The following is a 72,089-nucleotide window of genomic DNA, read 5'->3' as shown; positions in this document are numbered from 1 at the left end:
CTCGCTCTGTTTCCGAGTGGAATAGGAAAGGAAATCACTACTAATAGTACGGGATGTCCTCCACCACACACTGTACAATAGCTTGCAAAATATTTATAGGCACGCAAATCTCATGGAAGAATATCTCTTACTTATGAAGAAAACTAAAGATGGAACGTCCATTTGCTAATTGTTTCTCATTAAAAATCTCTGTATTAGCCCCTAATTTTGTCACTGCTGCCACTTCACGAGACATATGTGAGAGGTTGTAACGTTTTTGCACACAACACTTAGAAGAGGCGATATACATCTTACCTCTCATCTACACTTTCATCAGAATACCGCTTATCTACCTTGTTCCCATGAATCTTACAGTCTTCGATACATAGAATTTGAATCCATATCACTTCCACTGGTAAAAAATGTCCCCAGCGTCACAGACCCCTGCTAACTCTCTTGATATACCATCACATTTCAGCAGCACTGTTCCATTAGTTAGAAGTCTGTCTAGTTCTCCTACCATTACTGGTTAGGCAGAGAACTGTCACAACGAGAAAAATAGGACACTAACATTTAGAAGGAAATTCACAATTATGCAGAATATAAGTGAACTGCACACTGAAATTGAGACACATAGCACCTACAATTTATCAATATCGACTGATGGTCTATAAATATCATTCTCTACATGTGCTGATATGCTTTATCGTATTTCTATTATCACTATGTTAGAAATGCTGCGGAGTAATGTAGTGTCAGAGACATTGTTGACAGCACAGTCTCTCTCTCTGTCTCTCTACCTCCGCCTTCTCTCTCTCCTCATTATTTTTTTAAATGTCCAATGGAGTAAAACTATGAACTATAAAAATTTTGCTAACGTCACCTGGTAGAGCAGTTCATAAGATATTACTGTGTCCCTCTCTTCTGACATATCAGAAACAAACACTATCTGTGTGGCGACATGGATCCTGATCCTATTAAATATACATGTATTGGTCCATTGGAGCAGGTGGCCAGTGATTGAAGTCGCTTGCACAGACTGTGTAAAGTATTGCCGCTCAGTGTAGGAGGAGAATACCTTAAAAACTGTCAATCACAAGAAAGTTTTCCTTTGTTGTTCCTTAATAAGCAGTCTGATACATTGCTTTTCTGCTGTAATACAGCCAAACAGTATATGACTACAGCTTTGTACATCGCCATACATTTCGTTTTTCCACCATGACTTTGAGGTCTCTGCCAAGCGTTAAACCGACATTAACGCGTTTCGGTCCATTGGCTCTCACAGAAAGTTGCATTTTCCATCAATTTATGCTCATTCCGGTAGCTAAATATCGAAGTATATTGATTACATGGAACTCTGCTCATCCTGTTCTTTAACAAGACATCGAATGTAGTGGGAATAGTGTTCTCCTACTTCTGGTCAGTTCCAAATTAATTCAGAGACAATGTTGCAAGGAGGGTTGGTTAAAGACAGAGTAACAGTTAAAAGATGCATTGAGAGACCATTTAGACTTTTGCTCAGGATCCACGAATGGGAGAATACTTTGTGACCCCCATCCACATAGGGAAAGTCATAAATCTTACCGAATTTATAAAGTGTTTCGGCTAAGGAACGCACTTTTTGCAGTTCCTCTCTGCTGGTGGTTATTTCCTACACTAAGAAACAATATTTGTGTTATGTAGTGTAGTCAATGTAGCTGAGTTCAAGATATTCCACATATGTATAGTTCTCGCGAAGTAATGGTGGGGTGGTTGAGCAATGATAGAGAAATTGAGAATCATGCTGCAATTTCGTTGTCTGATAGCATCAAGAGAGCAATACAATGAGACATTTCGTTCACTTGACATGTAATCAAGAGTTGTGGTTTGGAATGCGAGTATTTGGGTAAAACGCATTTAAATTATGGGAAACCTAGTAAAACTACAAAAACTGATGGAAAACACGTAAAACTTAGGTAAAAACGACAAAAATGTGGATGGATGAGGATACTTACATGCTAGCCAGGTGTATGATAATCATTCCATTCCTCCAGCTGTGCAATTGACAACTGATAGTTCATACTATCTGTGCTCTATGGGTTTAAGCGCCGGCTGGGGTGGCCGAGCGGTTCTAGGAGCTACCGTCTGGAACCGCGCGACCGCTACGGTCGCAGTTTCGAATCCTGCCTCGGGCATGGATGTATGTGATGTCCTTAGGTTAGCTAGGTTTAAGTACCGGGTGATCAAAAAGGCAGTATAAATTTGAAAACTGAATAAATCACGGAATAATGTAGATAGAAAGGTACAAATTGACACACATGCTTGGAATGACATGGGGTTTCATTAGAACCAAAAAATACAAACGTTCAAAAAATGTCCGACAGATGGCGCTTCATCTGTTCAAAATAGCAATAATTAGCATAACAAAGTAAGAGAAAGCAAAGATGATGTTCTTTACAGGAAATGCTCAATATGTCTACCATCATTCCTCTACAATAGCTGTAGTCGAGGAATAATGTTGTGAACAGCACTGTAAAGCATGTCCGTAGTTATGGTGAGGCATTGGTGTCGGATGTTGTCTTCCAGCATCCCTAGAGATGTCGGTCGATCACGATACACTTGCGACTTCAGGTAACCCCAAAGCCAATAATCGCACGGACTGAGGTCTGGGGACCTGGGAGACCAAGCAAGACGAAAGTGGCGGCTGAGCACACGATCATCACCAAACGTCGCGCGCAAGAGATCTTTCACGCGTCTAGCAATATGGGGTGTACTTTTTGGTTCTAATAAAACCCCGTGTCATTCCAAGCATGTGTGTCAATTTTTACCTCTCTATCTACATTATTCCGTGGTTTATTAAGTTTTCAAATTTATACTGACTTTTTGATCACCCGGTAGTTCTAAGTTCTAGGGGACTGATGACCTCAGATGTTAAGTCTCATAGTGCTCAGAGCTATTTGAACCATTTTTTGGGTTTAAGCCCTGCAGAATAACTTCTTGGTCTGCGTGTTGTTATGCATTGTAAGCCATAAAAATGAAAGACACAGCATCCAAAGATTTGGTGATCTTGATGACCATCACCTAGGACACTGAAAAAGTGATCATATACCTGTGTGCGATATGCCCGGCAAATATTGGTGATCAGTGCTCTTGGTCATGAAAAACGGGACACCGAGACATCTGCTACCCAGTCACTGTGGAAAATGAGTTTAAGTGTAAAGGTCATCACTTTCAGAGAGTTGTTTGGAATCGCTCCACAGCGCTGCAAACTCTTACAGCTTCGATACGTTGCGACATCTTCCACATGTTTGTCAGTAAGATCGATGCCTCTGCCTTCCATTTCAACCATCCAATGTGTTGTGGGAGCAGATTAATTTACACCATGCGATGTCCAGCTTTCGTAAGAGCCAATGGATTGAAAAGTGTTAATGTCGATTTAGTACTTGACAAAGACCTCAAACTCATGGTGGAAAAACAAAATGTATGGTGGTTTACAAAGCTGTAGTCACACACTGCTTAGATGTGTTATAGCAGAAAAATAATGTATCAGACTGCTTGTGAAAGAACAACACAGAAAAGCTCTCTTGCGACTGATAGTCTACAATATGGGCGACTTCGATCACTGGCCACTTACTCCAGTGGACCAAAATGTGTATTGGGAGAGAGAAAGAGAGAGAGAGAGAGACTGTGCTATCAGCGGAGTCTTCAGCACCATTACAATGTCACATTTACAGGAATGCAGTAAAGGAGATCAAGACATGTACAGTGTGATATTTATACACCGTCATTCGATATAGATGAATTGTACATGTTATACTTCCGAATTTCTGTGTGCAGTCTGTATATACTTTGCATGGTTGTGAATTTCCGCCTGTACATTAGTGTGCTATTTTCCTCATTGTGATAGCTCTCTACCTAGTCAATGAGGGTTGGAAGACTAGAATCCTTAGAACTAATAGAACAGTGCTGTTGGAACGTAAGGGGATTTTGAGAGAATTAGCCAGGGTTTGTGACTTTCCGGGGGACATATATTACTCTTGGAAATGATGTGCATCCAAATGCTATATGTCGAAGACTGAAAGATTCGTGAGAATACGGAAGGTAAGTGATACTCTGACAAAAGGGGCTTGAGAGATGGGGTCTATACCGCTTCTTCTAGGTGTTGTGGGCAAACATATAACAACCTCTCACATATATCTCGCGAAGTGACTACAGTGACAAAACAATCAGTAGCAGTTGTTCAGTCTTTTGTTTTCTTGATAAATAAGAGATAACCTCCTTTCGTGAGTTTCGTGTGCCTATAAATAGATAGATTGGCATCTGATAGACGAAATTTACATTTACATTTAGATGCTTACGCCGCAATCAGTCGTACGGTGTGTGGCAGAGGATACTCTGCACTACTACTAGTCATTCCCCTTGGAAACAGAACGAGGGAAAAAGACTGCCTGTATCCTTCCATGTGAGCGCTAATTTCTGGCATCTTAACTTCGTGGTCCTTATGCAAGACGTATGTTGGTGGTGGTAGAATCCTTTGGTCAGCTTCAAATGTCAATTCTCAATAGCATTCATTGAATAGCACATAGTCCAGAGATTTCCATTTGAGCTACTTGACGAGTGTAATCCGACTGCTGAAAAAATTACTCCCATGCAAAGTGACTCTCAAGATAAATTAAAACAACTAGCTTATCACTTTGCGATCAGTGACGTGTCACTGGGCGGATGGAAGTACCATGGAGATGATTCAGGAGTTGGAGCGCTAATCAGGCGTTTTTTCGCTGTATCTTTTGACGAAATTTCAATCTCTTACCCACACAAGGAGAGATAAGTATCGTAATAAGATCAGCTACATCACTGAACTTATAAAGTGATACGTAGTATAAACATGATATTTACAACTTCTCTGTGCTGTTTCCTTAAGAGAATTCGTACATAACAAGGCATCTGACTACTTTCAGAGAGTTCGAAAGCGAGGAAGCATCCTGTGATATAGGTAGAGCATGCTGTTAGCACTTCGTCAGTAGCCTAAAATGAGTTTAATGTTCTACTCCTCTGATGCATGGCGTAATAGATATTAAGCTGATTAGAACAGATTTTTTTTACCCAATGAGAGAATATGCAGAGGAAATGTAGGCTATGCCATACTGTTACACGATTTTCACAACTAGTAATGATACTTTAGCAATGTGAAAACGCGCATTTTCCCTGTTTGCTTCAATGTTCGAAAATAACTCGTATTAAAGGGAGAAATCTACATTTAGAATGAGAAATTCGATTTGTCAGGTCATCAACATCCCTGTCTCGGGTTGGGTAAACTGGGGAGAGTCTATGTCGAGGTGGAACTGCAATTGTAACTATACATCCAAGACATGCCTGCTTGTCTCGCGGTGCGTCATGGCTAGTGGTGCCAGTGGGCACCAGACTTTGGTCTACCATGAACTGCAAATTAGTTACAAAGAATGATCCGACCTGTCGGCTCTTGACACTGCGGTGGTGGGGACAAGTTCCAGTGACAGCACTCTCTGGATCACTGTCGAGTGAAATAAGTAACCAGTATGCTGGGTGAGCAGCGACAGAAGCAGACGTTTGTGTTGTGTGAAAAGATTCAATATGATGGTTGTTTACGCTGGACGATTATTGCCCCCCATGTAAATTGATCAGTTGACTGCTTGGTGATAGTCTCACTGACCTCTGAGCATTTGGTAGGGCCAGTGTGTGGTTGTCTTGGGATGTGCGTGCAGCTGGTTGTGTGGTCAATGCATACTGGTGGCCAACAGAAATTTCTGAAGTCTCCAATACCTAATCATAGCAACTACTAAGGAACCGATTGTGGTTTAAGTGTACGTGTTTACAAAGTGACCTCTCCATGTGCTGACTGCTGCTGTGTGAGGAGATGAGTGCTCCTCAGTACATCCCAGCAGACAGGTGTAATTGTATTTGTTTAAATAAATGTAGATTTGTTGTTGTTACTATCCTATCAGATGGTAGGCCTTCTCCTCTCGCTCTTCTTCCTGGTGTAGTAGAGAGCAACAAGATGGGAATTCCGTAGTGCTTAAAAAATACACTTAACAAACCCGTAGGTAGCCAGGAAGTATACAACGATGATGGTGTAAAGTCATGCTGAAATTTGAAATGACAACTATAATTTTATACAGCACTGCTTCCAATCACAGTCTCAAATTTCTGATTGATCAATTTATTGTTTACAGTAGAGGTATTGGGAGTACACTGCAGTAAATCCTGCACCTTGTCTCCTGCAAATTGTTTAAGGACATAGCCCAATTGAACTGAAATTTGAAATTCTGATTACCATATCAGGTATCTCCAACATAATGGATTTCCCGCCAAACGACCTATTTATGCCAGTATAAACCAATATGATGAAAGAAAAAGATCTGGAAAGTGGAAGAGTAGGGTTTGGAAATCAGACAGTTGCAGGATCGAATCCTGGAATTTCTCACCAAATTTTCCTATCCACAAATAGGACGCAAGGAGAACTGTTCCAGATAGAGGGTATAGATTTAATTTATAAGTCAATCAATTTGATTGTACGTGGATGTTGCAGGTGCACTATTTCCAAAAGGTCCACAGCGCAGAGTTTTGGGCAGGGCTGGGGATTTACCAACTATCCTGTGTCTTGTTCAGGACAAAAGAGGGATTAGTGTAGTTTCTGGTGGCACACGCTAGACACTCGCTAGGCAGGAAGTAGCCGCTTGGGAGAGAGAGAGAGAGACAGAGTCAGTAGGAGGGAAGGAGAGAGGGAGATAACATGTGTTTCGACAGAACTTTCTCAGGTATCAATATCAAATAGTTGCTGCCCCATGTAGCTTTGCCCGACAGGAAGTAATAGGAGGGGCAAGGGGGAGAAGACATGGGAATTGGAGAGAGGAGGGGTGGGGAGGTTGTTTCTCCCAGCATCCTCTGGTGGTGGTATTGAGAACTAACTTAGTCAGTATCTGCACAGTAGGGCGAGCACATAGAGCAGCTGCCTCTACTGAACTGGTGTGGAAGGTGTGTGTATGGAAGCAAAACAGGGAGGAAGTCTGGTATAAAGAGAGGTCAGCACCTGAGCTTTGTTCAGGGACTACGTAGCAGGTGAATAAGGGCTGCTACAGAAGTGGGCCCCATCACTGCTCGGTGTTCAATGTGCATGTGGTCATGACCCCATCATCACTGATTACTCTGCAGATGGTGTGTGCAACGAAGTAAGTGTGTGCAATTGGAAAGATGTTTTTTCACTTGATATGTTTAGTGCGATCTGTAACAGTGTAATTACACAATAGTGAAGGCAGCAGAGGATCAAGTAGGTAAAAAGATGAGGGCTACTAGAAATCCTTGGGTAAACAACATTACATTAGAACTACGGACAGCCTTGGGAGAGCCACTCCTGACAAAACTCTACCATCTGATGAGCAAGATGTATGAGACAGGCAATATTCCCTCAGACTTCAAGAAGACTATAATAATTCTAATCCCAAAGAAAGCAGGTGTTGACAGATGTGAAAATTACCGATCTATCAGTTTAATAAGTCACAGCTGCAAAATACTAACGCGAATTCTTTACAGACGAATGGAAAAACTGATAGAAGCCGACCTCGGGGAAGATCAGTTTGGATTCCGTAGACATATTGGAACACGTGAGGCAATACTGACCCTGCGACTTCTCATAGAAGAAAGATTAAGGAAAGTCAAACCTAAGTTTCTAGCATTTGTAGACTTAGAGAAAGCTTTTGACAATGTTGACTGGAATACTCTCTTTCATATTCTGAAGGTGCAGGGCTAAAATACAGGGAGCGAAAGGCTATTTACAATTTGTACAGAAACCAGATGACAGTTATAAGAGTCGAGGGACATGAAAGGGTAGCAGTGGTTGGGAAGGGAGTGAGACAGGGTTGTAGCCTCTCCCCGATGCTATTCAATCTGTATATTGAGCAAGCACTAAAGGAAACAATAGTTCAGAGTAGGCATTAAAATCCATGGAGAAGAAATAAAAACTTTGAGGTTCGCCGATGAGATTGTAATTCTGTCAGAGACAGCAAAGGACTTGGAAGAACAGTTGAACAGAATGGACAGTGTCTTGAAAGGAGGGTATAAGATAAACATCAACAAAAGCAAAACGAGGATAATGGAATGTAGTCGAATTAATTCAGATGATGCTGAGGGAATTAGATTAGGAAATGAGACACTTATAGTAGTAAAGGAGGTTTGCTATTTGGGGAGCAAAATAACTGATGATGGTCGAAGTAGAGAGGATATAAAATGTAGACTGGCAATGGCAAGGAAAGCGTTTCTGAAGAAGAGAAAAATGTTAACATCGAGTATTGATTTAAGTGTCAGAAAGTCGTTTCTGAAAGTATTTGTATGGAGTGTAGCCATGTATGGAAGTGAAAAATGGACGATAAATAGTTTATACAAGAAGAGAATAGAAGCTTTCGAAATGTGGTGCTACAGAAGAATGCTGAAGATTAGATAGGTAGATCACATAACTAATGAGGAGGTATTGAACAGAATTGGGGAGAAGAGGAGGTTGTGGCACAACTTGACTAGAAGAAGGGATCGGTTGGTAGGACATGTTCTGAGGCATCAAGGGAACACCAATTTAGTACTGGAGGGCAGCGTGTAGGGTAAAAATCGTAGAGGGAGACCAAGAGATGAATACACTTAGCAGATTCAGAAGGATGTAGGTTGCAGTAGGTACTGGGAGATGAAGAAGCTTGCACAGGATAGAGTAGCATGGAGAGCTGCATCAAACCAGTCTCAGGACTGAAGACAACAACAACAACAACATATGAAGATGGAAATCATACAGAATTTGCTCCTCCATGAGTAACTGCTCCACAAATTAATATGTATGTAATGTGTCATGTGCATAACATTGTAGCTAGTTGTAATATTTACATAACCCAATTTAATGTAAATGTTAGATCTGTTCATCTGTAGTTAGTATTGAGTGTATGGGTGGTGTAGCCCATTACACCAAACTTTTTTTCTTTACATCTTCATTGACCAAATTGTACCATGTCATATGCCAAAGCATACAACACTGTGTGTCTAAGTACCACCATGCAACAACAATGCTCCAATAGTTTTTGAGTACTTGTGCATGGGGGCTTAATTAAAATGCAATAATTTTAGTAGCTGTGTATCCGGTCACGAAGTCTCGTAACCGGTTGGCCCTGAATAGTATTAGTACGCAATCTGACAGCATAAAATAGCAATAAAGAATGAAGCGAAATTTCCGTTAACACAATTGATTAATTAAGTCCCCTGCAACTATAAAAGCTACAAAACAAAAAAGCACAAGTATAACTGTTCTGTGTGTGGTAGTGTGATTCAACGTACATGTATCTGGCACGGTTCTTCCTCAATACGACAAGAAATTTTAAACACCATTCACAGTGAACTAATTGAAAAACCAGAAATACTATAATTGCACATAGAAACCAGAATTACAAGTCTAATACATGAACACGGGCCAGATGCATTGTTGACTGAACCTGTGACCAAGAGGCATTGTCATTAAGGAAATGTGAAATAAATTTTTTTTGTTACCTCCACATATATTGAGGAAAAATACACTGTGATCATATAAACATCTTCCATCTATACATTACACCAACCGAACAGCATCTACTGTCTCGCCCAACAGAACAACAACTGCACACGACATCCTCTAAACTAGTACTGCTCTCGACATCCTCTCAACAAGTACTGCCATTGCAACCTCTGAATTACTGCTGAACCAGTGGAGGCGGCGAAATAATAATCTTTGGCGCCATCTCAGGCGCTGTGACTCAGTGTAGCCACCTTTCACTTGTTGTTCATCATGTTTTGATACCCCTGCTAAAACATATCATTAAAATGAATATCACACTAGACAAAACTGAGTCCACTGTATCAAATGGGGACAGAAAATTTTACATTAAAACATTCTGCTTATAACAGCAAATTAAGTGTATCACATGTAATATGTCACGAAAACCATTATTTTGTTTGTGATGTTTCGATCTGCATATGGAAAAGTGGACTTGCAGATACACATTAAATAAAAATAAGCCTCATTACTCCTAGGAGATACACCTGATATGCAACGAAATGTGTGAATCTCTTGTTCATTTGCCTCTTTCCCACATAATAATTTGTATCATGACTATAATTTACAGAGCATTGAATCTTGTCCTTAACAAGTAAGTGAGGGAAAATTATTACTTCAAAATTAGCTTTGAGTCCGCCACCATGGATGTAATTAACTGATTAGGTTCCAGGAGATAAGTCATTATAATGAGAAAACAAAGTGTAGTGGGTAAATAAATATACATAGTGTGTTGTGGAATGTTGTGCAAGGCTTTCAATCTGACACCTCTTTAGAGAATTATGTGCTGATTTCACTGCTTATTCATTCAAGAAACTTCTCATTTGGTGTCACGAGGCCGAGTGGATCCTGTTTCAGGTGGGCACTTGGTGTCGAACATGAGGTTTTCATGTCAGTCATCAGCAGTGCTAGACCACAGAGGTGGCCTAATAAAATAAAAGCATTTAAATGGTTTCAAATATAATAGAACCAAGAGCCTGTGGCAAATATTAACACTGTATTGAAACATTATCATTGACTATTATCGCTAAATGAGGGAAATGTAAAGATGAACAGCGAGTATGTAAGGTATCCTTTATTTCAAACCATATTTTACTTCCTTATTTTCTAGATTTACATTTTACATCGCATCTGCAGATATCAGTAGCATTCAGTGCGCTCAGGCAATACTACAGAACGCATAGCAGGATGTAAGAATCAGTTCCAATGCTGGATGAAATGGCTTTTGGCCATCTGGCATTGCCAGTAGATGGTGGGGTGAGGTGCCGTGACTGTTAGAAAGAGTTACATTAGTGCACGACACATAAGGAAACCACACACATTCTGGTGTGGAACAAGTGATTTTGTTTAATAAATACTTACTAACAAAAGCCACTTTTGCCAGTACAAGTGGGTGAGTCATAAATGAGGAAAAATATGTCATGCAAATTGTCACACATTGAGTATGTCAGTAAATGATATTGCAATTGAATGGTAAAAATCTGGAAAGATGAACTGGACTTTTGGGTGTTACTGTGCGCTGACATTGGCCAAGGGGACAGATCGGCAACATGGCACAACATGCAAGTGTTGTAGGTAGCCTAGCCGCTCACGAGAAGGCGTGGCATGCGGCGTCAAGCGACTGTCTGCGTGTCACCGCGAGCAATGACAGCGGCCACATCTATCACGTACATGTTACGCTGGCCACTATTATGTATCGTGGCTAGTTGGCATAGGGAAACGAACGTGAGGAGGGGCTGCACTACTGTACATGCATGTTTTATAATTTGGTTTTTGTGTCCCAGACTTAGCTTTTAAGAAACGAGTACATACGTAGATGTAGAATACAAAATACAACTACACATAGGTATGTGGCAGTTAATACAAACGAATACAATACAGCTGTACATATCGAAACTAACATAGAAACACATGACCAGAAGCTTTAGTAGTGGTTTATAAGTACTGTTCGAAATGACGGCCACAATATGTGTGGCAAAGCTGAACTCTTCGCTGGAAGGATTGCTGAACACGATCCAACATGTCTGTATCTCTTTGCGTAATATCACACGCATGTTGTATTCTGCGTTGAAGGGTGTTGACCTCAACAACCTTTTCTTCATAAATCACAGATTTCAGATGTCCCCACAAAAAGAAATCCAATGGATTCAGGTCTGGCGATCTTGCTGGCCACGTTACAGGGCCTCCACGACAGATCCATTTCAAAGGGAAGGCATTGTCCAGGTGGCGTCACACTGTGCCGCTGAAGTGAGCGGGGGCACCCTCATGCATGTACCACAGGTTCATACGAGAGGCCAAACTAACGTCTTCCAACAATTCCGGAAATGTAGCATCCAGGAAACGCAGATACCGCTCTCCTGTAAGCCCTTGTTGTAGCACATGTGGCCCTATGAGATGGTGATCAATAATACCACAACAGATATTGACACCGCATCGTTGTTGATACCCTCGTATCACTGTGCTGTGGGGGTTTTCTTCCGTCCACTCGTACCAATTATGAGAATTCACTATACACTCCTTCGTGAAATATGCTTCGTCGGTGAACAGTATTGTTCGTGAAAAATGCTGGTCGTGGGTCTGACAACGTAGAATAAGGTTGCAGAAGTCCAGCCTCCTCTCGTAGTCTTCCGGCAATAATGCCTGTACCTTCTGCATGCATGGTTTCTATGGAGTACTCGCATAACAGTAGATTGTGACATTCCGACCTCAGTGGCGAAGGACCTGGTGCTCATTGTTCGGTCCTCCGCAACAGTTTGTAACACTTTTTCTTCGTCATCTGCACTGTACGTCGACGATCGGCCACGACCACTAAATCCTCGAGGTGCTACACATGCACCATACTCCCTCAAGCGCCTGTCCACAGAGTAAAACATTTTTGCGGATGGAAGGCGCCGACTAGGAAACCTCTCGTGATACAGTTGCCTTGCAACGTCAGCTCTTCCATCTGCAAGCCCGTAGGTGAGGTGGATGTCGGAGTATTCCTCGTCTGTGAAACTTGCCATGGTACTGTAGTAACACTGTGACGCGGCTGTTAGCAGCTGTCGACACGGCGAATATCGGGCAGAGTCAGCAGCGCAGAGGTGTTGTAAACACGTCATGCACGCCGCGGTTTTACTTCCGCCGTTGACCATTCTTTCCGGTTACAGGACACACATTCCCTTACATGGAACTGTACACTCCGTTACCGCCGGCAACGTGTGATTCACAAGTTCTGATACAATTTCACATACATTACGATGGGATTTGTTCTTTGTCGTATCTTTCAAACGATGGCAGACCACATCAGCTCTTTGATGTGTCATGTGTTGTATCTGTGGGTGAATGGCATGTCGTGATCGTGAGACTCGTCGGTATCTCGTTCAGTTGTTAACAGGTGTCTTTGTTTTACGTGCACAGTACACCGATGAGAACGAAATTAACAACGGTGCGTCACATGTGACGCATAGCAGCGTGAGGTCCTCGACATTTTTTTTTTCATTTATGACTCACCCTGTATATATTCCATACTCACTCAAGATTAGCGTTATGGCATGTGACGCATAGCAGCGTGAGGTCCTCGACATTTTTTTTTCATTTATGACTCACCCTGTATATATTCCATACTCACTCAAGATTATCGTTATGGCATTATACTGCCAAGTTATGGTGCTAGCAGCAGACGGAATTCATGTCAATCATCCGTCACAAACTTAGGGCTCTTGGAGGCACAATGCATGGAATCTCAGCTCCTCTAACACTCTCATCTCTGCACCTACCAGTGTGCTTCTCATCATATTTGAATGTAACAACAATATGATTCATAAACAGGTAACATTTTACAGATGCCTGAAAGGGAGCAAAGTACATCCTTTCATGGAGTCTAACTGGAACTTTTTGGATTGTGTTGCAACCCAGTTCATCCAATCGCCATATGCATGTGTACTGTACTGTGGTAAGCCCTGGCACAATTGTTATCCTTTTCTCCATTTAACAATAGTAAACAACAGTAGTAAAGAAATCTAGACTTAACATCAACAAAATTATCCCACGAAGTGAATGATTCATGCTGATACATTAGAATGCTTAGAAGACTAAGAACTGGTATTGAGTTGTCTCCTTGTGGTGTACTTATACCCCTTATTTGTTTACCTAAAGCAAAAGTAACTTATAGGTACCATGTAAAGATCAGATATTCTATTTTAAATGCATGTTGCACAACTAATGTATACACTCTAGTTATTAGAAAATGTAGACATTCCGGTTGTAAACTAATCTTACCATTTTACGAGTAAGTGCTGCACCGGTTTATACCGTAATATTAACTTTTACTCAGAGTATAAAGTTCGCAAAATATGGTCAATTGTCCTGTCTTATGTTACTCACGAATTACGATAGCAAAGATCTGCTTGTAAGAGATACTGTAAACAAGAAATTGGTCTACTTCCGAAATAGCATTGATATACTGTAAATTTTTATTTTTCTATTTATTTTGATTTTTATTATTTATTATTTATATAATCCTATATGTTTTGTTTCATTAAAATATTTTCTGTCTTTGTAGGGTAATGTTTACTTAGAATATGCCTGTGATAAAACATCTGTAACAAAGGAACCTAATTTTGAGTCTTTCATATCTAAGTAAATGAAATAATTATTTTTCTTTCTCTTTCTTTGATCTCGGTACAATAATAAATTATGTTATTTTACTTTCAAATTAAAGCTTTATCTTTCTTTAAAATACACTCAGCAGGTTTACTAAAGGCTACTGAATAAGTAGGTCAGAACAAAGGCTGTCATATGATACACTACTGCCCATTAAAACTGCTACACCTAGAAGACATGCAGCTGATAAACGGGTATTCATTGGACAAATATATTATACTAGAACTGACATGTGATTACATTTTCACGCAATTTGGGTGCATAGATCCTGAGAAATCAGTACCCAGAACAACCACCTTTGGCCATAATAACGGCCTTGATACGCCTGGGCATTGAGTCAAATGGTTCAAATGGCTCTGAGCACTACGGGACTCAACTGCTGAGGTCATAAGTCCCCTAGAACTTAGAACTACTTAAACCTAACTAACCTAAGGACAACACACACATCCATGCCCGAGGCAGGATTCGAACCTGCGACCGTAGCGGTCGCTCGGTTCCAGACGGCAGTGCCAGAACCGCTCGGCCACCAGCGGACGGCACATTGAGTCAAACAGAGCTTGGATGACGTGTACAGGTACAGCTGCTCGTGCAGCTTCAACACGATACCACAGTTCATCAAGAGTACTGACTGGCGTATTGTGACGAGCCAGTTGCTCGGCCACCATTGACCAGACGTTTTCAATTGGTGAGAGATCTGGAGAATGCGCTGGCCAGGGCAGCAGTCGAACATTTTCTGTGTCCAGAAAGGCCCGTACAGGACCTGCAACATGCGGTCGTGCATTATCCTGCTGAAATGTTGGGTTTCGCAGGGATCGAATAAAGGGTAGAGCCAAGGGTCGTAACACATCTGAAATGTAACGTCCACTGTTCAAAGTGCCGTCAATGTGAACAAGAGGTGACCGAGACATGTGACCAATGGCACCCCATACCATCACGCCGGGTGATACGCCAGTATGGCGATGACGAATACACGCTTCAAATGTGCGTTCACCGCGATGTCGCCAAACACGGATGCGACCATCATGATGCCGTAAACAGAACCTGGATTCATCCGAAAAAATGACGTTTTGCCATTCGTGCACCCAGGTTCGTCGTTGAGTACACCATCGCAGGCGCTCCTGTCTGTGATGCAGTGTCAAGGATAACCACAGCCATGCTCTCCGAGCTGATAGTCCATGCTGCTGCAAACGTAGTCGAACTTTTCGTGCAGATGGTTGTTGTCTTGCAAACGACCCCATCTGTTGACTCAGGGATCGAGACGTGGCTGCACGATCTGCTACAGCCATGCGGATAAGAAGCCTGTAATCTCGACTGATAGTGATACGAGGCCATTGGGATCCAGCACGGCGTTCCGTATTACCCTACTGAACCCACCGATTCCATATTCTGCTAAAAGTCATTGGATCTCTACCAACGCGAGCAGCAGTGTCACGATACGATAAACCGCAATCGCGATAGGCTACAATTCGACCTTTATCAAAGGCGGAAACGTGATAGTACGCATTTCTCCTCCTTACACGAGGCATCACAACAACGTTTCACCAGGCAACGCCGGTCAACTCCTGTTTGTGTATGAGAAATCGGTTGGAAACTTTCCTCATATCAGCACGTTGTAGGTGTCGCCACCGGTGCCAACCTTGTGTGAATGCTCCGAAAAGCTAATCATTTGCATATCACAGCATCTTCTTCCTGCCGGTTAAATTTCGCGTCTGTAGCACGTCATCTTCGTGGTGTAGCAATTTTAATGGCCAGTAGTGTAGTTTGTATCAGGGTGTAGGGGCTAGACCTTGGGGTATGCAGTGTTTTTAATATTTTGGAAGAGGAATGGTGACTTTTAAGTAGTCATACAAGAGTTCCAATTTGACCCTGTTAAAAGCCTGTGACCTTTTAACAATTTTCTTGAAGCAAAAACACCTGACAATGCTATATTTTTTTCCTTTCCCTGAGAGCTAGCTCCCCTGGGTCAGAAGTTTATTCTTTTAAAGCCCTCAGACAAAATTGACTTTATTGTCACTTATGGTCAGTAACATGTGCTGAAATTGAGCTCCAGTGTAATGAGCTCCTAATTTAACCTTGTCTGCAAAAAAAAATGGTAAGTACCAGTACCAACTGATCCATAACAAATTAAAGATCAAGCAAATCTCGTCTACTTCAGGTGTTGGTGGCTAACTAATGATAATTGGCAATATTTGAAACAGAATTTGTTGGATACTTGATTCAGCCAAAGTGCAAGTGACTGCTAACACTGTATGCTGTCTCGTTTACCAGTTCCTTGAAACTTAAAAATGAAAAATCTAATTCGATTTGCTAAACCTTGTCAGGTTAAGGACAAAGTATCTCACTAACAACTCGAATTTCCCGGTTATGTGAACATAGACCCTGCCACATCAACAAAATTTGTTCTCAAGCATATTATATGCACTCACGATAAATCCACAAATCCTTCACACAGCATGAAACTGTAGCCACTCCCCCTGGAAGTAGTTCTGTACACGACACCTACTTTGCACTTGAAACATTCAGAATGTACACCAATCACAATAGTCTACTCTACACTGCGTTTGGATTGTTATCGATAAAGGATCTGTTTGCTGCCTTGAAATTTTACCAACTTAATGTCCTGCATAATACAGTACCGTTAAATTGCCAAGTGACTCGAATTCCTTTCATTTACCTATTGGTAACTCACATGAACTCACTATACGCAGATACTTTTAAATTAACCTGACATCCTTTCAGTAGCAACCCAAAGCCAAGTTCTCAAGCTGACTTGCACAACCTTATACTGACAGCTTAACTATACCAAGATAAATGCTGCAGTCCCATAAGTATGATACTATGGATCAGTAACCATTAAAAATTTGACAAACAATAGTGCTACTAGTAGCCTTACTCAGTGCTTTCATTTTATTCGTTGGCAATCTGAAAAGTGAGCAGCTGTTTACTATGTATTTAGACTATACTCTTTGCTTCAGAGTTTCAGCGTACCTGGCTACTCTAGGCAACCCCAGCTTATAGCCTCGTTCTCCTTCCTTTTATCAACAACAGATTTTCCACAAATTTTTACATCTAGAAAAATAAAAATGCAATCAAAAATCTCATTAATTCATATAAATACTCATTTTCCATTTACCATTCATTAGTAAACTAGTTTGATCAATGGTTTTCTTTCCATGAACATTGCCATCAAATTTAGCCAAGCTACCAAATGCCCAATGAAGACGTTAAAAAAATTCTGTGCAATTTATTGTCTTGTTATCAGACTGAAAAAGCACTAGATTTATGACCATTTGAGTTATCTCTATTGGTCCCATATTAAAAAACGTGACATTAGGATTTTCACTGAAGCATGTGAAAACAGTAACTCAAACCACCAATATAGTCCAAACCATCACATTTCCAATGGGGCTGTGTGGAAACAGGACTTTATAGTGACTGCTTGTAAGATTACCTCACTTAAGTAAACCTCCTGAAATGTATCAGCTTAGCTATTGAGTCCATAGCAGTTGCCTAAAGAGACACACAGTATGACTGGCCATGCCTTTCCACCCAAGATTTACATATATTAAAACAATCTGTCCTTGGGTTATCTTCGTAAATCATCACTTATCATTTTCTCCAACCTGTGTTGCCGCAAAGCTCTCATAGCTGATGTCTCTCATAGAAGCGGTAAGAGCGCCATCATATTCTCTGGAAAGTGGAATTCTATAACCTGTAATCCTAAGTGATGATGCAGGAAGCTACATTACATGAAATACTGTTTATGGATGCCCTTATGATCTTTTATTTACGAAAACACCGTATTCTGATAATAATGAATATATATATATATATATATATATATATATATATATATATATATATATATATATCACAGAAGGATGTATTTTATCTAATGAAAAATATCCAGACACTTCTACATAATGTGGGATGAACCAATATATGTCAAGAGAGGCAGATGCGCCAGTATAAAAGGAGGCAGGGAGTATTTTCTTGTGAACAGACAAGCAAATAGACTAGCGAAAGGGTCGGTAAGGAGAGCTCAGTGACTTCAAACGTCTAGTAATCATTAGATGTTCCCTGAGTAACAAATTCATCTGGGACATTTCAACCCGTCTAAAGCTGCTCAGTTCGACTGTTGATAATGGGACTGTGAAGTGAGAACACGAAAGAACAATCACAGCGAAACCATGAGTATGGAGATATCATGTACATACAGATAGGGATCATCGAGCACTGCGTTAGGTGGTTGTAAGAAATCGTATGAAATTAGCAGAAGGAATCACTCATAAGAGCAACCAGTAGTCCAACTACCACAATGGCTGTACCTTATGAGTGAAATAGAATGTGCTATAATGGTCGAACAGCTCCCCATATGTCACAAATTTCTGTGGTCAGCACTACATGATGCTTGATGTGATGTAAAGATCGACGCCACTGCAGAGTGGATGATTGTATATGATTGACTTGGAGTGATGAATCACGCTATACTCTTTGGTAATCTAATAGAAGGGTTTGAATTTGATGAATACCTGTAGAACGTTTTGCCCATCATACATAGTGCCAACAGTGAAGTACAGAAGAGGTCGTGTTATAGTATGGTGGTGTTTTTCGTGGTTAAGTTGTGGTCCCCCTTATTGAACTTAAGAAAAAGTTAATTGCTGAAGGATGTGAACATATTTCACGGTATTGCATACTGCATGCAATAGAGGAACAGCTCGGAGACGATGATTTTTTGTATCAGCATCACAATGCATCCTGTTATAAAGTAGGGTCTGTGTGCTAATGGATTGTGGACAAGAACATTCCTGAAATGAACTGGTCTGCCCAGAGACCCTACCTGAACCCAATGCAACATCTCTGAGATGAGTTGGAATGTCAACTTCTTTCCAGCATCCGGAGTCACTATCTTTCCTCCACAGACATTCAGACACCTCACTGACAGCGTTCCCAGCAGAGTTCAAGCTGTTATAAATGCAAAGAGTGGACACACTCTATATTAATGTCACTAGTAGGTTTCCAGATAATTTTGATCAGATGACGTACCGCACGCATCTACTCACTCCATAGACTACACCTCGGTCACACATACTTCAAGGAGTGATGGAAGCAACTATGATGGGCCTTCTGACCTTCTGAAAGTTGCTTCCCCACAGTCAGCAGCAACAGATGCTGTTGAAAAAATTTCTGCTGAGAGACACAGCAAATGGTAATGTGGTCTATGTGCAGACGAGGATGTCTAGCACGCACATGTGATGTAAGGTCTCGGCAAACATTGTGCCCTGGCTGTTTCCTGCCAGCCAGCCCCTGCAGCAATGGACATAGCGTCGCGAAAAGACCGACCACAGTCTCACACACTCCTCAGCCTGTCGTTCGGCAGTCGTGCAACTAATTCGCTTTGCTGGCTGTTGCTGGCGACAACTCAGACGTTACCACACCTATTCCTGTGCCAAATACAGCGACAGCAAATCCTGCCACTTTAACACTCGTTGACAGATGCAAACCTGGCCCAAGCTGACGGGGCTCACTCTCGGCAGCTGGCCAGCAGCAGAGACTGTTGAGTGCAACTTAATTCGTGAAAGTCACCAGCTGTTTTGATCGAAGCTTTGAAGGTCTCCAAAAGACCGGAGAACTATACTAGTGCCTCTCCTGGAGTGCACACACGACTTAAGGAGCCTCAGAAGGGCTCCACAGCCCAACCAATCCCTGTGACTGTCCAAGATAATAACTTCGTTAAGCCAAATTGGAAGTATATTGCCAAGACCGTTGCTCCGTCCTCACCCAGTGGTGTGGATATCAGCAACTGTTGCTCCAGCTTTACCGACTTCAGTGAGGAGAACCGACGAGGATGGGAAGGCATCAGGAGAACAAGGAAAAAGGATTACATTTCTTGCACCTCTAGTCAATAGTGAAAAGGTGAATTTCCATCCTTCCAGAATAAGAGCGAAGTGATAGTGTCGTCAAACTTCTCGATAAGCGTGTCTGATCGTGATCAGTATTGCGCAACTGTCCAAATCACTGAAGACTTCTGTAGGGTATTGGACCTCCTCAGTATAGAGCAGATGCATAGCTTCCACCACTCTTCTGAGCCCCTGAAGTCAATACAGGCCGTATTCCGAAAACTGCTTTATACTCGTAACATGAACTTGAATCACCCCAGAGAGGAAATCGAGGATATGGATTCGTCCCGTGGCCGAAATGAGATCCCCAAAAAGTCACCGGTAAACGCCTCTCTGTCTGTCAGAACTTCTCCACAGTGGCGAAACAGGAAGAATTTCCGCATTAGTAGAGTAGCCAATTTATTCTTCGCGGTCGAGAAACTGCGCGCAAAATGCAAGAGACCGTGCAATGTTATTCATGTCAAGGTATCAACAATACAGTGCGATTTTGCACGATGCCAGTCCGCTGTCTCAGATGTATTGAAAAACACCACAGCAAAGATTGACCTAAACCTAAGACCGAAGCGCTAAAATGCTGCGACTGCCGCGAGCATTACATAGATAAACACAGAGACTGCTCTGATTCCAAATCTGCAGCTGCAAAACGGCAAACAAGTGCTGCAACTTCCAAGCTTGAGGCTGGAAAAGTTAACACTAGCGGTGCAAGAGAGATTAACTAAACTAAACTAAAAATAATGTACCAGTGCCGCTCTGCATCCGTGTACAAACATTCATGATGAATATTATCTGATTTCGAAAAACAGCAGCACATCAAGATTATTATCGCAACGGACAGATATTGCAAGAAAATAAAAAAATCTAATTATTGCGAATAGGATGGTAAGAACAGAGCAGACATCGACATAGAATGTGTTTTAGGATTTTGATACATTTTTGAGACTGGAATCTTGCACCATGAGTAGGCCTACTCGTATAAACATAGTTAAAAAAATTATGAATACGTATGTCCAGGAGGGATAAAACTTTTATGTACTTGTTGCTTTGTAAATTTTGCTTTACTGCTATTAATTATGCATGTACATTATAAATTGCATTTATTGATTTTAATCAACAACCTTAAAACATAATTAATGCTAAGTAATGAATAAATAATAGTATAAATCTTGGTGCATCCAATTACTAGTCGAGTTATGGAGCATTATTGGCATCTCTGATATGTTGACATAGTGATCAAATCGATATTCATTATATGTCTGGAATGTTTAGTACTTCTGTCGTAATTTCTTTGGCCTATTCAGTTCAAAATTAAAACAGGGTAAACATAACAGTCTCTGATGTTGTCAGGGCATAACTATTACTCATAGGCAGTTAATAATAGTAATGGAATGTTCTATAAGTTATGTATGGCATTGCAACTATGTCAATGCATAGCTGAGTTGCTACTATCTTGTAACAATTAATAATGGTCTACATGTAACATAGATATACATGATGCATGTACATTAGAATTGTAATCACTTGTTGTTTGGTTCTCTGCTTTTGGTGCAGGAATCCTGAAGATAGTCTGATGATGGACTGAAATCGATTGTCTTCAACAAGAATAGCATTACAGCTGCCTATTTTACAATTCAGTTTTTAACCTCCCTAAAAGTTGTTCATTTCTGCCTACACAGAATATTTCATGTGTATATTTGTTATATGTATCTGTAATATAACTGATAGTGCTGGTAATCATGATAACATTCAACCCATAATAACTAAATGACCAAAACTGAGAGCTAAAATCAGAAAATATAGAATGCTAAGTTCGATTGTGGATTTGTAGAGTCTGTATGTAGTTCTTGTGTTCAGTTCTCTATTTGCAAAGAAAGTTGTCAGTGGATTCATCAAATTATTGTATACTGTTTACTTTCGTTCAACTGTGTTCAATTTGAAGTTAAGCCATTTCTCTAAATGGATACCTAATTTGTTTCCTCATTCCATCAGATGTTTTGACCTAGTATTTGAAGTTGCATCTGCAATGTGAATTTTATCTTTTTGGTAGAAAGCACTACTGCAGTTTTGTTGCTTTGAATAATATCTTCTATTTTTGTGCCCAGTTACTTCTAGTTTCTATGTTGCTTCCTGCTATTAAGAATGGCATATCATCTGTAAAAAAGAGTTGTTGTAATTTGGGTAGTCAGTTACCGACATAATTGTTCCAGGTTACAGACTGCGGAGAGAATGGTGAGGGTCTAAATGGGGTTTGAATTATGAAGCATCAGACTTTAGAATGCGCTGTGTGGCCTAGAAAATAAGGGTTTGGGGAATGCTTTTTTGTCTAAATGTTTGTGTTTAATGTTTCTGTATGCTTTTAATATTTAAAGTGGTGGGTTAGGATACGTTTTGGGCGTTTATGTGAAGGTTTAGGGGGTTAGTCATATAAATTTTGAAAGAGAATGTGGTGCTTTGTTCGTGTTTCTTCACAGAGTTTTATTGATTTTTTTTTTAGATGTTTGGACGAGGGAGTAAATTGGGACGACCTAAAGGAGCTCTAATATGTGTGTTTAGGGTGCACCTGTCAGCAACTGAGATAAATCTAAAAGCTTTCATTTTGAAGGGTTTAGAGGTGTTCGACAGTGGTGTCTGTCACCATAGACCACATTTCCGAGCCATACATAATGACTTAGAATATGGGCTGACGCCAGAGAAGGAGTTTGCATTTCACTGGTAATCCTGCACCCTTCAGGCGAAGGTAAGCTGAAATAAGGGTGTGCAACCTTTGTTTGCACCTTTTGTGACTTGTTTGTTCCAGGTAAGACATCAATAAATTTGAAGGCCTAAATGTATTGCCGAGACAAGCCAAGGAAAATGCCTGCCGCCAATGGAGAGTTGACATTCTGAGAGCTTGATCTTGGTCGTCAAATAGATAGCTACCCATTTTGTAGGGTAAGTTTTCAACTTCCCAGTGTTGCACCATTCTAAAATTTTGTACATTGCTGTAAATTGCGATGTATGGCAATTTAGTTACAACAACTGTTGTATATTGCTGTGTCATGAATGTAGAGAAATATCTCACAGCCAAATTATTTACGTTTGTTATTTGTGTAAATGGTGTTCAGGACAGAGCATAAGACAAAACTGTATGGTACTTCTTCCTCAGTAGGTCATATATGGCTGGACCAATTACCAGTTCTTATGAAAAAACGCCATTTTGCAAGAAAGAAGTCGATAATCCAGATTATGTGCTCTGGGCATCTAATTTGGACAAGTTTGTAAATGAGATGCAGCCAACTGTCGTTTCTTTGTCTGGGAATATTGCTCTTGTAGATTCTCTCTTTGCCCTCGCTAGTCAAATATGTCCTACCAAGGGCAGGAATTGTTGTATAGTGGAATGCCCAGCGCAGAAGCCAAATTGCTCAGGCATAAGGATGTTGTTCTCTGTGAGGAAGTGGTGGAGGAGACTGAGTATTGTTAGTTTGAGGGGTATCAGTTCAAGGATTTTGCTGACACATGTTAGAAGGGAGACAGATCCGTAACTTTCAGGGAGAAGTAGATCCTTGTTGGTTTTTGAAAGGATGATGCAGTTTTTCATGCTGGGGGGGAAACAATTGCTTAAGTTTTAAGCAAGGATTGTAGATGCTTATTAGGTATGTTATAGCAGGAGGGGTTATTTGTTTTAGGAGCAGGTGCACATGTAGTCAGGCCCAAGAGATTTGTAGTTCCCTTGACACTTGATTTGGACACATATTGTTGGCTTGCTAAACATGGAACATACCCAAGTGTCATTAAACGATCTTGATAAGACTTCACAGCTGTGTAGAGAGTACAGCTAATGCAAATGTATTTTTTGTTAGTGCCCAATTTCACTTTTAAGAGGTAAAACACATTCTGAAAGGTAATCTGGTGTATTAAGTTTAGAGGTAATGTCATCAAAAGAGTGATATACATACATATACATATCTATATAACGTTTTTCATATGACAGTTGATAAGCAAGTAATATTTTTGAAAACTGTGTAATCAACTCTTATAATAATTTGAAATTTTGCAAAATTCCCCACCACCACTAGTTAGCTTTCAAAAATGAAAACTTTTGTTATAATATAAATTAAAGAAGCTCTCAAGCCATATGTGCCTGTTTTAATAAAGCTGTTTTCTGGAAAATAAGCTGTATGCATGTGCTGTGAGACTGTTTTCAACATACCTAATTAAAATATCTAGACATTTATTGTTATTCTAAATATTTATTTTATTTAGTTTTGTTTAATATTTCAGATTGTTACTTTATGTTTTAATTTTTTTTATTTTACAGTTAAGTATTTCACATATGTGTATTTTGTTAACTGGAAACAATAAGTAACTCATTATTGTGATACAAAATATTACGATAATGATAATCTGTAGATAAATGCTTAAAACAGGTTTCTTTACATCATGCACACAAAATGAACGAAATTTCTTCGCACAATATACGTGACAGACAACACAATATATAACAAAATCCAGCAGGATTTCAAATTGTCACAGCTTATCTTCTAAATATCCTGATTTGAATCAGGCATACTTAAGTACATTGGTAAGCCTTTCCAAAAAGAATTGATTATGAACCAGTGACTGGAGCTCCATTATATTGTTTCTCTAATGGAGACTGGCATCATAATCATTCAACAGAACTAGATCTGAAAATCTTCAGAAAACGTTCTTCCAGCATCGAAAGCAGTGTACATCCCATGGCTGTAAGTGTGCCATCTAGCCATTAGGGATCACCAGATCATCAAGTTTCCTTTCCTCAGAAACGACACTCAAAACGGTTTTTTCACAGTGACCTTATGCCTTTTCATAATTTTAAGAGAAATTAATGGTATGTTTGGACTAAGAATTCCAGAATCTCTTTTTCAACACCCAATTGTCCTTAGGACAGCATCTAAAACTGGTAAACAAACGTCTCATCAGGTGAAAAGATATTTGAAGGATGTTTTATTTCCCAATTAGGAAAAATCAGTATTGTTATTAGATTCTTGGGATGGTCAATGTGAAAAAACCGTTTGGAGAATCATACCTCAGGACAAGGAACTTGTTCATCTGGTGATCCCAAAGGACTCAATGGTATAGCTACAACCATGGAATGTATACTGCTTTTGATGTTGGAAGAACTTCATCTGAAGATTTTCAGATCTAGCTCTTTTGAATGATTATGATATCAATCTCCACTCTAGAAGCAATATAATCAAACTGCAGTTACTGGTACATAACCAGTTCTTTTCGTCATGGCTTACCAATGTATTCAAATATGACTCATACAAAATAGGATATTTAGAGGATCACCGATGACAATTTGAAATCCTGCTGAATCTAGTTTGAGATTATGTTCTCTGATATGTGTATTATATCGAGCAAAGTGGTGCAGTGGTTAGCACACTGGACTCACAGTCAGGAGGACCAAGGATCAAACCTGCACCCAGTGATCCACATTTGGGTTTTCCATAATTTCCCTTAATCACTCCAGGTAAATGCCTGGAAGGTTTTTTGAAAGGCACAGCTGATTTCCTTCCCCATTCTTGACACAATCTGAGCTTGTGCTCCATCTAATGACCTCAATGTCGAGTGGACATTAACCCGGTGTATCTGCTTTCCACTTTGCAGTATATTATGTGAAGTAATTTCCTTTATTTTATGTACAAGGTGTAAATAAAAATTTTATTTTCAAGAACTTCTCTACAGATTATAATTATTGTAACGATTTTATGTAATAGTAATGAGTTACTTGTTTTTCCAGTTAATTGAATACACACATATGAAATGGTAAACTAAAAAACAAAAAAACATGAATGTGAAACAATTTAAAACGCAAACAAAATGTAATTGAATTAATAATTACAATAATAATGTATGCTTAGATATTTTAATGAAATATGTTGGAAATACTCCTATAGCACGTTGTGTAAAGATTATTTTTCAAAAATGGTATTTCAGAAAACAGCTTTGTTACCCATGAATGTATGTAGCTTGAAAGTTTCTTTAATTTGCATTCTAACAAAAGTTTTCATTTCCAAAATTAATTAATGATTGTGGGGTGTTTTGCAGAATTTCGAATTATTTCAAAAGTTGATTCTACAGTATTCAAGAATATTAATTAATTACCAACATTTATATGAAAACATTTTTTATGTATCATGGTTTCAAAGATGTTCCCTCTTGGCAAAAATATGCAGCTTACCTTTGGGGTGCGTTTTAACCCTTAAAAATGAAATTGGGCACAAACAAAAGTAAATGTATTGCATTATTTTGCGCCTTCTACATATCCATCAAATTTCATCAAGATAGTTTATTGATACCTGGAAATGTTCAATTGTAAGATGCACGAATTCAGAGGTTAGGCAAAACTGAAGGCCCTATGCCTACCGCGAACGTGCGTGGGAATGTCCAGTGCCTGTCACTGTAGATTTTCGCAGGCGCGAACGGCGTTTGGAAAACTACCCATCACTGACGCACAAGCAAAAGTTGGCTTAACTAACTCCTGACCAAGAAAAATCTACTGAAAACCACAGTGATTCTCTCAGTAGCTGTTCCAACGAAAACGTTGGGAACAGCACCTCAGATGAGCTATAGTCACTGTTTCAATCAGTCAAGCAGTTCATAACTGAACTTCCGCTGATCATAGTGTCCATGTTGAAGGTCGGCATCCAGGCCAGTGCGCCACTATCAACCTACAAACATCATGTATGATACACCAGTTCAGGAATGAACGTTTGTATTTGGAACGGAAATGGCATTAAAACTCAGGACAGTGAATTAACTAGTTTCTTCGTGACGACGCAGTTGACATTTGTCTCGTCAACGAAACTCATCTGAAACCTGTGGCGAACGTGTGGGCAGCAAACTTTCGCTGTTACCACACTGACGGACAAACGGTGAGAGGTAGCACTACTGTCTACATATAAACATTACTGTGACACCAACCCATGCAGCTACCTGACTTGTACAACAGGGAAGTAACTAGTGTTGCTGTTCTTCTATGGATCAAATAACCTTGATACTAAACTATCGACAACATTGTTGAAATCTGTTTTCAGGTGACACCCATAAGGCGCTATCTTTCTGTGAGAAATTTTCGATTGGAGATGATTTTAACAACAAGAACTTTACATGGGACTTGCACCTAACTAAGATCAGTGGATGTGGTTTGCTATAAGCAATGCAAAGGCATGATGCCACAGTTGTTGTGCCCTTTGACCCAACAACGTACCCTGCTCATGGTCGCTCTTATGTCCTAGACATCGCTGTTCTTAATGAACCAGGCCTTGCGTCGACTCACTGTATACTTTCCTCAGACCACGTGCCGGTAATATATCATCTTGACCTGGATGATGCTGTGTCTCCTAACTGCCGCGGCAAGCTGCGAGACGTAGAGTGGGAATACTTAAGAGAGTACCTAGCCGACACACTCATCGCCACGCCTAATCCAGACGTGGAAGGTGAGGACGAAACTCTTTCAGTTTTTGTACATGTCAGTCTGCAATCTGTTGATGCAGCCATTCCATGAACACCGCAGAAACGCAGAGATTTCTCCTGGCAACTTCTGCCCATCAGGCTACTGCAGAAAAGAATCGTTTATTTCGAGAATGGCAGCTTTTGCATAACCTCCCAACGAAGCATCACTTGAAGTGACTCCGTATCGTGTTCCAGGTGGCAGTCGATAAATATTGTAATAGAGACTAGGCTGGCAAGATTATTACGTCCATGGTCACGGTAACGCGCGATGAGAGCAACTAAACAGTATCTGCGGCGGAGCTAACGTGTCCCGCCAGAACAAGCTGTACGAGAAAACTGTCTGCGAACCAAAAGCGAGAGTGTCTTGGTTTACACGTTCGCGGACAATTTAACTTCTATAAACGTCACAGTTGATGACAGTCACATCCGATAGTGGTGGAGCGCCTGCTTGGGTTCCTGGCAGCCAGAGCTGAAGACGATGCGTTAGGGAAAATCACTGAAAAAGACATACGGCTGCAACTCTTTCGTCTACACCCTCGTAATGAAGGGGAGTTGGCAACCTAGATAAAGTACAGGGCTATTACAAATGACTGAAGCGATTTCATAAATTCACTGTAGCTCCATTCATTGACATATGGTCACGACACACTACAGATACGTAGAAAAACTCATAAAATTTTGTTCAGCTGAAGCCGCACTTCAGGTTTCTGCCGCAAGAGCGCTCGAGAGCGCAGTGAGACAAAATGGCGACAGGAGCCGAGAAAGCGTATGTTGTGCTTGAAATGCACTCACATCAGTCAGTCATAACAGTGCAACGACACTTCAGGACGAAGTTCAATAAAGATCCACCAACTGCTAACTCCATTCGGCGATGGTATGCGCAGTTTAAAGCTTCTCGATTCCTCTGTAAGGGGAAATCAACGGGTCAGCTTGCAGTGAGCCAAGAAATGGTTGAACGCGTGCGGGCAAGTTTCACGCGTAGCCCGCGGAAGTCGACGAATAAAGCAAGCAGGGAGCTAAACGTACCACAGCCGACGGTTTGGAAAATCTTACGGAAAAGGCTAAAGCAGAAGCCTTACTGTTTACAATTGCTACAAGCCCTGACACCCGATGACAAAGTCAAACGCATTGAATTTTTGGCGCTGTTGCAACAGCTCATGGAAGAGGATGCGTTCAGTGCGAAACTTGTTTTCAATGATGAAGCAACATTTTTTCTTAATGGTGAAGTGAACAGACACAATGTGCGAATCTGGGCGGTAGAGAATCCTCACGCATTCGTGCAGCAAATTCGCAATTCACCAAAAGTTAACGTGTTTTGTGCAATTTCACGGTTTAAAGTTTACGGCCCCTTTTTCTTCTCCGAAAAAAACGTTACAGGACATGTGTATCTGGACATGCTGGAAAATTGGATCATGCCACAACTGGAGACCGACAGCGCCGACTTCATCTTTCAACAGGATGGTGATCCACTGCACTTCCATCATGATGTTCGGCATTTCTTAAACAGGAGATTGGAAAACTGATGGATCGGTCGTGGTGGAGATCATGATCAGCAATTCATGTCATGGCCTCCACGCTCTGCCGACTTAACCCCATGCGATTCCTTTCTGTGGGGTTATGTGAAAGATTCAGTGTTTAAACCTCCTCTACCAAGAAACGTGCCAGAACTGCGAGCTCGCATCAACGATGCTTTCGAACTCATTGATGGGCACATGCTGTGCCGAGTGTGGGAGGAACTTGATTATCGGCTTGATGTCTGCCGAATCACTAAAGGGGCACATATCGAACATTTGTGAATGCCTAAAAAAACTTGTTGACCTTTTGTATGTGTGTGCAAAGCATTGTGAAAATATCTCAAATAATAAAGTTATTGTAGAGCTGTGAAATCGCTTCAATCATTTGTAATAACCCTGTACTCCTGAAGCGTTGCTGCCTGATGCAGCAAGTTAGGTATTTAACAATAATTTTCAACAAGATCCTGAAGACCTGTAGATTTCCTTCTGTGTGGAAACGTGAAAAGGTGGATGTGGTACCCACGTCAGACAAAGATCTCCAATTGGCACAAAAATGTTGGCGCATGCAACTACTGCCTGGTCTCACCAGTGTATTATAGAACATTTACGTAATGAGTAACGTCGGCATCTTAAGGGGTATGGTCTTATCCCATATGAGCAATTCAGTTTTTGAGAGGGCATTCTAGAGCAGAGAATCCCAAACTTTTCGTCAGATGAGACTTTCTGAGAATCGTGGAACTTTTCTGGAACATCTTGTTTACTTTTACGGTTAATTAAACTTTAAAAAATGAATAAATATTTTATTCAGTGGTTAATTCAATTTTAAATCAAACCTAATACCATAGAAATCACAATAAAATTGAAAAATATATATCTAGTGTCGTCAGAATTTTCAAAAAGAAAACCCATCATTTTATTAATAGTTTTTCCCAGAGCAATTATTTACTTACCATGGTACACCATTATTCCGAAGAACACAGTCTGGGAAACCTCGCTCTACAGCACAGCATCCACGTGGAAAAGCCGTGTGAGTGGCATTTGACCCCCAGCATTGGCTAATCACACGATACGGTGCTACTCGATTTTAACAGGCAAACACTTGCCGAGACCAATCAAACAGGTACGTGGCCAATACCAAGTAGCTCGCCTCTCTCATACAGTGTAAGATTCGCTGCAAGCTTACTTCGGCTCCCTTGTGGGCTCTGTCGTCTGCTGACAGGCTGCCCTACTGGGTGTTGTGCGTGTTTTTTCATGATGGCTCTCGTGCTATTTTCCTTGTGAGCCCTAGCAAGATTCCCTGAATAATACCTGTGCTGGGCAATCAGGACTCCTGTTTGCAATCTGACGCCACAGGCTGCAGAGCAGGAACTGTCAGACAATGCTATTTAAGCCTCACGACGAAACAGAATATCATGTGCCCGCCAGTCGATCTGCCTTCATTCTCAAACGAGTGTAAAGAAACTATATGATAAAACATTTGACTGCCGTACATCTTATAGCCTCATTCGTCAACTTCGTAATGGACTTCCTATCATTTCGTGAATGGTCATAGTTATTGTGATGTTTCGATGTCAAGTAAATTACTGTAAGAAATTCTTAAAGTTTGCAGTGAAAAACAGAGGTTTGCATGAATTTGTGTTTGGTGTATGTTAGGACATATGTCACTGCATATGAAATGTAGTTAACATATTGAATTATTCTTTAAACTTAGAAGGATGTTGCTATTTACCACCAATCTTGAGAAAATGGATTGTATGTAAAGAGCTTTGTCCCGAACTCGCACGCCAGCTATAGAAAACATAATGAAATGTGCACAAAATTCCTCGTATCTCGAAAATGGTTTCAGATACCAAAACAAGATTTTGATAAAAGATACTACGCAAAGAGGAGAGTATTTCGTTATATGATTCATATGCTAAAGTTTCATATTTAGCGCGATATTCAAGCGACTACAGATTTTTCAATGAAATAATGTAATATTTCAGTTTTTGAACTTGGCTGGACTACAGCAACAGTTACAGAAAAGCAGGCATAGTAGATAACCAACCAGTTGCAGTAACAGGGTTTTTCAATTAACCTTTATCATGGTTTCAACAGGTTTAGACCCGTTTTGCTCAGAAAGACAAACTTCACATTAGCCACCGGTCAGTCAAGCTATCTTCACATGAAATGTGTCGTCAACGGTCGGTACGTTCGTACGTAAAAGTGGAGGTAGCTTTACTGACTGATTGCTAATGTGAATTTTGTTTGTCCTTCTGAGGAAGATGGGCTTAAATCCGTTGAAACCATGGTAAAGGTTAATTGAAACCCGCCATTTATTGTAACTGGTTACCTGTCTATTACACCTGCTGCTCTAATATTTAAGCATCGTTGATAACTGGTGAAACTAGAACTGCTACGAGTTTGGAACAATGTGTGTGAAGAAATTACAGTTTACTTTTATACTGAGAATGGGCATTTTCATAAACTGTTGACTTATCTTTCCCTCAGTTACTAGATTAATAATATGCTTTTCCTGCTTCTGCCGAAATTTCAATTGCATTAAGGGTTAGTGAGATGAATATTTACAACCCCTGCTGTATCTTGGTGAAAGAAACAGATGTTAATATGGCGACAAGGGAAGTCACTGCTAAGATTTCTCTGAAAAAATTACAGGTTATGATAAGTGTAGGGAAAATAAGTTGGTACTTCTGTTGAAATTTCAGCAGACTTCTAAACCACAGTGTATTTTTTAAAAACTAATGATGTGGATTGAAACTGGCCAATGGATTTTGTTTCTGTATCTCAATAACATAAGATATATGAAAACAATTATCAGTATGTAGTATGCCACTTTTCTTTCCCATCCCTATGCAGCATGAAGGCTTATACGTTTTCACCAGAAATATCTTCTAGTTCATCAAAGATTTTGGTAATCCGTTTACACCTTGATGGGCAGTTGACAGATTTTACTAATTTACCTGTTTTTTCAGTCTACATCATGCATTACTAAAAACACACTGAGTTATAAGATTCAACTGAAATTTCAACAGAAGTAGCGATTCATTTTCGCCAGTCTCATTACTACCATTATTTTTCTTCAGAGAGATGTTATCAGAGACAAGTTTTGAGTAATATGTAAGTTCCCTTACTGCCATGTTCGAATCTGTTTTCTTTTTTTTTTTCATCAAAACACAGCAGAGTTTGTAAACTCATTAACATTATAATGCAGTTGAAACTGCGACGGAAGCATGAAACATAAACTGATCTAAAGAAAAGTCTATAGTTTATGAAAATGTTCATTCTTAGTATAAAAATGAACTGTAGTTTCTTCCCTATATTGTTCAAAATCCACACAGTTCTCGCTTCAGCAGCTATCGATGGCACTTAAATATTATATTAGTCCACCGAAAAAAAGGTGTAGTCGCTTTAGTATCGCTTTAGATATGAAGTTTCACATATTAATCATATGGAGAAAGATTGCCTTACTATCATCTGATAAAATTTTGCTTCAGTACCTGAAACCGTTAAAGACATACGAGGAATTCTGTGAACACTTCATTACAGCTTTTCGTTGGCACGCAAGTTCAGGCTAAAGCACTTTACATAAATCCATTTTCTCGAGATTAGTGGTTGAGAGCAATATCCTTTCAAGTTAAAAGAATAATTCAAAACATGAGCTACATTTCATATGCAGTGACATATGATCTAGCATGCACCAAACGCAAATTTATAACGACCTCCATTTTTCAATGGAAACTTTCCAAAAATCTTGCAGTAGTTTAATTAATCCTAAAATATCAGGATAACTATGACCATTAACAAAAGACAGTTCGTCATGAAGCTGATAAATTAAGCTATGAGATGCGTGAGAATCAAACATTTTTATCGAATAGTTTCTTTACAATTCTTTGTGAAAGACTGCAGTTTGATCAGCTTTCACGTCTTGCCGTTCATGGAGTGAAACCAGATAGTTAGCTTCCACATTGAGTGTGAGAGGTTCCACATGTGAGGTAGCTGTCACCCCCACCCTTTGGTCAGATGTTATGCATGCCATATAACAAACTTATGGCGAACATTACTCCATGTGAGACAGGTTTAAGGGAACAGAGTGATTAGCTATGTCACAATGTAGCTTTAGGCCTACAGTAGTGCATCAAGGCAGTGATGAACTAAACCTGCAGAGGCCTGGGATGGCGAAACTATGTGAGGCACCTTGTCTGGTTAGAAAATGACCTGTCTGTAGAGTATATTTTGTAAAAAATGATTAATATAGGTGTAATGGCTGATAAAAGAACCAGCTATTTATAATGTGAGTAATCTACACAGTAGTAACTGTAATATTCACATTAAAGATATAAGTGAGGATACGATTCATCATTTAGCACAACAACCATCAAGAAGAACACAAAGAAATAAGAGAGAAACAATAAGAAAGTTACCTTTAATTATACATGTCTGGAAACAAAGCTTGCACAATTACAATACCAATTACTTTTGTAATCTTAGCATGAGATAATAGTGATCATTGATATTATATTAGTACATGCTTTTGTGCCTTTATATCACTGAAACTCACAATAGCGTCATGGAATCTATTTCACTTGAAACTTTTCTTAAAGTTGAAAAAAATTGATAAAAAATCTCATCAGAGACTGAAGATAAATTTATATTGGTTTCAGTTTAGAAAAACTCTTGAATGATGGGACTGGAACCAAATGGTCAGGAATATTGGATTGTAAATGGTGTACGGTGTAATGTTACACTGACATCCCATTTAATTATAAATTGGAGCATTTCTTAGGCTGACATTCTGGGAGCAATGTCCACACTTGTATCATTTGCATTTAGATGCCTATGATAAGTTTTTATTTCTTGCAGCGCCTGATGCTTATCAAACTCATCATATATTTCTACTAGATTCTCTACTGTCTCAGACAGAGCATTTTATGTAGAATAATTGCGTCTAGCAGAGAATTGCTGATCATTCTACAGATTTTAAGTTTTATGCAACGTTTTACAAAACTTCTAAAAAAATAAACACATTCACTGACAACTGACTTGGTAAGTAGGTACCTAAGTTTATACTTTGCATACTTATGAGGCCCCAAACAGCAAACTGTCTCTGATTTACTAAACATATTTTAGCCTTGTTTGGGGCTTGATTAAAAATCAGGACTAGGGGCCTGGGGCATGCTGTCACTCTGTTCCTCTAGTCGGTTTAAGTTGTGCACCACACAGACTTATTGGGAGCTGTGTACTCTTGTACAGCTTTGCGCTGCTATGTAACTGCAGCAACTGAGTGTACTGATCAATGTGTTTTCATTAAATTACGGATGTAGATAGGTGGATTAGTTCATTAATAATGATAATGTAATGTTTCATCTCCACTTAGCATGAATTCTTTTGCTCTTTCATCCAAGTAAAGTCATCATCTGCTGACCAGACCTTTCTCCTACTGCGAGTACACGAAGATAAAAGATGTATCACTGGTACAATATGATTTACTGAAGTCCTTATTGAAAATCCCCAACATATGAAAAGTTTCAGACACTACAACACCTATCTCTTTAAAACTCTCACGTCTAGCCTAGCCAGCCAAAATATGTCTCATCACAGCCACAGTAATCTACACAGGGTGATTCACGAAGATATGCAAATATTTCATGTTATTCTACAAGTAAAACTAAAGAAAAAAGTTCATATAAACATAGGTCCGCAAATGTTTAATTACAGAGTTACGGCTAATAAAACATTTTGCCTCAAATTTAGCAACTTCGCTAATATGAAAACATCGCAAAATTGTATGACGTTAAAGTAAAGCACGATTTCCACTTATTTTTTTGTTATTGGTCTGGTGAATCTAGTAAAACATGTCCCAGACATAGTTTATGAGGGCAAAGTCAATACACGTGAGGAATTACTTGCTCGCATTATGAATGCAGTAGATGAAATTTAAAAAAATCCTATGAAACTGAAACGAGCAACAAAATCTGTTTCTACACGTGCAGCTAAATGCATTGAACTCGGTGGAGACATTTTTGAACATTTATTGTGAATGTATTGTGAAATTGTATGTACAATGTACAACTTCATTAACACTGAGCTTTGATTTTTCCGGTTTAACACTAATTCACGTGTGCTATGGTATTAATAGAAGCAGATGATCTGATACATTCATAGAGTTTCAGTTAATGTTATTAACATCATTTTCCCAAAATTAAATTCTGTACAACTTCTGATGAGAACTTTGTGCAATTGTCTGAGATTTAAAAAACAAATTGAGCCAAGTAGTTAATCAATTAAAAATTTTACGAAATTACATCTTTGCTTGTCTGGATGCACTGAAAAATTACTGCAGTTATACGTCTGGGACTTGTTTTAATAGATTCACCAGATCAATAACAACAAATTAGATGGAAATCGTACAGTGTACAGTTTTGCAATTTCTTCATATTAGCGAAGTTGCTAAATTTCAGGAAAAATCTTTTATTAGCCATAACTCCATAACTAAACATTTGTAGACATATGTTTATATGAACTTTTTTACTTGGAGAATAACATATTAAAATATTTGCACATCTTTGTGAATCATCTGGTATAGTCTGTAATGAAGAAGTATAGCCAATCACAAATGACCTGTCAGCAAGTGGAGGGAACTAATAAAAGAAATTCAAACACCAACCATTTAACGTTTGTCTTCATATAACTATCTTGTTTTGTGATGCAATTTAAAAAATCTTGAGGTCTTTTAACAGCTTAAAAATCAAAATCATTGCTATGGATTGCTATGTAACAGATATATTTCTGCTACCTTAGGTGAACTTGAGACTTTTAATGACAGACATGTTACAATGTATAAAACATTTCATAAGTCGGAGAATGCTAATAAGGACTTTGGTAAATCATGTTATACCAGTGATGTGTAGATGCAGCTGTACCTCTCTCATTAAACTCTCATGTCCAGCTAAGGCAGCAGAAATACACCTCACCACACCCACAGTAATCCATCCGTTACCATGAGAAAAAGTTCCATTGCCATCAATACTGAGTGACATTCTGCAAGAAACAAAAACACAAGGATTAGAGTGGAGAGGGATTTGGGCAGTTCCCCTCACAGCTTTATTGTTTATTCTCAAAGAGCCAGTCGTTAAATCAACATTCCTGATAAGCTTGTAAACTACAGGGTGTCACTAACTATTTTCACCAAAAATAACTCCGAAAGTAGGACAGGAGCTGAAACGTTCGTGGGACAAAAGTTGCATGGGACAACAGGGGCCATAATATGACGTTGGTTTTTTGTTGCTAGGTGGGGTCGCTTAGGAAATGTGAGGGTCAACTTTCTTTTTTTAAATGGCATGCTATAGTTTGGTACTTATTTCCTGATAGCGGCTATCGAGACAAATCCAATGATGTGTAAGAGTAAGGTCTTTGAAGATCAACGAAGGTCAAAAAAGTGGCATGAACGTTCATTTACAGAAGATGTTCGAAGTGATGACAATTGGTATCAATGCATTGCTGCAATCTTCTGTGGTATTCCTCATCACATCAACACTTATGGAAGCACATGTTCTGACAATTCTATCTCGCATATCTTCAGGTGTAGTTGAAACGTCTTTATAAACAATGTCTTTTACGAATTCCCACAAGAAAAAATCCCGAGGCGTCAAGTCTGGCGAACGAGTCGGCCGCAACACATCTCCCCCGCTTCCAATCTAACGATTTGGGATTTGTCTCTGCAGCTCATTTCTAACCATCAGCGAAAAATGTGCCAGACACCCATCGTGTTTATACCACATTCTACATCTACATCTACATTCATACTTCACGAGCCACCTGACGGTGTGTGGCGGAGGGTACTGTTCCTTGTTCCTAAAGGTATTTCTTCCAATAACAGACCTAATGTTTCTTGCATGAATGTGGTGTACTCCCTACCATTAAGATTTCCTTCATTGAAATGGAGGCCTATAATTCTGTCCTCCAGAATCCCATACCATACATTCACCGACCACGGCTTTTGGTGTGCATCGTGCCGCAGCCAACACGGATTTTCAGTTGCCCAATAATGCATGTTATGCAAATTAACATTTCCACGGTTAGTGAATGTAGCCTCATCAGTAAATAAAATCAAATTAATAAATGAGTCATCCCTCTGACTTTGAAGTTGAGCCCATCGGCAGAATTCAATGCGGTGCGTACAATCCGTACCAGTTAATTCTTGGTGGAGACTGATATGGTAAGGATAATATTTATGGCGATGCAGAACACGAACAACACTACTCTGGCTCTTGCCAGATTCCCTTGCTGTTTGACGCGAATTAACACAAGGATCTCGAACCACAGTGGTAAGAGTACCAACTTCCGTTTCCGCGTTAGTAACTTTCCTTTGCCGGATATGTTTCCGATGCGTTAAAGTTCTAGTTGTTCTCAATTTATCATACGTATATTTAAATGTACGACGTGTAGGGCGAGTACGTTGAGGATATCTATCAGCGTATAAGTCTCTAGCTCTCACTGAATTTCGTTGGCATTCTCCGTAAATGAGAAGCATATCGACTTGTTCTTCGAAGAAATACATAATTCACATTAGCTTGATTCGACAGTACTAGTCTTACCGTTCCTATTAGTGTTGTATTGCGAATCTGTCGAATGGTGTTTACATGTCACTGGCATGTTAGATGGATACGCCATATTCGGCTAACATTTACTATTTGCACGATATACGAGAGAGAAGTGTCAGAGCATTTGCTTCGTTAAGTGCCGAAGTGATTAGGAGAACCACTCAATCCATGATAAGAAGATTGCAGCACTGCATTGATACCAATGGTCACCACTTCGAACATCTTCTGTAAATGGACGTTCATGCTGCCTTTTTGACCTTTGGTGATCTTCAAAGACCTAACTGTTACACATCATTGGATTCGTCTCGATAGCCACCATCAAAAAATAAATACAAAACTACAGCATGCCGTTTAAAAAGACAAAGTTGACCTTCATATATCTGAAGCGACCCCATCTAGGAACAAAAAACCAACGTCAAATTATGGCCCTCGTTGTCCCATGAAACATTTGTCCCACAAACTTTTCAGCTACTATCATATTTCGGAGTTATTCTAGGTGGCAATAGTTAGTGTCCCACCCTGTATAAATCTCCACTGTACATCTCCACTTAATCTAAACTCTTCTGTTGTACCATATCTTTTCATCGAAATAAACACACTCACTGTTGGAACCAATTTTCTTCAGAAGAAAACTATTAGAGAACGAATTCGGTAAAGAGTTATTGGAATGAAAATCAAAAGATAAAGGAACAGTGCAAGATATCGTGGTTCGAAAGGATTTCTGTATTGTAAGAGATCATGAACTGGTAGGATGCACGGTAATAACACAGACTAAGTTTTGAAACGATTTCTTCAGGTCGGAAATAAGAGTAGGGGTGTGTTCCAAATTAAGTTAAGCGACACTTTCTGCATATTAGGCAGTAAAGGTCGTACAGGAGTAGACAAAATGACAGTTATTTTCTTGTATTTCTCAGCTTCAGGACACACAAATCATTTCACGAACGGCTTACACTTCTTAGTAAGGCATCACCAGATGTTTTTAATCCATTGCACAGTAACTCGTGGACTGAACAGGCTAAGAGAGGTGCTCGCAATCCCATAGTGAGCAGCTCTCATGGTCTAGTCAGTTGAAGAGTTACTGTGTAACGGATTCAAAACATCTAGAGATGTCTTATTGCGAAGTTGAATATGATCTTGATTCTATTCGTTTTACACAAGCTTCAAAAATGCAAGACAAGAATTTTGTTACATGCGGTCACTTTCTTCCCCTTCGGCGGTACGCCTAATATATATACTCATAAGCTGGGGAATCATTTTCAAGAGCTTTCTAATGCCAGTAAAAAGTGTGTATCATTCCATTTAAACCATATTTCCTTTAGTATATCGACTGAATAAAAGTTTACAAATATTCGTTGGCTGGTTTCGAGGAGGGGACCAAACAGCGAGGTCATCGATCCCATTGGATTACGGAAAGATGGGCAAGCAATTTGGTTCCCTTTCAAAGGAACCATCCCGGCATTTGCCTGAAGCGATTTAGGGAAACCACGGAAAACTTAAATCGGGATGGCTGGACGCCGGTTTTGAACCGTCGTCCTCGCGAATGCGAGTCCAGTGTGCTTGCCAGTATTAACTGTTTCAATATCTTGAACTATTCACAAAATAAAATAAAATTAAAGTCGATTTATTTAGCATCCTTGGAGCTCATCATATAAAGTAATACATGATGTTACACGCGCGCGCGCGTGCGCACACACACACACACACACACACACACACACACAAACACACACAGATGAGCCAAAACATTATGAACACTGCCTATCGCGACGCTGGATGCAGCTTAGTGGCGTTGCGAGCACGTGACGCGGTAACAAATGTATGTAAGCGGAGGAGACACGGACGGGGGATCACCCGAGCCAAGATATGGACTTCAGATGGGGAAATCCATTGAGATAAGTGACTTTGACAAAGAGCAAATTATTATTACGCAGAGCCTGTGAACGAGTATCTCGAAAACGGAGAAGCTGGTTGAATGTTCACTTGCTACTCTCGTGAGCATCCACGGAAAGAGGTAGGACAGTGAAGCCTCTAGGCGCTAAATAATTGCACGTCCACGGCTCTTCACTAAACGTGAGGTCGGAGGCTTGTCTGCTCTCTAAAGTAGGACATATGGTGACCTGTGGCTTCTCTTCCGAAAGAATAAAATGCTGGTGCACGCACAAGTGTTTCGGAGCACACCGTTCATCATACATTGTTGAACACGGAGTTGCGTAGCAGACCACCCTTACCTGTTCACATGTTAATCCAACGACATCGTCGATTACGATTGCAGTGGACACGGGACAATCGATGAATAGAAACGTGTCGGCTCTTCGGGTGAATCACAGTTTTGCTACATTAAGTCAATGGTCGTCTCCACAAACGTCGCCATCGAAGTGAACGGCTGCTAGATACGTGCAGCGCGCCTCGGACGCAGGCTGGTTAAAGTAATAGTATGCTATGGGAAACATTCTCCTGCGCTTGCACGGGGCGTGTGGTAGTAATCGAAAACACACTGACAGATGCGATCCACCGACACCCTTTCAGTTGTATAACTGTCCGTGTCTCGGAGGCAGAACCGTGCTACAGTGGTTTGACGAGCATAATAGTGAACTCACATTGCAGTCTTCGCGACCAAATCCGCCTGATGTAAATCCTATGAAACGCATCTGGGTCGCTATCGGGCGCCATCACCGCGTTCGCAAATCAGTGGCCCGTTATCTACGCGAATTACATACCTGTGCGTAGACGTCTAATGACACATACCTCCACAAAGATACTAACAAACTGTCGGATCCCTGACACGCAGAATCAGTTATATATTTCGTTCCAAAGACAGACAAACAAGCTATTAAGCACGCGGTCATAATCTTTTAGCATCAGTGTAGAAAGTAGTGCATTAAAAAAGGCTTAATATTATATATGGCGTTTGTGTTAACTTGAAACGACTAAATATCTCGTAAACGACGCATCGTACCGACAGGGTATTATAGGTGAAACGTTAATATTAGCCCAGAACACAAAATTGTCTTATGTGATCTGGGATATTAGTAAATGTGTCATCTATCTGCGTTGCAACTGGCCACATCCTTGCCATCCCGTCTGTATCGACGTGGTCAAATTTGTATTTTCAAATAGGAACACCCAACACCCCCCCCCACCCCCATTTTGATTGTATATTCGGATTCTACGTCAGAAAGTACGTGCAATTTACTCAAACCACTGTTTTCCATTTGTGGTAGCTGGCGCTGTAGTCGACAAATAAAATGAAGTGTGCCTGTTTTTCTCAATCAGGGATCGACGCATTTGAGTCTACATTTCTTTTACGATGTAAATGTAAACCTTCGTGTTCTAACGGTTGATCTTTATATTTGAAAGTTACCTTAGTGTTTGCAAAATTGATTTACAATACTATATGGTTAACTGTGTCAATGTCTAATTAAAAACTAAGTTTAGAGTGGTCCAGGAACTACAATGTGGATATCAACAGTTACAACACAAAGGTTTACATTACATCACAATTCAAATGTAGACCCAAATGTATCGGTTCTTACTTGCAAAAACAGGCACACTTGATATTTGTCAATTACAGCGCCATCTACCACGAATGGAAGACAATGGTCTGAGTAAACTATACATATTTTTTGGCGTGGAATCCAAATATGTAATAAAAATGAGAGATTCCTATTCGAAAATACAAAGTTGAACCTGCCTACACAGGAGATGATTGGGAGATGATCATTTGTATCACAGACAAATGTCCCATTTACTAACATTAACTTTTCACCTTGAACATTTTTTGAGTATAATGTGAGATATTTGTCTCAAGTTAAAAAAAATACCATGTTTATTGACAAATAAAATATTCTTATAACATGAAACCAGGCACATAACAACAGTCAGACTATGTTAAAAGAGAATAATAAAAGGATTTTTATTATATATGTGCAAATCCAATTTTTTTTTTCAAATGAGCAGTTCACTGTAATGAAGAAAATAAGCTGTTCTGCTATGAATAATGATGATTCACCTGCTCATTGAAACTAAAAAATTACTTGCTAATTCGATTTTTCATTTCTTTTTTAAAGATGTAGACACCTGTATTCTTTTTACTCCTTTGGAATAAACTAAACATGATTTTTGGCTAATAAAGGTCGCTTTTTATACATATCTTTTATATTTATATTTTATCTATTTATTGTTTTGTAACTATGTACTAGAATTATGTACACAGAAAGTTCCTGACATGCCTTCAGAATACATATAATTTCAAAAATATAAATACATGGTAGGGTCACGATTTTCAGTTCCTTGAAAAAATTCTTACATGTTTCTCTGTATGTCACCTCTTTGATTGTTTTATTGCTCCCTTTTGCAGCAGAAACGAGTGTTTAGCGAGACTAGTATTTCCTCAAAGTATGATCCCATGTCTTAATGCGCTATGCATGAGAGCAAAGTAGGAGTGTAACACTGTGTCATTAATAAGAGAATTTTTAAGCACTCTAAGAACAAAACAATAGTGACTTAATTTTTTGTTCAGCAATTCTGTGTTACACCTCAAGCAACTAAATCTGTACACGTTGTTTGAAAAGCGAAAGGAAATAAATGTTTATTCTGTTGAAAATTTGCAGTGCAGCACTTTTCTGTAATTCGAATTGACTTCTCATCTTGCTTAGTAAGAGAGACAATGTAAATAATTTTGAAAGGACCGACTTTGTTTTCATGACACACCGGGTGATCAAAAAGTCAGTATAAATTTGAAAACTTAATAAACCACGGGATAATGTAGATAGAGAGGTAAAACTTGACACACATGCTTGGAATGACATGGGGTTTTATTAGAACCAAAAAAAAAAAAAAACAAAGTTCACAAAATGTCCGACAGATGGCGCTGGACAGCAAAACGTCAGTAACTGCCACCGTGACGGGTGAGAGGTACGCCGATATGTTACAGAGTCACATCATCCCCAGTCTGGCTGATAAACACCTGCTGGAACGTACGATGTTTATGCAGGATGGCGCTCCACCCCATATTGCTAGACGCGTGAAAGATCTCTTGCGCGCGTCGTTTGGTGATGATCTTGTGCTCAGCCACCACTTTCGTCATGCTTGGCCTCCCAGGTCCCCAGACCTCAGTCCGTGCGATTATTGGCTTTGGGGTTACCTGAAGTTGCAAGTGTATTGTGATCCACCGACATCTCTAGGGATGCTGAAAGACAACATCCGACGCCAATGCCTCACCATAACTCCGGGCATGCTTTACAGTGCTGTTCACAACATTATTCCTCGACTACAGCTATTGTTGAGGAATGATGGTGGACATATTGAGCATTTCCTGTAAAGATCATCATCTTTGCTTTGTCTTACTTTGTTATGCTAATTATTGCTATTCTGATCAGATGAAGCGCCATCTGTCGGACATTTCTTGAACTTTTTATTTGTTCTAATGAATCCCCATGTCATTCCAAGCATGTGTGTCAATTTGTACCTCTCTATCTACATTATTTCGTGATTTATTCAGTTTTCAAATTTATACTGACTTTTTGATCACCCGGTATATGAAGAATAAGTGGAAACGTTGGTAGTTTCGCAGCTAATGGGCAGATGCATGTTGGAGGCGATGGACAATGACCTCGATGGAGAAGACAAGAACAGCAACTGTAGAACCAACGGCGAGAGTGAGAAAGGCACCTGTGAGGTGGTCCACCCGCAGCACAATGGCGCCGTTGGGCGCCGCACTGTGTGTTGGACGCCTTCTCAGGGACACAGCGTTCTCCCATCTGGAGCGGAGGCCTGACTGCGCAACGCGCCCCAGCAGCGTGTTCCAGCGCTCCAGGAACGGACAACCCGGCGTCATCTGCAACACACACAGCAGTTACATGGGGATCTGTACAGCTTTCTTATTCGTTACAGAACTCTCATGCATTGCTAGCAATGATTATCTGCGACTCTACTGAACTGAGTGTTTAAAAATGTTGAGCCCGACGGGATATACTGTGACTTTAGCAGTCGCTAGGTAACTTGAATTATTTTTGGTTGTCGTTCTGTTCATGGAATATTATGCAGATCCCTAGATGTGTTGGTGGTTTCGGGGCTGTTCTTTAGTCGAGATGAATGTGAAATGTTACAGAACTGAAGTGAAACAGTGTCCTCAATCCTTCCTCTGTCACTTCCTCACACAGCCCTTACCGAACTGCAGATTCACTGGTGTCGGGATTTCGAGGTCAATTCCCAGAAAAACTTAATCGTGGCAGGAGTACACGTGCCTGCCATCCATACCAGACCCCCATGAGGACGATCTCTAGTTTTTCTGCACAATGGAATCACAAAAGTAGCTTACTGTTTGTCTGTGGTCGAGAAAGACCCATGATGGCTTTTGAATACACATTCAGTTTCACATGGCAGAATTACTGCAGTGCTCTCTGAGGAATACGACCATGCTATACTGCTGGTGAGCATATATTTTGTACTAGGTCTTGAGAGCTGAATACATTAATAAAAAAAAGATAATACCATTTTCTGCGGTAGAAGAGAGGGAAAAAATTAAATTTCGAGGATGTAAAGATCTCCTCTCCAGGGGTCGGAACCTTCTGAACTCTTTGGGATACAATACAACGTAAAATGTATTTATAGAGCTATGAATTTTGCATTCCATCTATATTTATTTATTTATTTAATTTGATGTCCATCAGTCCCTCTCTTACATTGGACCAGGCTTTCACACATACAGTGCCTTTTTTTTCACCATACCGATTTTAATATGTCAAATAGTATTAAAATGATCCAAGTGTCTGAAATGGCAGTGTGAGTAAATAATATTGACTATCGACTAATACAATTAACGCTGGCAATAATTGTACTACTGCAGCTGCTGCCACTGATAGTTATAATAATAATAATAATAATGACAATAATAACTATAATGATAGTGGCAGATACAAAAACAATTTATAGATGTACAAAATATATGTTTTCTGGGGGAAAGGAAATTTAAGGAGGCTTTCTTTGGCAAAGAATACTGGGAAATGAGGCAGATCTGGTTGGAAAAACGGATGTACAATGGTAACGAGTGCATACAGGGACAATGGTAATCGTTTTTGTTGCTTTAGTACCTGTGTCATTAACTGTCTTCTGAAGCTGGAGGTGTTACTCAGTTCTCTAATATGATGCGGGAGGTTAGTCCTAAGTCAGGTTCATGCTACTGAAAAAACTTCGAGAAAGTGGCTGAACGGTGGAGTGGGACAGAAAGGATTTTACTCTGATGGGAGCGTTAAGGTAGATGAGAGATATGAGGTGCAGTGCTCGTTGATAAGACAGTAGAGAAGACAGGGGGTATGCAAATCTCTATGCATGTCTGCACCCAGCCAGAATAGCTGTGCATATGATGGCGAAATGTGATCAAAGGGTCGAGAATCAGAGATACAACGAACACAGTCATTCATAATCAGTTCTAGGCGCTGTAAACTTTCCTGAGAAAGGAATTGCAGGATAACATCGCTGTAAGCAATAATTGGAAGTATAGATGTTTGTTAAAATTTGTCTTTCACGTCAAGAGGGAAGAGCTGACTGCACAATAATGTGGCAAACTGAAGAGCCGAGCACTATGTTGGCTCACTGTTAGGCTGTTGAAAATCGACTCTACCACCTTATTTGAAGGTGTTTTTTGGCTATTTCCCACATTTAACCAGCCGAATGCTGGCCCTGGATTCCGACTTCCAATCAAGTCAAATAACGTAGCTTTCAAAATACATTTCACTCAGCTTTCGTCATGTCAGTCTACATTAAAAAATGAAAGTAAAAGCTTTCTAAATCCAAGATCGCATAAGTATTTGTTTATTTAGAAACAAATGGTATCGACAGACTTGGTTTTAGAAAGTTTTTTACCACACACAACAGATCGCTTTTCTGATTTCTCGACATGAGAAAAGTCAATCACAAATAGAAAGCAAGGAAATAACAAAATAAAGCCTTTTTCATTATCACATCTGAAGTTTCATAAGTAAACGATGTGTTATAGAAGTTGTTAAACTTGTGTAAGTGTTTTTTTTTAATTTATTCGTTCTTTCTCCGTTGCAAGGAATTTTAAAGTGGAATTTTTTGTTGGTTATTAATGACGGTATCCAACAGGATTTCTACAAATTTTAGTGAATATTTTCTACCTATATTATACAGCTCATTAGTTACCTTATAAGTACTCATATGATGATACTATTTCAGACTGAAAAATACTAGTTTGCATGTGCATATTAGTAATATCAAAAAACTGAACACACTTTTGAAATATGCATACTATTTAGGTATCAAACTAATCTACCTTAAAAGTACTAAGTCGATAATTATGAATTGTTTGAGGTACAATGGGATTTTTACACTTCCCATCAAAGTAGGGCTTGGGGCACGAGATCTTTTCCAACTAGCCCAAACGTTCATATCGAAAATTGTAATTTTGGAATTTTGGCTGACTAGATTTCTATAGACATCCATGAGTCACTCAATCGATATGTGGTGCACGCCAACATATGTGCAGAGAGAAGTGCATAGCTTATACACTAAGCACAAGTATTTTTTTAAAAAAAACTGTTGCTTAGTTCATATTACACTTTAGTTCATTGCAGTGTAAGTTACGATATTCTTTCTCATGGTAATTCTCCTGCTGCCAAAATTTTTTTTCTCTAGCAGAGGAAAAACTTCAGGTACATGTCTGGAATTTCAGTACATGTCACACCTTGTACTAGGTCCTGAGAAGCCTTTGTACCCTTCTTGACTTTGTACCATATGGAAACTACACAATTATTTATTGATATCCTTGCTTTGGAGCCGAAGAGAAGCATTGTTCTCAGTACTGTATTGTGTTGTTACAGAATTGGATTGTTTCATTTGTGAAGCCACAGCTGATGTTTGTTGATACAATTACACTACACTCTCATTGTGCTTATACTGCTGAGAAGAGATTATCGATGTGTGCGTGTGCAGTTGCATCCATGTTCACAGAAGGTACACACAGTCGTAGTGGACGTGAGAAAATGCGAGAGGAAATGCATGTTGCTGTCAATCAATTGAGCATCCTGCAATGAAATCCATTCGCAAAAGGTCACCTGAACTTCAAATACCGCCATCAACAATACAATACATTAGAAGAGATTTTACAATGAAAGGATTTAGACTGATGTTTGTGGGCCAAAGACCAGCGACTTTCAGCCTTCCACACATAGTTGGTACGTTTCTAAATTAATATCTCACTCAAGAATGTTATTTTGTAATGAAAATGCAATACATTAGAATTCACGCAGGAGGATGAGGTTTTTCGGAATATGGAAAGATCCCTGTCACATGCGAGAGGTTGGAAAGGAGTCTGCCTCATATTATGATAAGGCTTCGGATGTCATCACTATAACTGTTCTGGCCGTATTTTGTAGGGGGTACTTGCCTCCTGTTTGTGGCTTGTTCGTGAGAGGCGTTTTTATGGTTGCGTTTCCTGGGGGATAGAAGTGGTAAAAATTTATCATTCCTACAAAATGGTAAAGTTCCTGAAAATTTTGGGCTGAGAGAGTGCTCGTGAGGTATCCAGTTTGCCAAGTAAGGGTGCGATGCCGTGTGCTGACGCTTTGTAGCCCAGGAAATTAACGTCAGGCTCATCAGTGATGCACTTGTCCTCGTGAGTGTAGCTCTATGGTTAGTCAGTCCTCGTCGCACTGCCTGTAGATGCTGTTCGTGCAATTGCATGTTTTCAGAAAATACGAGAATATTATCAAGGCAAGCATAACAAATTGTTAGGCCCCTTAAAACACCATCTAAGAAACCGTGCTACCTTTGGGTTGTATTGTTAAGCTCAAAAGCCATAACCAAACGCTCAAAAAGTCCGAACAGTGTTGTTATTGCAGCTTTAGGTACATCTTTGTATGACACTGGAATCTGATTGTAAGCCTTTTTGCAATCTAACACACTGAAAATGTTTGCACCAGCTGGAGAACTTGTGAAATGGTTTTTAATGTCCTGGATGGTGCTGTCAATGGCATGCAAGATCTTACGTGCAGTAATCATGAGAATATGTATCTATATGAATCGTGCAAATAAATCTATTCATGAAAGCACAGCTTCTGCTTTGGGGTCATCAGTTATGTAAGGACACTATCCCCTTCATATAAAGCACATACACGGAGTAATGGTGTAATGAATTCCATTTTATTGTGCATAGATGCAAAAGATACAGTCATAAACATTAGCAAACAAAGCAGGACAGGAAGCAACCAAGAACATGAGAGCTTACAGACACTCTGCACTTGTCATATATCGATTTGTCGATTATGTCACTTCCTCATACTAAGGTAGTCCATACATTAAAAAGTAATAAAGACAGATATACCTGTAAACAGATGTAACAAAAAACAATGTTGTTATGAGTATTTTGGTACAAAGCTAATTAGTTCATTATCTTAAAAAGCACATCATGATCACAGAATATCTTTAAAAATGAAACATCGGAATGCTTCAAAGAAAGGCGCTCAAAGAGTTTAGAAACAGTTCAAAAGGTAAATCAAATTACTAAAAGTTAAATATACCTTCATCCAATTCATTATGTATTTGTCCTTCAATATAATGGTTTCTTCTATACTGTTTATATATATATATATATATATATATATATATATATATATATATATATTCATTTCATTGTTGCCCTTATGGACAGTGTTTGAACTCGAAAATCACATGATGACACAATTTTCACTTCTTTCCTCTCTTCCTCTTCTCTTCCGAAAATCTCTTCATCCTTTGGCTGTGCTCCTGTTTCCTTTGCTCTGTCCATAATGTTCCTGTCTTCTTTCTCTCCTTTACAATAAATTTTGCACTCCTAACTTTGTTTCTGAGGTATTTCCTGTCTCCTATCATTTGCCTGTTGATCCCTATCTGCCTTAAGTCTTCGTCTATTTCATGATACCAATTTGTTTTCTTGCTTGAGCTGTTTACTACATCAAAGATTTTCTTTGTAAGTCGGTTGTTGTCCATTCTCTGTATGTGCCCATAGAAAGTTAATCTGCGTTTTCTGATCGCGTCTGTTAGTCTGTCAGTGTGCTGGTACAGCTCTTTGGTAGGTCGCTTCATCCATATGCCATCTCTGTGAATTGGTCCAAATATTTTTCTGAGAATTTTGCGTTCTATTTTTTCTGTGTCTATGATGCCTGATGCTCCAATTGTGGTTGTTTCTGACGCGTACAATGCTTCTGGTAATACAACTGTTTTGTAGTGCCTAAGTTTGGCCTGCCTCGATATGCTTTTCTTATTATAATGTGACCATGTGAGTTTGTATGCCTTCTGGAGTTTCTTCGTTCGTTCCATGTTAGCCGCCTTGTTTGATCCTCCCATTTGTATGTACTCCCCTAAATACTTAAATTTTTCGACTCTTTCTACGGATCCATATACAGTATGCATGGTGTGTACATTGTTGGTCTGTCGTTCCATATATTGTGTCTTGTCGTAAGATACCTGCAGACCTGTTTTGGCAGCTATTTCATGCAAGCATTCCAGTGCTTCCTTTGCCTCCTGTGTATTATTGCTGAGTATGGCTATATCATCTGCAAATGCCAGACATTTTATGATTGTTTTGGTTTCACGTGTTCTTCCCAGCTGTATTCCTTTAACTTGTTCCTCCCACTGCTTGATAATTTTGTCTAACACCATGTTGAACAGGATTGGTGAGAGCCCGTCTCCTTGTCGGACACCTGTGTGTATGTGGAAGGGTTCTGAAATTTCTCCCATGAACTTAATCTTGGAGGTAGTGTCTGTAAGCGTCTGTTGTATAAGTGTCCTGGTTTTTCTGTCGATACCATATTCTTCCAGTACGTCAAAGAGTGTCTGTCTGTCTATGGAATCATATGCTTTTTTAAAGTCCACAAAGGTAACTACAGTGTTTCTTGCCTGTCTGACTTTCAAAAGTGTTCTCAAGTTCCAGATCTGTTCGATGCATGATCTCCCTTTTCTGAAGCCCGCCTGGTATTCCCCAATTTGCAGATCTGCTTGTGGTTCTAGTCTGTTTAATAGCACCTTAGAGAAAATTTTGTATGTAACTGGTACTAGCGAAATGCCTCTGTAATTGTTTGGATCTGACTTATCACCCTTTTTATGTAACGGATGGACCAATGCACATTTCCATTCCTCTGGCACTTTCTCTGTGATCCAAATTTCGGAGATAATCTTATGGATTTTTTTGGTGATGTTTTCATCTTGGAGTTTCCAGATCTCGGCGATAATACCATCTTCTCCGGCAGCTCTGTTATTTTTCATTTGTTTTATGATTTCCTCTATCTCTTCTATTGTGGGTGGATCAGAATCGGCATTAGATGTGGTCTTTTGGAATGTTAATTTTCCTGTAGGTTTTTTGCAATTAAGAAGTTTATCAAAGTAATGTTTGAGAATTTTACAGTTTTCTTTTGTGTTTGTTTCCAGGGATCCATCTGTTCTTCGGAAGCAGAGGCTAGGGGGTTGATAGCCCTTAATATTTTCTTTGAAAGTTCTGTAAAAATTTCTTGTGTTATTTCTTTTGAAATCTTCCTCAATTTCTTTTAGTCTGTTATTGTCATATGCTCGTTTTTCCCTTCTGATTTCCTTCGATGCTAGTTTCTGAACTTCGTGAAATTCTTTCCATGTTTCTGAATTTCTGTAGCTACTGAACTTGTCCCATGCTTGCTTTCTTCTCTCAATGGCTTCATCACAATTTGCGTTCCACCACCTATGTTTGCGTTTTCTAGGTGGTTGTCCCCAGCACATAGTCTTCTGAACTGCCTTCGCCAGATCTGTCCATGTGTCTATTGAATGCCTATTAATTTCTTCAACGATTTTATCCCTGTTTATCTTCAAGTATTTCGGATCAGGTTTGACTATTTTGTTTTGCGCTGTCTGTTTCAGTCTTGGGATTGGCCTAATCTTAACTTGTAGCAAATAATGATTAGACTCGAAGACTCCTTTACGTGTTCTGACATTTAGAATTTCCCGCGAATTTTTCTTGGATATGGCCACATGATCAATCTGAAATTCTCCCCACACTGTGTTGGGTGCTTTCCATGTTGTAAGTTTTCGTCTTGGTTTTTGAAATTGTGTTGACATGATTTTGAGGTTAAAGTTTTGACAATATTTTATGAGGTGTTCCCCATTTCTGTTCGTGCGAATATGTGCTGAGTATGGGCCTGTTATTTCTCTGAATTTTCTCTCCTTACCAAGCTGCGCATTGAAATCACCCATTAAAATTTTCACATGTCTTTCTGGTACGTTGTTAGTTACTTCCTCCATATCTTCCCAGAAGTCTTCAATTTCTTGTGGCTTCTTTCTGTTATGGTCATTTGTAGGTGCATGTGCGTTGATAATTGTGTATGCTTTATTACCTGATTTGAAGGACAGTGTCGAGATACGTTCTGATATTGAATTGAAGTCTATGATGTTATCCATGACTGATTTGTGTACTGCAAACCCTGTACCAAACAATAATGGTGTTCCTCTTCTGACCGCAGGTTTACCTTTGTAAATCCTGTAATGTTCTGTGTCGAAATGGTTTTCATCTACGAAGCGCGTCTCTTGAATGGCAAGAATTTTGATGTGAAATTTATCTAGCATGTCTGTCAGTTGTTTTAGTTTTCCAAGTTTGAACAGAGTGTTTGCATTGAGAGTGCCAAGGTAGTGCTTGCGAAGAGGTTTTGAGAAGCTCCGACTCTTCTCCTCATGATGTTCCTGGTCCCCCAGAATCCGATGACCAGGAAAGTCCAGTCCGTTGACTGGGGCCTGGGGTAGCGGTTTTCTTTCCATTTGTTCCATCATGATTACTTCAAGTTGAAGTTGGTTGTGGTGACCTTTAACAAGATCACGGTAATTGCAGACTTGATTGTTGAGAACAAGCCATATTTCACTGCCGCACCAACTAGGTAAACAGACGCAGACCACTAGTCGCTGGATACCAGAACAGACACTAATGGATTTCTTGATGTTGTGTGTTTGGTCCACGAGAGCTATTTTATTTCGCTCAAGTCCGCCGGCAAGCCGGTGAGGACCCCCCCATCCGCCACCTGGAACGCGCCACGTCGGAGTATCACCTCTCCGCCTGCTACGACACCGTAGTAGGTATATATATATATATATATATATATATATATATATATATATATATATATACACTCCTGGAAATGAAAAAAAAAACACATTGACACCGGTGTGTCAGACCCACCATACTTGCTCCGGACACTGCGAGAGGGCTGTACAAGCAATGATCACACGCACGGCACAGCGGACACACCAGGAACCGCGGTGTTGGCCGTCGATTGGCGCTAGCTGCGCAGCATTTGTGCATCGCCGCCGTCAGTGTCAGCCAGTTTGCCGTGGCATACGGAGCTCCATCGCAGTCTTTAACACTGGTAGCATGCCGCGACAGCGTGGACGTGAACCGTATGTGCAGTTGACGGACTTTGAGCGAGGGCGTATAGTGGGCATGCGGGAGGCCGGGTGGACGTACCGCCGAATTGCTCAACACGTGGGGCGTGAGGTCTGCACAGTACATCGATGTTGTCGCCAGTGGTCGGCGGAAGGTGCACGTGCCCGTCGACCTGGGACCAGACCGCAGCGACGGACGGATGCACGCCAAGACCGTAGGATCCTACGCAGTGCCGTAGGGGACCGCACCGCCACTTCCCAACAAATTAGGGACACTGTTGCTCCTGGGGTATCGGCGAGGACCATTCGCAACCGTCTCCATGAAGCTGGGCTACGGTCCCGCACACCGTTAGGCCGTCTTCCGCTCACGCCCCAACATCGTGCAGCACGCCTCCAGTGGTGTCGCGACAGGCGTGAATGGAGGGACGAATGGAGACGTGTCGTCTTCAGCGATGAGAGTCGCTTCTGCCTTGGTGCCAATGATGGTCGTATGCGTGTTTGGCGCCGTGCAGGTGAGCGCCACAATTAGGACTGCATACGACCGAGGCACACAGGGCCAACACCCGGCATCATGGTGTGGGGAGCGATCTCCTACACTGGCCGTACACCACTGGTGATCGTCGAGGGGACACTGAATAGTGCACGGTACATCCAAACCGTCATCGAACCCATCATTCTACCATTCCTAGACCGGCAAGGGAACTTGCTGTTCCAACAGGACAATGCACGTCCCCATGTATCCCGTGCCACCCAGCGTGCTCTAGAAGGTGTAAGTCAACTACCCTGGCCAGCAAGATCTCCGGATCTGTCCCCCATTGAGCATGTTTGGGACTGGATGAAGCGTCGTCTCACGCGGTCTGCACGTCCAGCACGAACGCTGGTCCAACTGAGGCGCCAGGTGGAAATGGCATGGCAAGCCGTTCCACAGGACTACATCCAGCATCTCTACGATCGTCTCCATGGGAGAATAGCAGCCTGCATTGCTGCGAAAGGTGGATATACACTGTACTAGTGCCGACATTGTGCATGCTCTGTTGCCTGTGTCTATGTGCCTGTGGTTCTGTCAGTGTGATCATGTGATGTATCTGACCCCAGGAATGTGTCAATAAAGTTTCCCCTTCCTGGGACAATGAATTCACGGTGTTCTTATTTCAATTTCCAGGAGTATATATATATATATATATATATATATATATATATATATATATATATATATATATATATATGTGTGTGTGTGTGTGTGTGTGTGTGTGTGTGTGTGTGCGTGTTTATGAAGCGTTTCTTACTAAAATGTACAATCCCATATATATTATACAAAAATTGTTCAGATGGCTCTGAGCACTACGCAACTTAACTTCTGAGGTCATCAGTCGCCTAGAACTTAGAACTAATTAAACCTAACTAACCTAAGGACATCACACACATCCATGCCTGAGGCAGGATTCGAACCTGCGACCGTAGCGGTCGCTCGGTTCCAGACTGCAGTGCCTAGAACCGCACTGCCACTCCAGCCGGCCCCATATTATCCAGTTTGTTAATAATTAAATAACTGTTATTAGTGTACCTTTGTGTATGCTTTTTGTAATTTAATTCTGTGTATTTATCGTATTCATGTGTTTGCTGACCAAATATTCATCACCAGGGATTGAACCTGCTATTTCCTCCATGTCTAGCTCCCCTGCATAGGCAGAGGCTAGTACTGATTAATTTACTCATCGTCTGCATGAGAAAGGAACAACTTCAAAATTTGAAGAGTAACTAGAAACTTGTGTTTGTGGAGGAGGCAAAGATCTGAAATATATGAAAGATAAATGTATTCCACGAAATCGCAGTATAACGTTTTTTTCTGAAAAACGTGATACTTGTCATGTATAATTTTAGTATCTGATTCGATTGTGAGCGAGCACTGATGTTGTAAAGCTGTATTGCAGCAGCACAGGTACATAGGCCTAGTACACTATACAAACTTTCCTTTTTCTTCTCATGTCCTGTTTGTTCCCATAGTTAGTGGAGCTCCTGTTTTCCCTTGTCTATGTTTACTTTGGAGAGATAGTTAGCCTAGATATTAGTATAAACATTTTTATGTTAACATAGAGATTTTCTTGCAATCATATGGAAAAGTCTTGTCATTAAAGCAACTATTGTTGCACATTTTTCTGAACATATTCAACAACTATTTTATAGAACTGTATCCCCATGGCATTTGTATGAACTATGACATATTGGACCTCATGTATCCTCTTTTCTTGCTGATATTGATACCCTGATTCTTTGCTTGATTTTAAGTCATTTCGATGGTGTTGAGATGTGTTGTATTCTGTTTTTTTTTCTCTTTAAGGTAATATCTTTCTTATTTTGTTTCTTGATGTAATATGTATACTTGTTCACCATTGTATTTCATTGCATGGACATACCCTCTTGTTTTGTGTGAAGTATTGTACTTTATCTGCACAGATATTGGAATATTTTCATTGGCAGCATCTGTTAACTCTCATATTTTATTTGATCAGAGACTGTAGACTTGTATACTCTGGCTTCTGATTAGCCTGTACTGCACTCATCATACACACTGTGGATGTTCTCATTGAGACACATTTGTAATCAGTGGTTAGGTTCTCGCTACAATGTGGATGGACTATTTTTATAGCGCATTCTGAGATTACTACCTCCTCATTACTACCAATACCAAATTTTTCTGATGTCAGTGCCAGTGGGACTGCAAGATTGTCCTGCACTTGTCTCTTATACCAAATACTTCTGATGACTGTGCCAGTGGGACTGCAAGATTGTCCTTGACTGGTCAATTATACCAAATATTTCTGATGACAGTGGCAGTGGGCCTGCAAGACTGTCTCACTGTGCTTTTCTAATAAAATTTGTAGTATCATTGCCTGTAGGACTGCAACATTTTCCCTCAATGTGTCATATACTTTGCCTATGCACTTATGGTTGGCAGTTAATTACAAGTTTTATTGCACTGAGGACACTCTTGTGCCATTTAGTTCAAATGTGTGTTGCAACCTATGGTGGTGATAAACACTTCATTTGTACTTAGGAGACTACTATGTGCAGTACCTATATGCATTCTATCACTTCTATTTTTCACTCTGCACTAAACGTCTACACATGTAATGCAGTGTGCCCTACTGTGAGTGTATCCTAAAATTTAGCAAATACAATACTTGTAGTAATGTATTTATATCCAGCAATGATTTGTACTTATTTCCAGTTATGGACCTGTTTATGTCCAGCAACAATTTGTACTTTTTTTCTGTCACATATATTTTTATTATTACACGTGTACTCATATTGTATCTTTAAACTTTTGTACTCATATTTTTACATATTTCTATCAGAATATTGTTTTTGTAAAGTAACATTTCCCAGTCTCAGCAATGTCACTGACAGCATCTTGCATGTGGAATTTTGGCCCGTCAGATCGCGGGGTAATGATAGGTGTCATGTATGATTTTGGTATCTGAATCGATTGTAAGGGAGCAGCGATGTTGTAAAGCTGAATCACAGAAGTTGGGTTATTATCTTTGGTGTGTGTGCAAAGTCCCAGTGGGCAGATAATACTAAGCTGTGTTAGAGTGAGTAAGCAATGGTAATGTCATGTTTCAAATGTGAAGTCTCAGTTTATCTATATATTTAACTAACATGACTATATCAAGATTGCAATGGAAACTGATCTGTGGAAGTTTAATGGAACTAAATGTATATCAGAAGTGGAATGTCAGAGGTAAATATTATGTTGATGTTACTTTTTTTTCATTATTGCTGCGCCATTGGACTAACTTGGTTATTGAACTGAGAGGTGCTAGATTTGAAGCACAGGACAGTGTATTGTTTGGATGTTAGGACATTTATTAAATTTAAAATTAGCCTTGAGCAGTTATTCACAGTATACAAAAAAACTTAGTGTTGTCATTGATGCCCTTACTTCGTTCTTCACTTATCTTTCTATCACAATTTTTAATTGATCATGGTTTTTTGTTCAAAAGTATACTTCGATTTGCAACTAAGAGAGAACTCATGGGAGCTCACGAGTGTCTCTGTGCAGGTATAGCAATTTACAGCTTTAGCACAGCAGTGGAAGACAGAGCAGTACTGCAACATGTTATCCAGATTTGCGCAGAATAGAGGTAATGACTAACTATTTTGATGTTTTTTTATTCAATCGGGGCCAACTGATGACATTCAGAGACAGTTAGATTTTCTGTGTTGTGTATCACTTTTAGTTCTGGGATCTGTATTCAGTTTTGCAAAACTAATTACCATAGGTTTTATGTCAAAGTTCATTATTCAGGGCGTTTATATTGTTCCAAATTCTTAAGTCAGATTGTTAACTCTAAGAGTATGAAAGACTTCCTTTTACATTATGACAATTAATTATTACTACAATGAAGCTTTGCTTCCACATTGCGACAGTTCAAGTCCTATTATGACAATACCATTTTCTATTACGATTCATTACTACTTCTGCAGAGCTCTTACTATTCAAAATGGAGTACATCAGTCATATTTTTATTTATTTAGATAACTTTCAAACTTTACAACAAAGTCTTCAACGGGTAACACTAACTTCTTATCCTGTTTCTTAGCTCAATATCTCATTCATTATACAGGGATGCCACGTTTTCCAAAAAAGCAATTAGGATAATACAGTACACAAAACAGGAACCAAACATCACCATTCTGGTCTTGATCTTACCAGATAATGTGTGCAGTGATTGCTGTTGAGAAATGAATAGTCAGTTTAGTCCCCAGCTTTTTACTTTATGGAATACCTTCTTTGCAAGATGTATAATAAAAAAAAGAAATATTATACTCCAGGGAGTTACCAACTGAAGTTGCGCTGTTGTAAATAGACTGTCCATATATTCAGGAGGACGGAGTCTCCAGTCCAAGTCCACCATTCCTATAGTTTACTAAATTATTTCAGGCAAATCCTGGATTGGATCCTATCTTAAGGATGTGGGTAGCTACTTGTCCCATCCTTATCAATCTAGAACTTGAAATACATAAATTTCTGTATTCAGGGTGAACCCAATACTCCACCAACATAATTTTGGAGGTGTTTCGGAATATTTTCTGCGTATTTTGCTACAATGGACTTGTGGACCCCAGTGATTCGTTACATAGTAATAATGCAATTATGTTTTATTTGGTTTGTTATCTCATCTACCTTTGTTTTTGTGAAAATACTTTCAGAACAGAGAAAAAGGCTGTCATACATAATCACCAAAACCTACAACGCACAACACAGGGCAATGCAGGAACCCACAGATGAAGCATGCATACATTTATCACTATGTATTCAATGTGTTCTGTCAGTATACAGTACAGCACATAGCAAATGCAGAATAGTTTCCTTACAAATATCGTTCAGAACGTCGACCATCATAATAACGAGAGAGTGTACAATGACGCACCATCGACTGTCTTACAATCTCAAGAATCCCAGGAGTTGGGAATACTACTTCCCAGACTGCGTCAATTGCAGACACCATGTCCAAGTGCGTATCGAGTGGAATTTCTTAAACTAGTCTCTTCATATGCGCTCAGAAGAAGAAGTCTATCTGATGACTCAGCTGGCCAAGGAACAGGACCACTGCGAGCAACACATTGTCGTCCGCACTGTACGTCCAAGTAGTTCCTAACATGGCATGCAAAGTGTGATGGTACTCTGTCAGGCTAAAGTCACAAAATATGACAAAACGATCTGTGCACGACTCTGTTCATTCTATCAGAAAGTAAGATCCAATCACACATTCATTGACAACACCATACCATACATTCAAAGAGAAACTGAGTCGACAGGATAGACTGATCAGCGCATTTGCGTTTTTGTCAGCCCATAAACGGGCATTCCTACACTTCCTAAACATGGGTTCGTCTGTAAGGCACATGAAAACAGGAACATTTTGGTTTTCTGCACGTGACAAGAAACCAAATGTTCAAATTCCATTGGGTATGGAAAGACTGGTAGCTGCAGTGCTGCACTTTGTGTGAATGATACAAGTAATACTATTGTTCATGTAAGATTCTCAGAACACTCGTTTGGTTTATGCTCAGAGCTTGTGCAATGCACTGGCTACTGAAGACACATATGTCATCAATCACGTGTACCACATAATCTTCCACATAGGGTGTCCTGCTATATGTTGCACGGGTAGTATCTTTCAAACTGAGGAGCATCCAGTTTCTCGCAGGAGCCTATGTGCAGATGTAAAAATAATGTGATACGGTTGTGGTCACTATGGGAACAGCTCACTGTAGTACTGTTGTACCATTCTTCCATTGCATTTAGTGAAACCACACACAAATTTCTTTTCGGCCAGCTCTTCATCAGTAAACCTAAGTGTTAACATTTTACTAACACTGTTAGAAAAACAAATCTGAAATAGAAATAGTCAGCACTGAATACAATCTTGAAGACAAAGGTGAAGCGAGCGTTACTGTTCTCAACAGTAAGTACTGGGTGTGAATGGAGCAAATTTATCTTCAAATGAGACACGCAGTATATACTGTTAACATCTTCTCGGAAGAGCTGTGTTCATGCTGTATATATATTCTAAGACAGTAAAAGACACACCACAAAGGAATTATCTGAATGGGACGGAAATCGGTAGAGGTGATGTTCGTGTACATAGAAACAAATGATTGCAATTTCAGAAAACGTGGATAATTTATTGAAGATAAAGAGCTGCGCGAATTGAGCAAGCCAATAACGCACTGGTCCACCTCTGGCCGTTATGCAAGCAGTTATTCGGCTTAACATTGATTGACAGAGTTGTTGGACGTTCTTTTGAAGGATACTGTGTCAAATTCGGTCCAGTTATCCAGTTAAATCGCAAAAATCGCCGGCTGGTTCGAGAGCCCTTCCGATAATGCTCCAAACATTCTCAATTGGGGTGAGATCCGGCGACTTTTCTGGGCAAGGTAGAGTTTTACAAGCAGGCAGACAAGAGCATAAACTCTTTCCGTGTGTAGGCCGGAATTATCATGTTGAAATGTAAGCCCAGAGTGGTCTGCCATGTAAGGTAACAGAACAGGGCAATGAATATCGTCGCAGTACCGCTGCGCTGGTAGTGTGCCGAGGATCACAACCAAAGGGGTCATCCTACGAAAAGCAATAGCACCCCATATCATCACCATAAGGCGGGCAACATTCAGGAGTGTCCCCAGACACGTCTTCAGCCTAGAGTGTCCTCTACTCGAGTAGAATTGTCTTCAGTGACAAGTCCCATTTCAAACTAACTTCAAAGACCATTTCAGCAAGGTAATGCCCGCCTGTGTGCAGCGAGAGACTGTATTTCTTATCTTTGTTCTTGTCAAACTTGCCAAACCCTACCTTGGCCAGCAAGATCGCCAAATCTGACCCCAGATTAGAATATTCACAGCACTATGGGCAGAGCCTATCCACTAGCTCGGGATTTTAACTATCTAACGCTCCAGTCGAACCGAATTTGGCACGATATCCCTCAGAGGGGCGTCCAAAAACTGTGTCATTCAGTGCAAACAATTGCTTGTCTAAGGGCCAGAGGTGGACCAATGCATTATTGATTTGCTCAGTTTGTGGAGCTCTTTCTCTTGAGTAAATCATCCAATTTTGTCTGAAACTGAAATAATTGTTTCTCTAAACATGTACAGTCTTAGACATAAAATCTGACCGCCGGCCGGCCGCCACAGAGACTAAGTCCGAGTCGTTCACTTAAGGTGGCCGATAAAACTGACCGCCCCTGACAACTCTTAAGTCCGGCCATCTGCACAATCTGGCAACACTGTAAGATACGGAAGTGTTAGGAGGAAGTGTTGTCTACTTCCGAGATGTTGTCGAACTGTGTGAGCCCGTGGTATAGTGGTAATCGTCGTGCATTCAAAGCTGATAGTCGCCTGTTCGCGTCCAACTGTTTTTTTTTTTTTTAACCATATTTCGGTCTAAAGTTATGAGTCTGATTGAACATCGAAGATAATTCGCTGAACATTCTACCCACCAGCAATAACAAGTATTCCAGAAACAATTCCGCACGACAGCTCGCGGCTGCGTCGCGATCATAACAGGTTACGCTCGAGCGTTTCCTCGTGCTGCAGCGGCTACCGGCCACCGGCCAGACGCCACCCGCCGCCTGAAATCCGGCGCCGCCCAGGTGAACGCGTCGCGACGCTGTCAGTGTACATATCAACTGTCATTTTCGAATATGAAGTTCTAGTTACCATCTTACAGTTAAGCATTGGATTTTGCAAACTTGAAAATCATTAACTACAGTTAAGCATTGTAAAATTGAGGCGCAATTGGAAAAAGGTGTAACACCTGCAACACAACGTTTACTTTTGGTATAACAGAGGGGTGAATGCAGAGGAGGCAGCTAGAAAGATTTGAACTGTGTGTGGAGCGAGTGCTTTTGGGAAAAATAAGCCAGAAAAAGATATTCTTGTTTCAACAAAGATCGTTCTGGCATGAATGATTTTCCATATTAAGGAAGTCTCGACAACTGATATATGTGATAGATTACCATTTTACCATCATGCGACATTTGCATTCAACAGGGAAAGTTCAGAAGTCTGGAGCAGGAGTACTGCATGCTCTAATCCGAAACAACAAAAATCAACGGAGTGACTATTATTGAACGTCATCAGGCCGCTCATTGAGCATTCCTATGCAGTACTGTTACTGGTGACGTGTTATGATGCCTTTATCGTTAACTCCCTAAGAAGAAATGAAAGGCTGAGCCCCACCAAAAGACGTAAACTCGAGCAAAGAGTAGTGTGAACATAATATTTTACATCTGATAGCTCCAAAAGTGTGTTTTCGGCTACGAATTCTGCCCCAAGGGGTGTGTGCAACACAGCTGGAATTGGTTACCAACAACTGAGACACCGTTCGGTCACAGTGTAAGAAAATCGAGCAACAAAACTACATCACCTGTGATACTGCATGATATCGCACTCTGTTGATTTAAGAAACAAAAGTATCCAGGAGATTGATGGGAAAGTCGTCTCTCAGGCACTTGTATTGATAGGGAAGTCCTCTCTCGAGCACTTGTCCCTCTCGTCATATGTTCGTAAAATTTTACCTTTCCCGCTCTTGATCGATCAACCGTCAAGGCTAATCATTTCTAGAAGAAAATACTCGTAAAACTACACTGGTTTAATGACATCGTTAGCACCAGTAGGTTTCTACTCGCGTAGAATTTGTAAACAACTTTAGTATTGTCAGATAGTTTTAGATATCGTGAAAGAAAATTCAGCTGCTGATTAATTTCTCTTTGATGATTACTGTTACGTTTAGTAAACTAATGGAAAATACAATTAAAATATTCACTGTACTAATACAAATTAAATTCAGCCTTCTACAGAAACATCACGACGGCAGTCTACCTTAATAAAGCATTAAGTGTCTGTAAGACGATTGAGCCTATTTAAACGCGAATTAGTAGTATATTACCGAATTTTGACTTCGAAAAGATCTGTATTTACTTAATTTCCTGCATCACTCGCAAGTATTATGAAAATGTGGCATTTCATAGACAAAATTACGTATTCACAACAACAAAAAATATGTCGGCAGAAAACAAAAGTGGCATTATGAATTTGGCAATACCTTAAGGTTTTCGCTCTGACACTAAGGGTTACTAAAAGTTGTTGTTGTTGTGGTCTTCAGTCCTGAGACTGGTTTAATGCAGCTCTCCATGCTACTCTATCCTGTGCAAGCTTCTTCATCTCCCAGTACCTACTGCAACCTACATCCTTCTGAATCTGCTTAGTGTATTCATCTCTTTGTCTCCCCCTACGATTTTTACCATCCACGCTGCCCTCCAATACTAAATTGGTGATCCCTTGATGCCTCAGAACATGTCCTACCAACCGATCCCTTCTTCTGGTCAAGTTGTGCCACAAACTCCTCTTCTCCCCAATCCTATTCAGTACCTCCTCATTAGTTATGTGATCTACCCATCTAATCCTCAGCATTCTTCTGTAGCACCACATTTCGAAAGCTTCTATTCTCTTCTTGTCCAAACTATTTACCGTTCATGTTTCACTTCCATACATGGCTACACACCATACAAATACTTTCAGAAATGACTTCCTGACACTTAAATCTATACTCGATGTTAACAAATTTCTCTTCTTCAGAAACGCTTTCCCTGCCATTGCCAGTCTACATTTTATATCCTCTCTACTTCGACCATCATCAGTTATTTTGCTCCCCAAATAGCAAAACTCCTTTACTACTTTAAGTGTCTCATTTCCTAATCTAATACCCTCAACATCACCCGACTTAATTCGACTACATTCCACTATCCTCGTTTTGCTTTTGTTGATGTTCGTCTTATATCCTCCCTTCAAGAAACAATCCATTCCGTTCAACTGCTCTTCCAAGTCCTTTGCTGTCTCTGACAGAATTACAATGTCATCGGCGAACCTCAAAGTTTTAATTTCTTCTCCATGGATTTTAATACCTACTCCGAATTTTTCTTTTGTTTCCTTTATTGCTTGCTCAATATACAGATTGAATAACATCGGGGAGAGGCTACAACCCTGTCTTACTCCCTTCCCAACCACTGCTTCCCTTTCATGTCCCTCGACTCTTATAACTGCCATCTGGTTTCTGTACAAATTGTAAATAGCCTTTCGCTCCCTGTATTTTACCCCTGCCACCTTTAGAATTTGAAAGAGAGTATTCCAGTCAACATTGTCAAAAGCTTTCTCTAAGTCTTCAAATGCTAGAAACGTAGGTTTGCCTTTACTTAATCTTTCTTCTAAGATAAGTCGTAAGGTCAGTATTGCCTCACGTGTGCCAGTATTTCTACGGAATCCAAACTGATCTTCTCCGAGGTCGGCTTCTACTAGTTTTTCCATTCGTCTGTAAAGAATTCGTGTTAGTATTTTGCAGCTGTGGCTTATTAAACTGATTGTTCGGTAATTGTCACATCTGTCAACACCTGCTTTCTTTGGGATTGGAATTATTATATTCTTCTTGAAGTCTGAGGGTATTTCGCCTGTTTCATACATCTTGCTCACCAGATGGTAGAGTTTTGTCAGGACTGGCTCTCCCAAAGCCGTCAGTAGTTCCAATGGAATGTTGTCTACTCCGGGGGCCTTGTTTCGACTCAGGTCTTTCAGTGCTCTGTCAAACTCTTCACGCAGTATCTTATCTCCCATTTCATCTTCATCTACATCCTCTTCCATTTCCATAATATTGTCCTCAAGTACATCGCCCTTGTATAGACCCTCTATATACTCCTTCCACCTTTCTGCTTTCCCTTCTTTGCTTAGAACTGGGTTTCCATCTGAGCTCTTGATGTTCATACAAGTGGTTCTCTTATCTCCAAAGGTCTCTTTAATTTTCCTGTAGGCAGTATCAATCTTACCCATAGTGAGATAAGCCTCTACATCCTTACATTTGTCCTCTAGCCATCCCTGCTTAGCCATTTTGCACTTCCTGTCGATCTCATTTTTGAGACGTTTGTATTCCTTTTTGCCTGCTTCATTTACTGCATTTTTATATTTTCTTCTTTCATCAATTAAATTCAATATTTCTTCTGTTACCCAAGGATTTCTACTAGCCCTCGTCTTTTTACCTACTTGATCCTCTGCTGCCTTCACTACTTCATCCCTCAAAGCTACCGATTCTTCTTCTACTGTATTTCTTTCCCCCATTCCTGTCAATTGTTCCCTTATGCTCTCCCTGAAACTCTGTACAACCTCTGGTTCTTTCAGTTTATCCAGGTCCCATCTCCTTAAATTCCCACCTTTTTGCAGTTTCTTCAGTTTTAATCTACAGGTCATAACCAATAGATTGTGGTCAGAGTCCACATCTGCCCCTGGAAATGTCTTACAATTTAAAACCTGGTTCCTAAATCTCTGTCTTACCATTATATAATCTATCTGATACCTTTTAGTATCTCCAGGGTTCTTCCATGTATACAACCTTCTATCATGATTCTTAAACCAAGTGTTAGCTATGATTAAGTTGTGCTCTGTGCAAAATTCTACCAGGCGGCTTCCTCTTTCATTTCTTAGCCCCAATCCATATTCACCTACTACGTTTCCTTCTCTCCCTATTCCTACACTCGAATTCCAGTCACCCATGACTATTAAATTTTCGTCTCCCTTCACTATCTGAATAATTTCTTTTATTTCCTCATACATTTCTTCAATTTCTTCGTCATCTGCAGAGCTAGTTGGCATATAAACTTGTACTACTGTAGTAGGTGTGGGCTTCGTATCTATCTTGGCCACAATAGTGCGTTCACTAAGCTGTTTGTAGTAGCTTACCCGTGTTCCTATTTTCCTATTCATTATTAAACCTACTCCTGCATTACCCCTATTTGACTTTGTGTTTATAACCCTGTAGTCACCTGACCAGAAGTCTTGTTCCTCCTGCCACTGAACTTCACTAATTCCCACTATATCTAACTTTAACCTATTCATTTCCCTTTCCAAATTTTCTAACCTACCTGCCCGATTAAGGGATCTGACATTCCACGCTCCGATCCGTAGAACGCCAGTTTTCTTTCTCCTGATAACGACATCCTCTTGAGTAGTCCCCGCCCGGAGATCCGAATGGGGGACTATTTTACCTCCGGAATATTTTACCCAAGAGGACGCCTTCATCATTTAATCATACAGTAAAGCTGCATGCCCTCGGGAAAAATTACGGCCGTAGTTTCCCCTTGCTTTCAGCCGTTCGCAGTACCAGCACAGCAAGGCCGTTTTGGTTATTGTTACAAGGCCAGGTCAGTCAATCATCCAAACTGTTGCCCTTGCAACTATTGAAAAGGCTGCTGCCCCTCTTCAGGAACCACACGTTTGTCTGGCCTCTCAACAGATACCCCTCCGTTGTGGTTGTACCTACGGTACGGCTATCTGTATCGCTGAGGCACGCAAGCCTCTCCACCAACGGCAAGGTCCATGGTTCATGGGGGGGTTACTAAAAGTAGCAAGACGAATTTTGCTCGAGCGTTGTCTTACGATTCCCTCATTGAATTTGTATCTGCCTGCTTGTAGCTCTGCTACAAAAGAATTAAAAATCTGGCTTTCAGCGAGTCTCGAAAGGCGAACGAAAGCAGCTTTCACCTGGTAGCCAAGCATGTTACCTGGGATCTGGCTTTTTCTCTGAAAGTGGGAAGACATCCTTTTGTGGTTGAATTGTTGGCAAATGTCAGTCAGACGTGTGCCGTTGGTCTGAGCGTTTCGGTGTGTTGAATTTGCACCAACGATTTTTCTACAGGTTTTTTCTGTTCCAAATAGAGAGTTGAAGTCTCCCATTAGTATTTTTGCGACACCTTGGTGAATTTTTTTCATAGTATTTTCGAGTGTGTTCCAGAATTTTTCGACATTTTCGGTGTTTTTCTTATTTTCGATGTTGGTGGGGGCATGTGCATTGATGAGTGTATATTTTTTACTGGGGCTCTGAATGAGCATAGTCATAAGTCGATTGTTGATGGCCCGGCCGCGGTGGCCGAGCGGTTCTAGGCGCTTCAGTCCGGGACCGCGCGACTGCTACGGTCGCAGGTTCGAATCCTGCCTCGGGCATGGAGGTGTGTGATGTCCTTAGGTTAGTTAGGTTTAAGTAGTTCTAAATTCTAGGGGACTGATGACCCCCGCTGTTAAGTACCATAGTGCTCAGAGCCATTTGAACCTTTTGATTGTTGATGGGTGTGATTTCTTTGACAGAGTTGATGATAGATCTGTGTTCGAGAAATGCAATGCCGAAGAGTGGTACGCCTTACGCTACCTTTTGTTGTATTTTGCTCCTGAAGATGCAATGGTTTCCGTAATGCAAGGTTTCATAGTCAATTAGTCGTGGTTCTTGAAGAGCAAGGATGAGAACTTTTTGTCGGTCGATTTCCTTTGTGAGATAATTTAGTTTTCGAGTTTGGATCAATATATCGATGTTTAGTTTTCAAATGCATGTTTTCTGCTTGTAGGGAAATTTACCAAAGATCTTCGGTATTCTCTGCCGTGCTAACCTGGACTCCCCAGAATCCGAAAATCCAACTGCCGCCTGTCGACAGCCGGGTTGTGTACCACCTGGGGTAAAGTTGACTTTGCTTGCATAGTTCATGTTTGCTTGTGTTTCATTGGTTTGCTTGGGTGATACCAGGACCGGACAGGACCAGAGGGCGTTGAAGCCATTGGAAGCAAATATTTTCAGCCAAGCTCACTGAGCTAACAGATGGTGACCAGAGTAGCGGTGATTTTCACTCTGAAGTGCCTGGATTTTGGGTTCAACGGATTGAGAAGCCGTTCAGGATTGTGTTAGTATTTGGTTCTCCCCAAGTATTTGATTTCCTCGGTACCACCCATATGGAGGAGGGTTTCCCCTATCCGCCATACGGGATTATTATTATTATTATTATTGTCATTATGTCATCAGCAAATCCGAAATGGGTTATCCGCCCACCACTGAAATAGATGTGTATTGTTCGATTCAGTATTTCCATCACATAAAAATGGGTTATAATTACGTTACATTGCTGCTAGTAGACATATTTCTCACTTTTTCTTAGACAGTTGCTGCCTGTTACTCCATCATAGGAATTAATGTGCGCAGCATTGTTGCAGTACGGACGTTCCAATTATCCGATTTCTGTAATTTCATTTCAATACCAGATCATTCTAATCGGATTCAGCCAGTCAGTCTTAATGTGGATATCCGACTACGACTCTCATCATGTGATAGACTGGGTAAACCACATTCTTAATCGGACTGTTGAATCTAGATCTCTTATCTATGACAGGGCCTGAATTCTTAAACACTGTGGAAAATAATAATCCAATGTGTTTATTGCAAATACGCTATTTAAATATAAATAAATGAACTAACGAGATAACAGTTTATTTACAGGGGCAGAGTCCCATCCATCATAGCAGAGCAGTGCGAGATTGGTTTCAGGGCCAAGAGAGGATAAAGCTGTTGCCGTTTGTTCCACGATCACCGAACATCAACCAGATAGAGAATATGTGGTCAGAGGTAACAAGGTCATTGCCATGTGGACCTACAAATGCAAGCGACCTTTGGACGAATGTAGAAACGTATGGTGGGAAGTAAACCATCACGTTACACTGTCGACTTAATGAAATCAATTCCCCTACGCCTTCGAGAAGTCTTACGTAATGATCTTGGGTGGGTTGGTTACTAAAAGTATACTTGTCCACAAAACCCACGTGGACAATTATCTGATAATCGGTCAAGCTTTGCTTTGTCGCAGCTCTTTAGCATACAAGTCCATTTACTTTCAGTCTCCTCCTTACAATTCTTGCAATGCAAGGTGATTGAAAAATCTCATCCATTCGACGCCAACTGAGAAATTGACTGGTGCATGTGTTGTTCAACAAACAGTAGTTGTCACCCTCACTGGAATCAATGACTGTGTGTATGTGTTTTCGTGTTCACGCACAATCTGAATCAATACTATTGACATTAGAGAGACAACCAACAATAAATATTGCATCAAACAGGACTGTAAAGTATTTTAATGCGACAGGAAGTTACAAACTGAATTTTTACCCAACCCACGACCTGAATATTACGTTATGTAAGATGTATTAACTCCATAGTATCGTTAGCAGAGACAGTGCGCTCTTGTTGTCGAGGCTCGCGACAAGTGCAGCAATTAGCAGTGCCCAATGCCGCCGCGATTTGTTTATGTTAGCTGAGCGTAGACACTGCAGCAGACGCTTCGCCATAAATAGAAAGAAATCACCTTGGCTCTGGCTGCAGTGAGCGGATAACACTGCCTGCGTGTTCTTATAGTAACCAACGTGAGACTCTACTCACAGGTGCCATAGAGCAACTGCAACGGGTATCATGTCATAAGTCATCAGAATATTAACCAGTGATGAAATGTCCACTCTATTTGAATCCCAAGAAAATAGGAACCTTCTCACAAAGGAATGTGAGGTGATATCAGAATTTATCCAACATACAAAAATTAACTGCAGGGCTTTCATGTATGCAGTAGTAACACACAAGGAAATATTATGCCTTGGAAGCGTATATTTAACTTCCTATTTTCGTATTAACGCCCTTGTTTTAGTATGAAGTGAAAAAATAAATACGAAAAACCAAAGTCCCTGAGAAGGATATAAGTCATTTCCTCTTCTCATTTCATAACTTTTGTTTTAGTGTGAAGTAAAAAAACAAACAGTTTAGGGTTCTGAAGCATAATATGACACCAGATTCTTATCGTAGGCGCTATCGGAAACACAAAAAGCAGGGAGCTGTCCATTCTTTTGTCCAACAGTCTGTTTCCTTTGATGCATTACTCCCGCTAGGAAATTCTTATTTAAGGACTTGTGGGCATCAAGTTCTTCAGCAGAACAAGCCTTATGTTATTGTGCTAATTACGGTATGGAAAAAATGCAACAAAGACGAGTTCTCCTATAGCAGTGAGGATATTTGCACATGTCTGTATCCAGCAATGACTGCCAGCTGCCACAACACTTCACAGAATCCTTGCGGCAGGCAACACAATTGTGCGTGCACTTCAGACTTCATTCAGTAAGACGCCAGGAGATGGATGGAACCGTCAAATTAGCGTCGCTTTCCGAGTCGTATTCAATCCAGAATGAGGTGTTATTAAGGTAGTTGAGCGTTCTAGCAATTACACTTTTATAATTCCCATATGAGTATTCCGATAGCCAAAAGAACCCGTTAGTGTGAAACCATTGAGAACTGCATTAATATCAAACTGCAAGAACTTGAGACAATACGTGGACTCTTCTCTTTGCTGGGTGACCTATTACTGTTATTTAGGATTCTATGGTTCAAATGGTTCAAATGGCTCTGAGCACTATGGGACTCAACATCTTAGGTCATAAGTCCCCTAGAACTTAGAACTACTTAAACCGAACCAACCTAAGGACATCACACACACCCATGCCCGAGGCAGGATTCGAACCTGCGACCGTAGCAGTCCCGCGGTTCCGGACTGCAGCGCCAGAACCGCTAGACCACCGCGGCCGGCATTTAGGATTCTCTCCGTCCTAGGCATAATGCAAATGGAACTTCAGAGGCGCTTTCCGCTATTCTTGACAAACATCAGCAACTTGTAATCACTGCAAGTTACAACTGCGTGATGATAATGGTTCAGATTGTCAGTAGTTGTAGTGGTGTTATGCTGTCAAACTGCTTACTGCAACGTTAATGGTGGCGCACATAATTTAGCGCTGACTACCTACTTAAGTAAAGATAGTGATGTGGCGTCTTCGCTTGTCTTTATTTGGCCTCAGCGTGAGTAATCCGATTTAACAAACATAGCACTCCATTCGCGGGCTGCTAATGATACAGTATGACTACAGAGATCATCGTGCGGGTATTACATTAATTCTGCAATGAATTGCTTAACAAATATTACCCTCAGCTATGCAGCTGGAATGGCTCATTGCACAGGTACTCTATGTTGCACTTGGTTAAGTGATCAGTTCGCTGCAATCCTGCTTCTACTGTTCGTAAATACTTGTATACTTAAAAAATGGTTCAAATGGCTCTGAACACTATGGGACTTGACTTCTGAGGTCATCAGTCCGCTAGAACTTAGAACTACTTAAACCTAACTAACCTAAGGACATCAGACACGTCCGTGCCCGAGACAGGATTCGAACCTTACCAGGTCACAAGTTTTTTCAAACCTAGTGCTGGACTGAGGCAGGTTACAGAGGATTTAGGTTCACTATGTAGAGGCTTTACTAAGGAAGATTCCGTGGTTATTGTGTGTGGGCCGGGCAACAGTTTTGACAGAGATCCGGGATACAGCATAGAGTGTGACCTGGCAAAGATTGCATCAACATCGAGTCATACCAGTGTTGGGTTTGTGTCGGTTCTGGCGCGCCACGACCGACCTCATTTGAGCTCTTCTGTCAAGAGAGTTAATTTGGAGTTGGAACGGCTACTTGGATCTGGTGCAGGGTCACGCATTGGTGTGGTTCCTGTTGATTCACTCTGTAGGTGGGACTATACCAGACATGGCCTACACCTCAACAAGAAAGGGAATGGTAAACTGGCTGGGCTGATAACAGGAAACTTAAAGGGGGGAGGAACTACATCTGATGGTGGAAACTCTTTTTTAGTGTAAGATCAGTGTCCAGTGGGAAACTCAGCCAGGCAAGTACTAAAGATGTTAAAAAATTTCAAGATACTCACAAAAGTAAAGTGACAAATAATGTTAGTATATATCATCAAAATATTGGGGGATTGAAGAATAAAATTGATGAGCTGTTTAGAAGATATAGAAACTGAGAATGTAATAGATGTACTATGCCTGTCTGAGCATCACATTGTCACTGATATGCAAAAGGTTAGCATCAATGGGTACAAATTAGCTGTACATGTAAATAGAGATAATATGATGAGAGGAGGAGTTGCCATATATGTCAAAAGCTTCCACAGTGTAAAAAATTTAGAAATTAAAAAAATTTTGTGTAGAGCAACATATGGAAGCATGTGCCACTGAACTTAAACTAAATGATGGCACTTTCATATTTGTAACAGTGTATAGGTCCCCCTCAGGGAACTTCCAGCTATTTCTAGAAAACTTGGATGCTTTGTTGTGCTATCTGTAAGACAGGGGGAAGCACATTATCATTTGTGGGGATTTCAATGTTGACTCCCTGAAAGAGTGTAATAGGAAGAATGACCTTGTAGTATTACTCAGTTCTTTCAATTTGAGCTCCGTCATTGATTTTCCTACTCGGATAAGAAAGAACAGCAGTACATTAATAGATAACTTTTTTATAGACCAAGATAAGTTTAAGGACGTAAATGCTTATCCTGTTGAGAATGGTCTTTCAGATCATGGTACACAGCTAGTTACAGTACATGACATAGCTCCATGCAGTATATCAAATCAGACTTTCAAAGCAGTGCATTCAATTAACAATATAAATATTACAAACTTTAGGGAAAGCCTACAGCAACTAGACTGGGATGAAGTGTATAGGAACCTGATGCAAACTTGAAATATACCTTATTTCACGATACATTTTTAAGGGTATTTGAAAATTGTTTTCCCAAGAAAATAGTTAAACATAATTCCAAGAAAACATATAAAAAACCATGGCTAACTAAGGGAATAAGAATATCTTGCAACCGTAAAAGAGAACTGTATCTAACAGCAAGAGGGAGTACTGACCCCAAAATTGTTCAATATTATAAAAACTATTGTGCAGTACTAAGAAAAGTTATTAAAAAGTCCAGAAGCATGTGTATCATGTCTGAGATCAGTAACTCTGGTAATAAAATTAAAGCAATTTGGAATATTATTGAAAGGGAAACAGGGCAACCAAGAGCACAGGAAGACTTTAGTGCCATAAAACTAAATGACAAGTGTACTAACAAACAATCAGAAATTGAAAATATTTTCAATAATCATTTTTTAAATGTTGTGGAGAAAATAGGATCTAGATCTTCACTAGAAGATGCAAGACTACTAATAGAAGAGGCCATACCTGTGCAGTTTGAAACAACTGTAATTCCACCAACCTCTCCCTCTGAAATCAGTAAAATAATAAACTCACTGAAAAGTAAAAGCTCTTACGGAATTGATGGCATTTCCACCAAGGTACTTAAAGCTTGTTCCCCACAGATAAGTAGGATTCTCAGCCACATATGTAATAGCTCTTTGGAGCAGGGTGTTTTCCCCGATAGACTGAAATATGCCATTGTAAAACCATTGCATAAAAAGGGGGATACGTCGGATGTGAACAACTACCGCCCAATCTCTCTTCTGACAGCTCTATCAAAAATTTTTAAGAAAGTAATGTATTCAAGAGTAGCCTTCCATATTTGTAAAAATAAAGTACTTACAAAATGTCAGTTCGGTTTTCAGAAAGGCTTTTCAACAGAAAATGCTATATACGCTTTCACTGATCAAATATTAAATGCTCTGAATAACCGGACATCACCCACTGGTATTTTTTGTGATCTCTCAAAGGCCTTTGATTGTGTAAATCATGGAATTCTTTTAGATAAGCTAAATCATTATGGTTTGAGGGGGGCAGTGCACAA

Source organism: Schistocerca nitens, chromosome 8 (genome assembly GCF_023898315.1).
Source record: "Schistocerca nitens isolate TAMUIC-IGC-003100 chromosome 8, iqSchNite1.1, whole genome shotgun sequence".
Taxonomy (NCBI): Eukaryota; Metazoa; Arthropoda; class Insecta; order Orthoptera; family Acrididae; genus Schistocerca; species Schistocerca nitens.
Note: the sequence above shows the minus strand (reverse complement) of the source record.